The sequence below is a fragment of the Python bivittatus genome, unplaced genomic scaffold (assembly GCF_059951505.1).
Source record: "Python bivittatus isolate LINGU-HERP-01145 unplaced genomic scaffold, Pbiv_v1 ctg000480_np1212, whole genome shotgun sequence".
In the NCBI taxonomy this organism is placed as follows: domain Eukaryota; kingdom Metazoa; phylum Chordata; class Lepidosauria; order Squamata; family Pythonidae; genus Python; species Python bivittatus.
The window spans coordinates 85,581,533-85,653,621 of NW_028277075.1; the positions used below are offsets into that span (position 1 = coordinate 85,581,533).

General features: G+C 40.9%; 1 protein-coding gene and 1 long non-coding RNA gene across 2 annotated transcripts; one reads left to right on the forward strand and one right to left on the reverse strand.

Moving 5' to 3' along the window:
- Positions 1-4,044: 4,044 nt before the first annotated feature.
- Positions 4,045-31,395, reverse strand: STEAP3 (STEAP3 metalloreductase). The gene is made up of 5 exons (XM_007425540.4): positions 31,241-31,395; positions 13,430-13,924; positions 12,072-12,599; positions 9,248-9,409; positions 4,045-4,379 (listed from the first exon to the last, which is right to left on the reverse strand). The coding sequence occupies exons 2-5, from the start codon at positions 13,913-13,915 to the stop codon at positions 4,089-4,091; spliced, it is 1,467 nt and encodes a 488-aa protein (XP_007425602.1). The 5' UTR covers positions 13,916-13,924; positions 31,241-31,395; the 3' UTR covers positions 4,045-4,088.
- LOC148215062 (uncharacterized) lies at positions 16,168-19,911 on the forward strand. The gene is made up of 3 exons (XR_015797186.1): positions 16,168-17,738; positions 17,885-18,032; positions 18,718-19,911. It is a non-coding gene; the product is annotated as an uncharacterized LOC148215062 (long non-coding RNA).
- Positions 31,396-72,089: the final 40,694 nt, after the last annotated feature.

Sequence of the window (72,089 nt, forward strand, 5' to 3'; positions counted from 1 at the left end):
CATTCTCCCTGCAACGTTGCAACTTCTGAGATACCTTGAACCCCCTTCCCCTCACTTTCCCCAAGTTTGAAAATCTAGGATAAAATGAAAAGGAGATCTAGAAATAGCCTTTTACTGCAAATAAGAAAAAAGAGAGCAGGTTCTTTGCATCAGTTCATAGATATATCCTGATTACATTTTTTGCAGTATGACAACAGGATTAATAAAATGTCCACTGTAAAGCAGGATGGTAACTTTACAATTCCCAAGGCACAAATTAGGCAGTGCAGAAAACATAGATATAGGCAGTATGTTTCAATTTCTCAGTTTTGCAGCAGATATCCATACAGAATATAGATATAAAAATAATCTTCAAGCTAGCATTACATAAACCTTTCTGTCCCAATACTGATTGGTTAAAAATGCAGAAACTATTTACAAAGGGGTTGTGTTTCCTATTGTGACCAGAGAGAGAGAGAGAACGTGGCTGGTTTCTGTAACAAAATCAAAGTCACTTTCAAAATGCTTCATGCAGGCAGGAATGTTTCACATAAAAGTTCTGATGCTTTGCCTCAGCAACATTTATACGTGAAGTTCTTGGCAGCAGTCAACTACTAATGTAATAACTGTATGGGCATCTTTGGATAATAGGGACAAATGATCTATCAAATTGTACTTGCCAGGACTGTATATCTTATATACGCTGTATACAAAAGGCCTGGGCTGGACTGGCTGTTTAACAAGGGTTCCTATGCTATTTGATAGACATCTGGGTAGGCTGGATGCCACCATCTCATTTCTAGCCATCAGGGACAAAGTCGTCAACCCTTGCACTGTTTTCTTAGTAACTATTTTAGGCGATATTCACCAATCTGAGTGCTCTTTCAGCAATGGTCGTGGCAGCTGGAGAATTCTGGGAATTGATGTCCACGTGTTGGGGGGACATCCAGGTTCAGAAAGATGCACGTGACAATTATTTGAAATAGGCAGGAACGTATACAGAGCACCTCTTCATGAATTGCTAAAGCAACCGTGTTATTTGGAGGGGCTGCATAGCTGGCTTGGAAGCTGCTCCCCACCATCTCTGTACGCTTGGTATGCCTAACCACTTTGCTTCACTGAAGAGTGAACCAAGCATATGCACACAACCTTGCAAGTGATACAGCTGCTTTAATGATGCAGAATGGTGCTTTGTATGCACTTCTGCAGGCAACAAAGCACCTCTTCTGGAGGTTCTGCAGAGCCCTAGTACATAAGTACAACCTTCACCCCACTCATTAGTTTCTATCTGTGAGAAAGCCCCTCAAAGTGTATCTAAAACTGGCTTAGTTATTGTGACACAGAACACTTTTTTTTTTAGAAACTCAAAATGTCACAATCCTAATGTTAGTCATTTCTAGCATCCCAGACACAGGCAGACAAGAACCAGATTGAAACAGCAGGTAAAGAAATGTTATTCAAGCCTTACAGCTGATTCTTGTTGCTACTTTGCAGTTATTTCTAGCAAAGATCCATGCCAAGCTTGTGAAATAACTAATTACATTTCTGGCTGCCGGCTTCCATGGGAACGATGGCTCAAGACCAATTTATGGAAGGTTACCTGAAAATCTTTGCTACATAACTTTATAGTCTTTGCTTAGCTGTGCCAACCTCAACAGAAATTGGTCTGGTTAAGTATGGAATCCTACGTGTGGCTGTTCGAACATTATATTCTATATATATAATGTTGGAACACATGCACATAGGATTCCATACATAACTCCATCCAGACTCCATGTGTAACACAGATGCTGGCAAAGATAAATCAAATGCCACCTTATGAGGGTTTGTGGGTCCTGCAGGTCATTGGGCCTTCTGTGAACTCACCTGAATCTCAATAGTCTATTTCACAGCCAGGATTTTAATCTTGTTTGTTGAAAAAATAAGAGTGACCTGGTTTATATATGAAACTAAGCCAAACATCATATTATCATCTTGTACTTCAGTGATGTGTATGACCCAGGCCATATGGTTTGGCAGTAGGACTCTGTTCCAACTACTGTAAATGCAGACTTCAAAATCTGGAACAAGCAGCAGAACAGAAGCCCCAAATCCTGCTCTAGATGTCTGGACGGTATGGCTAAGTTCTTCATTGGATCACTGCACACCTTCAGAGTTGAGAGATTTGGCAAACAAATTATTTGTAGTGGGGCTGTTCAGCCCTTTCAATTCATACTAAAAAGATGTTCTGGAGTAGACAGAACACCTCTTTAAAGCACCTCTACCTTCTCCTTGGATTATGTGGCAACTACGTCTTTTTAGAACCAATTCTTATGTGTTCCACTGCCCCCCATCTAATGCTTTTAAAGTTCACATTGAATCTAAAATTATTTTACTAGACAAAGTATTGGCATCACAACACAGAGGCTGGGTGGATGTACAGCCACCAATTAACAAAGTATGCATGCAGTAATATAGTGCTGGAACACTTCATTCTTCAAAGTTGTAAGATAATTCAAAGTGTTGTATTAAGTAACTTCTCCTTGATCATGTGTACAGATAGTTTGCTGATACACGGCTGCTGCCACCTGGCCAGTTAATAGGCCAAACTTTATCTTCTTTGTGTGGTTCCTGTCCCCATTTGTCTGGTGCTGCCATGGATAATTGAGGAAAGAAGAGCCCTCACTCAAGCATTGTTCTAAGTAGCTTACCCAAACTATTCAGGAAAAGCAAGCCCTTCCCTCTGTGTTACCCCATGGCTGAGACAATGAGGAAACAAAAGAGAATGACAGAAAGAGCTACAGGGTTAAAACACAGGACAAAATATTCAGAATGGCATACATCTAACCTCATGGCTATCTCTTTGGAAAGGAAAAGCAGCTTTTGCTAACATTAAGTATAAAAGGAATCTAAAGTTCATTTTATCTCACTGGTTGTGCTAAAGGACAATGATCTAGAGTAGCAGTTTCAAAGTTTTCCTTTATGTGGATTTACTGTGTCATCAAAATGCTTTTAAAGGCTACTGTAATGTAGCATCTGTGGACACTTTGGCATCTGCAGCACCTCAACTTTTTTTTTTTTTTACATGAGAACAGATCCAGTCTCAGACTACTATTCGATCATGACATCTTAAAACTCATGAGGTTATATGCAAGAATGCCAAAATCTTGGGAGACCTGGTGATCTCCCAAGATTTTGGCTAGGATACATTCTTTCTCTCTCTTCCTCCCTCCCTCCTTCCCTCCCTCCCTCTGTCCCCCTCCCCCTCAGTACTCACACCAGGGAGCACCAGTGGTCCCCAGTTTACAGGCTGGGTATCATTGATCTGCAGCATACTTACAGTTGCGCTTACTCAGAAGAATCAAAGAACGTAAGTGTGTAAGAAAAATGTGGCTAAAATTATATGTTGCAGCTAAGTATATATATAAATTTTAGTTCTGTCTCCGTAACAGCTGATATTGTAGCCCCATAGTTTTTTTGCCCCTGCTATGTTGTATATAGAAATAATATTATGCTGAAAAGTTATGGAAGAAGTGGAAGGAATAAGTGAGAATTTGTGAAAATTAGTTCTTATCGTTTGGTTGATAAGGGAGCTGACACGGCATATAGCTGAAAGTTAATTTCACAGAATTTAACATAATTTGTTTGCTAGAGAATCAATCTCCTTAGCCAATCTATTAGTGAACAACATTAGCACACTAAATGTTCTGTAGAAGAAGCTACGGCAATCATCTGCTCAGAAGGAAGTCCAAATGTTAATCGTGAGTGTGTGTCTGACTGCAGCCTTAAGAAAAAGGACTGCCAGCTGTGAGGAAAAAACAAAGTGCTTCCAGTGTTCTGTTCTACCCTTACGTTGAAGGAGCAGACCATTTTCTTACGTATCTTTCAATAGTGTAACTGAAAATTCTGCACTGATGTTTTAAGGCAACCTTTTTTAACCTAGGTAATTACCAGTGCATTCTAAATGTGCAGACTCGCTCTGTTTGATAACTTTCTCCTGAAACACCTGGAATAAGGTATTGCCCACCATTTAACGATACCAGACAGACAGGCTTTAAAAAAAACACCCACACAGTAAAAACAGAATCATAATGCTTCTTCACAACTGTAATGGAAACAGAAGTTCAGCATCACACAGTGCTGCTGCTTTCTCCACTGGAAAATTCCCCAGATGCTCTTGGCAAAGTGAAGTTGACATACCTGCTCCTCTCCCACCCGTTCCTGATGCGCTGCAGTCTTTGGTTCATACAAGAAAGGTGGAAAAAGAGCTTAGCTAGGATTATGGTGCACGGTACCAGGAGAGTGAGGGTAAAAGTGGGAGGCAGGTAAAACTTGTATTGGTTTTCATCAAAGGCTCTTGTCCAGCCATAAGTCAAGGTGTGGAGTGTGCTGATCACCAGAGCAACAAAACCAAGGGTAGACTAAAAAAAAAAACCACGGAGGAGGAAAACCTGTTATTTTCTGCAATGCTAACTTTAATATACTTGCAAACATACTTAAGTATCTGTATCTTTACGTGGCCTCAACCCTGATTCAGTGCAGATATTTAGCACTGAATCCGTTGGACTCAACGGAATTCATTTCTAAGTAAACACACAAACCATTAAATTGCACATGAAGAATGACCCTGAAAGGTAATCATGTTAATTCCTGCAGAAACTAATGAAAAAATATGTAACTGTTAATTTTATTAGGATATAGTCAAGCCCTTTTCAGTCATTTAGATCAGGGTGGACAACCTGCATTGCCAGCCCAATGTGGTTTTGAAAAATAATAGTGATAAAGAGAATTGAAAAGCTCCGGGAGGAAATCTGATCCCATTACCATTCTTAACCCAAATGCCCAAACTGAGCACAAAATGGGTGCAAAAAATTTAGCTCTGCCCCTTCCAAAGACTGAGTTATAGCTTATACCCTAGTACAGTTTGGTGCAGCTGAATGGGTGGTGGGCTTCAAACTGGATGGAGATCGAGCAACATGTTGGCCTCAACTCTTTCCTCATCAGCCAAAGATGGGAAGGAGGCCTATATTTGTGTTTGCGAGGACACAGTCAGGGACTGTCAGTGTCCCAAATGATATATTAGATTGCAAATATGGCTTGTTTTGACTTTTAAAATAGTAATTTGTAAATGTGTAAGGCACTGACATGTATTAAAGCAGTGTTTCCCAACCTTGGCCATTTCCGGGTGTATGGACTTCGACTGCCAGAATTCTTATCAATGGTCATGCTGGCGGTGGGATTCTGGGCGTTGACATCCACACACCCAGAAATGGCCAAGGTTGGGAAATACGGTATTAAAGCATTTTGTCCCGTGTTGAACTGTAATACGAGGATTTGGCCTTTCTGCTGGAGCACTGTTCTAAACAAGAAGAGTAAGGAAGAAAGTTCATTCTTTCAAAAGAGACATTGTAAGCTTTTTTCTGGAAATGAGGACTGAGCAAATATAACTTAGGAGCAGCAGCAACTGGTAATATGGAATACTTGTTTGGTTTGCAAGCAATTACCATTTGGGAGGCCTGATGCTGCCATGGCTGAAAACATTCACATGACACCAACCCCCGTGCCGTAAATCTTCCCAAAAGTGCACATAGCAGGAATATGTAGCTAAGCAAACAGATGGGGCTCTTAGTTCAAAGTCATCTCAGCTTCCTTCAGACCCAACCCGACATGTACTTTGAAGCAAATACTTACGTGGGGCAATAACTTTGGAGCCCTTGCGTGATGTTGTAGTATTTTAGCAGAGCTTCAGCCATTGCAAAGATTTCAGAAGGATCACCCTTTGTTGGAGAGGGACATGAGTTCCTCTCTATTATTTATATTTATAAATTTAAGCAAATTTATATATATGGATTTCCCTTTGCTTATGCCTTAGTACCATAGGAGGACGCAGTGGCGCAGCGGTTAATGAGGCTGAAAATTGCCGTCCAGAAATGGTCGACACTTCAGCAGTCCGAGCCCAGCTCCGCGCAGCAGAGCGAGCTCCTGCCTCCTCCCCAGCTCCTGCCAACCTAGCAGCTCGAAAACTTATGTGAGTAGAGAAATGGGTACTCTCACCCTGGTGGGAGGAAAAATGCTGGCGGTGCTTGCATGGGAGACAGGATCAGTTGCCGGTAACGTGGAAGCTGCGCACGCCCGAAAAAGGCGTGAAGCAATGGAAACCCTGCCTCCTGCGCTCGCCAGCTGGGCTCTGGCTCTAGGAAGGAGGCAATGGCAAACCACTTCCGAAACACCTTGCCTTGAAAACTGCAGGGACTTGTCCATATATATATATATATATGGATTCCCCTTTACTTATGCCTTAGTACCATAGGTGAGTCCAGCCATTGTGGCTTATTCAGCAACCCATAATCAGAACAAAACCAGGGCCTTAGGGTAAGGGGACTCAACAAGCATCCTTCCTGAATGGATCACAGTATTTTCAGCAATTACGCATTATCTTATTACACATAGTGGTACTGCAGCCATCCCTGAAAGTGTGCAAGGCTATTTGGCAGAAAGGTTCCTCACCTGTCAGAGGGAGTCATCAGCATTGACCTTGAAAGGATTTTGCCTTTCTGGCTTATTACAAGAGTGCTATAATCAGAACAAGGGCCCAGAAAGCCACGTCAGAGGAGGAAACAGAAAGACTGACCTAAGTGCATGTACAGAGGTAATTGGTGAGCAAGCGGAGACATCGTTTGGTTTTGCTAGAAAACCAGGACTTGTTTCAAAACCAGGAAAATCTATTTATATTCTGGGTGATTTTGCAGTGCTCTGGTCTTTTTCCCATAAAAGCTAAATCTCTCTCCCATTAAAGTGCAGGAGCAGCTTCTTGCTAGTATCTCTTTTGACAATGAGACAGCTCTGTGGAGCTCAAAACTCTTTGTTTCTCTCATCAGGATGAACCAATTTCATTCACCAGTATCCCCTTCTGTCTCTTATTTTCTTCAGTCCTGGCTAATGCCTGCAACTTCTTTATGACAGCAGCACACTGTATGTCAGCTAAAGGTTGCAGTGAACCAATGTGTCTTTTGAAACCAGTGAAATTGTCAAGATTTCCTACAGGATCTTCTTGGTACATTTTGTGACATGAATTTTGCCATGCACTGAAATAGCCAACCTCAGTGCCAAAAGAGTTTATAAAGTTGTAAAACTCTCATTATTATGGTGCTCTCTGTTCAGAAAGGAGAGGATTTCATGCCTATGTCCCCACTTAGGCATGAAATCCAGATGGGTGACTTTGGGCCAGTCACACTCTTTCAGCCCAACCCACTTCACAGGGTGGTGGTTGTTGAAGGGAAAATAGGAAGTGGGAACATTATGTATGCATGCTGCCTCGAGTTGGACAAAATCTAGATGGTTGATCATCAACATCATGTGAGGATTTGAGCCTCTGGGCCCTAGTTTCTATCTTGCGTAGAGCACAGGGTGGAACTTAACTTATTTAGGACTATTTAATGCAGGGCTATGCAATTTTCTTGCAGCTAGGAGATCCCCTGTAAAAGCTACTGGCCTTCAGGTGTTATTGTGATGGTAGGGTGGAGCCAAAGGTATTCCACCCCTATTCTTGGGGGCATCATCAGCATGTTGGCTCTCCATTCCAACGGGTCTGCCACAGAAGAGAGATTCATCTCTGTTTAGCAACAAGGCTGGATAGTCATGAAATCCCTTTATATGTCTAGTACTGTGCAAAAGTTTTAGGCAGGTGTGAAAAAATGCTGTAAAGTAAGAATGCTTTCAAAAATATATTTGTAATTGTTTATGTTTATCAATTTACAAAATGCAAAGTGAGCAAACAGAAGAAAAACCCAAATCAAATCAATATCTGGTGTGACCACCCTTTGACTTCAAAACAGCATTAATTCTTCTAGGTACACTTGCACACAGTTTTTGAAGGAACTCGGCAGATAGGTTGTTCCAAACATCTTGGAGAACTAACCACAGATCTCCTGTGGATGTAGGCTGCCTCAAATCCTTCTGTCTCTTCATGGAATCCCAGACAGACTCGATGATGTTGAGATCAGGGCTCTGTGGGGGCCAAACCATCACTTCCAGGACTCCTTGTTTTTCTTTACACTGAAGATAGTTCTGAATGACATTGCCTGTATATTTGGAGTCGTTGTCCTGCTGCAGAATAAATTTGGGGCCAATCACACGCCTCCCTGATGGTATGGCATGAGGGATAAGTATCTGCCTGTATTTCTCAGCATTGAGGACACCATTGATCCTGACCAAATCTCCAACTCCATTTGCAGAAATGCAGCCCCAAACTTGCAAAGAACCTCCACCATGCTTCACTGTTGCCTATAGACACTCATTATTGTACCGCTCTCCAATCCTTCGGTGAACAAACTGCCTCCTGCTACAGCCAAATCTTTCAAATTTTGACTCAGCAGTCCACAGCACCTGCTGCCATTTTTCTGCACCCCAGTTCCTATGTTTTTGTGCATAGAGTTGCTTAGCTTTGTTTCCACGTTGGAGGTATGGCTTTTTGGCCGCAATTCTTCCATGAAGACCACTTCTGGCCAGACTTCACTGGACAGGAGATGGGTGTATCTGGGTCCCACTAATTTCCGCCAGTTCTGTGCTGATGGCACTGCTGGACATCTTCTGATGTTGAAGGGAAGTATGCATGATGCATCTTCCATCTGCTGCATTAAGTTTCCTTGGCTAACCACTGCATCTACAGTCCTCAACGCTGCCTGTTTCTTTGTGCTTCTTCAAAAGAGCTGGTATAACTACCTTGTGTCTTGTTGCTGTGCTCAGTCTTGCCATGGTGTATGGCCTGTGACATGAAACTGTCTTCCACAACTTCACCTTAGTAGCAGAGTTTGGCTGTTCCCCACCCAGTTTTAAGCCTCCTAAACAGCTGTTTCTGTTTCAGTTAATGACTGTGTTTCAACCTACATATGAAATTGATGATCATTAGCACCTGCTTGGTACAACTGGTTAATCATACACCTGCCTCTAATCCTACAAGATCCCTGACTTTGTGCAAGTGTACAAAGTGCGCAAGTGTAAGAATTGATGCTGGTTTGAAGCCAAAGAGTAGTCACACCAAATATTGATTTGATTTAGATTTTTCTTCGGTTCGCTCACTTTGCATTTTGTAAATCGATAAACATAAACAATGACAATATACTGTATATTTTTGAAAGCATTCTTACTTTACACCATTTTTTCACACCTGCCTAAAACATTTGCACAGTACTGTATACTGAACAGACCTACGAACAACTGTTCCTTAACCGCTAGTCTAGCTCTGAGAATTACTTCTTTCTGGAGAAAGACCTTGAACTGTAGCACTTACTTGAACAAAGCTAAATTCCCTCCAGTTGAGAGAGTTAGAGATGGATGGAAGTGAGGTTATGGCAAGTAAGGAGAGCAAGCCCAGAGCCATGATGCCAAAAGAGATGTAAATCTCCATCCTCCAGACTTCCTCCTCCACCCAGGCATCTGTTTTCTTCTCCACCTGGAAGAACAATGGTAAAGGCATGTTGAATAAACCAAGAAAGAGGAAGCAGGGTGGTGAACTGAATAATGCCCAAGGGTGGGATTAATTTCCATATAATGTTTGCCAGCTGCAGGATATCTGGAAACTTTGGACAAAGGAAGCCTGCTCTCCAGCCAACCTTTCTACCGGTCAGATACTGATTCCTAGCCTCCATTTGTCTTGCAGAAATAGGAGCTGCAACTTCTCCTAGCCAGGAATACTCCCAAGGTTTCTGACAGCCAGTTCTGGCCAGCCCATACCGCTGCCCTAGGCAGCTTCACATTGCTTTTATAGTGTGGGGCTGTTTTATAATCATTTGTTAAAGATAGTGAAGTTTAAATAGTTTAAGCTGGCACCTGGTTGACTCCCACAACTGAGGAGCAGATGTTTCAGTTGCACCACTGGCAATCAGCTACAGCTTCCCTCCTACCTACTCCTTATACTGGATAAAATGAGCGTTCACCTGTCTTTTCAATGTAGTACACCGTATGTGCATATGTTGGATTTTTAGTATTGTCTTTCCAAACCTTCCTTTAAATCAGTTATTGACATTTTTTACTTAGGGTTTTGCTTCCCGTAGGCTGAATGGAACACCATTTCTGGATCACAGTCTGTTTAGAAATGACTGTCCTAGAGAAGTACATGTATCAATCCAACCAGCATTTGTACACCATGGTATAAAAAAGAGTGTGCAAAGGAAAAGCTTCAGGGCTCAGTCAAGCTTTGTAACTGTGCATGTGGCTTAGGGCTGGGCAGAACTGTTTCCACCAGCAAGATTTAGTCTATTTCTTTTCCTGGTGGCCACATGTGGCTTAAAGCACACATGTGAGTTAGTCTGCTGCAGGATTGTGTCTTCCACTTACCTTCTCATTCATGTCCCATCTGGTACCACTAAAATGAGTCAATCCCACTTACAGCCACATGTAGGTCCTGGATGAGACTCACAGCTGGATTGGCAACAAAACTATTATTCTAAACCCAGTCACATGTATACGAGCCACTGAACTATGATTTCCCAATATTGCTGAAGTATGGCCGGAAGAAAACAGAACACCCATATCTCTCACCAACCTCTGGAGGAATGTGCCAGGAACTTGGCGCCTGGAAGATCAAACCACACTTTGCCACTGAAGGATACAATTAACATGGCAAAGCAGCTCCAATTTCAAGCAAAGACCACAAGCATAGCTCTCTGAATGCTGGACTGCTCAGGGGCTTAATGGGATTTGGTTTAAATGCATTTAGGAGAGAAGTCTTCAGCTAATGGAAAAAAAAAAAGAACAGAAATGGGATTTGTACTATATTACAAATTAGCTCCTTCCATTTATTCTGTTAAATCAATGTGACTCATGAAGCTCGGGGGGAAAAAAAACAAGCACAAGAAAAGAAACAAACCGGCCAGGAAAGCTTGCCTGAGATTTATTTACAATAATCACCAAAAAGAAACATGAGTGGAATTAAGAGCTGGGGTGGGGGTATTGTGTTCCTAGCAGCAAATAAAGAAAGGCAGTTGGGCAAAAGATAATGCAGGCAAGCTAGAATGGCATGAAAAAGCTTGCTTCTACACTGCATCTCATATTCACTTACTTAAGCAGAACTGAGGTCCACTGGCTTCAATGGAACTTCATCAAGTTTAGAATCTGTATGTGCTGGCCTGGGCTGATTGATGAAGCAATAAATCTATGAAACAACCAATGCCAATTTAAAAACTGGAATGACATCCTTCTGTCAAAGTGTTCCATAGAAATAATTTATTCACACCTTGGATTTTGTAGTTGGGCACAGCCTCTTGACTTCTGTGTAGAAAGAAACCACTTTTCCAACCCTCGGAAGGGCACAGGAAAGTCAGGAATCAAGTTCACCTTTGGCAATGCCTTCTGATCCAGCTTTCCTCCTACCAGCTCACACGCTGGCTGGGTTCAGGAGCTAATTCTTCTAGTTCTTAATCATCAGGCCTTAATCATGCCTACCTTTGGGATATGTTTGGAAACCTTAGCTAGCTAGAATATAGTGGACAGTTCTGTGGAACATAGAATAGAAACTAAGAATGGCCACAGAATTTTTGCTAAACTGAAAATGAGAGAGAAAAGGGACTAAAACCTCTTAACATTGCAAAGCTCAGCTGGTTCTAAATAAGACAGCATGCTTAATCAAGACAAAGTGCCAGAAAGAACCCCAATTTTGTATCTTTTAAATACACAAACATTACAACTATGGAGTGAGTGAGTGGTGGGCAATCCAAGCTCTCATGGCTGAATGTGGCCTTCAGCTTCTCTAACCATAGGAAGCCCTTCTGAGGTAGAAAACATTCAAAAACTGTAGGGTTAAACCTAATAGAAGCTCAATGTTTTTGTTGTTTTCTAAAATAACAATCTCCAAACTCTCTCATTCCAAAAACTAAGAACCAGCTCCCATGAAATTCTGACCCTCCCCACTTTGTATCACCACTCCACTCACTGCTGCTTCCATCGCTGCAAAATATGAACTACGGCCCACCGGCCATCACAAGGCTGCCTCCTGCTGGACTGAGGCAATTTGGACTGATGCAGTGAAGCCAGGTCACTAACCACAGGACTTCCAAGACCATGCAATGCAAGGAGGAGTAAGCAGTCAGTTTTCCAACAACCTGGGAGTGCCGTACCTGCTTGACCGCCTCATTGAGTAACAGATACCGGTGGGACCGACGCATGGGTAGGCAAAGGCTGTAGACAGCATGCAGCGCTGCACAGAAGAAGCTCAGCAGGCCTATCTGCTTCCGGTGCTGCAGCCACTGGTCAAGCCAGTCAGGAAAACGCCGGTACTTTGTGCAGTGGTACAGCTGAAAGATGGCCGCGAGCACTCCAGGCAGGTAGACTAGGGACAGCATGACATAAGCAACGCAAGGCAAGGTGGTGTTGACGATCTCCACAGGGATCTTGTAAAATTTGTTCTTCTTCTCTCGAATGTACGGATGTAAGACTTGCCGGATGAAGTTGTAGGTGTAGAAGCAGAGAAAGAGACCCAGGGCCAAGAAGACGGGAATCTTCCAGGCAGGGAGGAGCCTCAGGGGAATATTCTCTATTTCCCGAGCTGAGAACAAGGCACCCATGTCCACAGGGGTGAAGCCCAGGGCGTGAGCAATTTCAGCAACAGCCTGCTTGGCTTCTTGGTTGTCACAGCAAATGAAGACCTGCAACAAGAGGAGGAGGGAACAACTGGGAAATTGTGACCAGGAATCCAAGGCAATGCTGCAATCAAAGGAATCTTAGCAGCATAGTGTAGCCTAGTAGTTAAGGTTTTAGACTTAGACCAGAGAGGCCCAGTTTTAAATTCCTATTCAACCCTGGAGCTCACTGGGTGATTTGGGGCCATTGACTCTCTTTCCAACCTACCTGAGAGTCAAGTGAGAAGAAATCCACTTATATGCTGTTCTGAGCTCTTAGAGGAGAAAGATGGGATATAAATGAGAACGAATGAATGAATTAATGGCAACAGCAGCAGCAGGAACAGCAGTGATTTTTTTTCCTGCTCCTGGATGCTTTTTCTTCCCACGATAACTGAGTCTAATGCTGGAATAAGCTTTTTCCCCCCAGTGAACCATTATGAACAACAGGGGGGTTCTGGTGAGGGATCTTAAAAAGGTACTGAAGTACTTGAATATATGAATTTTAATTAACCAATCATAATTTTCTACAATCGTGACTATCTCAATGACAAGGCCAACCAGAATTTGACGTCCAGGTCTCGAGGTGCTGAACTATGTGCAAGACTGCAACCATCTGTGTGGTAAAATAATTCACAGACATTCATTACAAGCATGCTGATTGCCCAGATAGTGAGTCATGCTTTCCCCTTTTTCTCAAGCTAAATTCACACATGCCAGACTCTGATGCACTTTGTCTGGGTCTGAAGCTTACTCAAGAAACTGGTTAAACAAACTAAGACGTCATATGATGCGAGAAGCTCAGAATCTCACAGGTGTTGGTATGTCCACAACGTACGGGAGAAAGAAGCCCATACCTGCTTGTTCCCATCTCTGGGACCTGACTGCAAGGTCCAGGATGAAATGACGTTAAATCCTTTGACCACAGTGCAGGCTGGGAAGAGTGAGGCTAGATACTCTGCATTTGATTCTTTGTGATGATTTATTTCAGCATTGTTGCTAACATCCACCAGTATTTTGCCAGAAAGCTCACTGTTGAGGTCATAGAGTGTGGTGTAGTGTTCTCTGAAAATTGCCACAAAGACGATATCTGCCTTCTTTATGGCGTCTGCCTGGACTGTTACTTCAACTGCTGAAGGAAAGAGGCTCGCGTTGCGCTTCGGGTTCCGGCTTCCAACCACCACTTTGAAACCTGAGCAGACCAGGCGCATAGACAGGGAGCGTGCAAAGTCACCACTTCCCAGAATCCCAATTGTCCTGCTCTCAGCAGCCGGGGCCAGGCTTGAATTACTGTCCGCGTTCTGATGATCTAGCAGTGGTTTTGCCATGTCGCCTCCTGGCATCCCGTAAAACTAAAGCAAATAAACACAAGGTCACATCAAAGACTGAACTAAAAATGGTACACACACCCCGCATTGGTCATTTTTATGAAGGTAGAGGCATTTACTTGCTCATTGACTATGTACAGCTCCTGAGTCCCACGCTGAAGGTTCCCTGAGCATCTCACAAAAAATCCAGAATAATTTCTTTATGTCATATAGTAATACAGTACAATGTGAAGGGTTAAATGTTATAAGCCTAATTATTAAACAATTAAAACAGGCTTCAGAATTCCATTTGTAAAGGCTTCCAGAACCCACTCCTCATAGTTAATCCAGAAGAATTGCTAGACTCCTTGCTCAGGACCAGAGCATAATTTGATGGGATGCATAAAATTTAAAACAGGTCCCTCCAGCCAATGTGACTTGGGACATGGACAAAGTTGCTCCCCCACCATCTTCTTCTCTCTTACACACCTGTCCACAATCAGGTTCTTATATTTCAAGTACAGAGGACGACCAGTCCATCGAGCAAGGCCGCTCCCAACCCCTGCCCACTTTCACCAACAATTCCCTTTTTTCCTTGAGCACATTGAACACTTTTCTCGAGCTAGGAGAGAGGAAAAACAGCTTTCCTTCTTGTCCTGCGTGCGAAATGGATTGGGGGGGGGTCACTTTTGCTAATGGGAAGTGGCCTCCGCAAAGCCACACTCCATGATGTTACATGATCCTGGACCACTCCACCTGCTTTGAATGCATTTGTCATTAAAATGCTGAGTTTTACTTGAGATATTAATTCATTAAGTAAAGGACCACACACCTACTTGCAAACTTTATTTAATCTTACTTCCAAACCTTTAGTATTATTCCTCATGAAAAACTAAATTCCACTCTGAAAGCAAGTCTTAATATGATTTTAATAAATATACAATCCTTCATGCTTAACAAAGAATACTTATTTTAGTACTTGAATAAGTATGAGTTAGAAAATATTACACGTTTCCAGAATTAGCTCATGAGAATTACATTTCATCATGTTTCTATGCTTATTACTTTATTTAAAATATTGTCTAAGAGCGCTTATTGTTTTGGTCATATCTTAATACAAAATCTCAAATTCTTTTCTTGATCTATTTTATTCTGGAATAAATATTTCTAAATTCTAAATATAGATTAGAATAGCATTCCCTAATCTGATACCTCTGACCAGAGAAGCCATTCCTGTAATTACGGCAGAAACATTTCTACATTACAATCTTTTTAATCCAATGAACAAAATTACCACCTTGAAAAACAGATCAGTCTGAGCTCTATTTCAAAAATTCCTTTTAAAAGTACTGCTAAAAGCTATTCCCTTAAAGCAGGCATGACTGACGTGTAGCCCTTTGGATGACCATGGACTATAACTCCCATTATCCCTCACTACTGGACAAGTTAGCTAGGGATGATGGGAATTATATTCTAAATACATCTGGAGGGCCACTTGTTGTCCACTTCAGACATCAAGCAAACAGAACGGCATCTGTCTGTGAAATTAAGATATATAAATATTCAGTAACATCAAGATAGAATTTACCTGATATTTCTCTCATGAACCAGCAATGCCTCAAAGTTCTCCCGATGGATAAGGAACTGCCCTAGTCTTTTTTATAGTCTGGCACCTGTGTTTTGCAAACTGCCATTCAAAATGAGCAAGGGAAGATTTGCAAAGTTTTAAATTAAACATTGCGTTTTTGTTTTGATAGGCCAAGGCAATGGATGATGCAATACATCTAAATTTGAACCATTACGCCATTTGAGAATGAAGCAAAAGAAGGATATTTTTAAAGGAAGGGACCAGCTTAGGTCCGGACTGTAATTAATGGTGGGCTTAACTAAGAACATGTTTTAATCACTGTGTTATCACGAACTCAACATGATTAAGCCAGCTTGTACAAAGATTCTTTATAAAGCAGTGTGGTCTAGTACAGCTGTTTAAAACAGGTGAGTCAGGCACCATTGGTGGTCCGCTAAGCCTTTATTTTTGCTGATTCAAATGCAGGGCTCGTCTGTGGCAAGTCAGTCTCTCTCAGATACACAGACTTGTTGCTGCTTTCCAAAATTGGTACCAACTCTTAAATCCAATGAAAATGACTTCCTCCTTGATGTAACAGTACAGTTTGGTCTGATTCTGTTTGGAACTCATACTGCTGGGGGAAGAGCAAGCTGATTTTTTAATCCAAAATTTCTAACTGCAGTCACTTCTCCTTCCTTTCCAGTCACAGGAATAGCAAAAATGACCTGACGTGTTGGCAGGCAGTGAGAGCTAGCACTGGTCTTGGAGAAATTCTTCAATGGTAAGACACAGATAGGAGGGATATTACTTTTGCACAATTTATTTCTCTGAGGGCTGCAGATACATGGATTAAGGTCTCCGTTTTTCAAAATGCAATTTTCAAAATATGTTTACAAATAATGTTAACACCTTAAGAACAGTCCCAAAATTAATAGGAGTATGGGCTTTGACCCATGACTAGTTAAAAAACTAGTTAAAACTGAAGAGAGGTGAAACTAATGGGAATTGTTATGGATTTGGGATTATGGTTAGGCAGTTGCACTTGGAGTCTATATCATAATCATTTATGCTTAGCTAGTACATTTCCAGGCCTTATTTCAAATACTGGTATTGTACCTTGAAGAGTCAGTTTGGCGTGCAGTAATGGTTAAGGCAGCAGGCTAGAAACTGGGAGGCCATGAGTCCTAGTCCCACCTTAAGCATGAAGCTGGCTGGGTGACCTTGGGCCAGTCGCTCTCTCTCAGCCCTAGGAAGCAGGCAAGGGCAAACCACTTCTGAAAAACCTTGCCAAGGAAACTGCAAGGACAAGTCCAGGCAGTCACCAGGAGTCAGAAACTGGCACACACACAAGAAAAGTACCTTGAAACCTGCTAGTAAGGATATTTATTCTGCAGGTAAAATGGAAGGGCCCGGTTCAGTGGTGTCTCCGCATTTATGTAATAATATTTTATTGAAATTTTAAAATTACAAAGTTAAAAGTTAGAAATGAAAAAGAAAATGAAAAATACAAATTATAAGGAAAAGGAAAAGAAAACGTGAGATAAAGTAAAGGAAAAGAAGAAAGGCATGGGCATTTATGGAATTCAGTTCTATAGGAATATGCAGGGCTCCATCCCCGTACTAGGCTTTTAAAGCCTCCTGATCTGTATGTTTATTATTTCTTTATCTACTGTAAGTACTATGCAATTCTAGCTGCATTTATTTATTTTATTGTTTTAGTGAACCATATTATGAATTATTAACCTTTTCTGAATTATTTTTCTTAATGCTATAATGTTTTATGCTTTTAAAAATTCACAGTTCATTATTTATTGTAAATACATATACAGGAAGCTGTCTTGGGAGGTTTTATTCTAAATGGCAGTCTAAAATCTTTTAAATAGATAAATAATTACAGACTAGGAGCAAGGTAGCCAAAACAGTCTTTATAAAAGTAAAACAACTTTGGAGAGTTAAGCTTTTATTGTTGTTGTTATGCAATGCAGTAGATATTTCAGGGCATTTTAATCTGCAACTCCTTATTGTTGGAACAAAAAGAGGGAAGACAACAACATCCAGCATCTAGCAAGCATGTTATTTGGACACACAATAAAAGAAACCAGATTACCATATACAAGGGAACAGAAGCAGCAACCAGAACAGCTTCTCTGAACGAAAAGAATGGATGCTGTATCGTTATACAATAAAAAAGAATGAAACGTGGCATTTCCATGACATGGATAGACCCTTTTAAACTTAGATGGCAAACTCTGCAGTATTTATTTGCAAGCTTTCCCATGATACTATTAGGAGGTATGTGGAACCACTGAAAATTAGTTTAATGACTTATCCATTTTTGTGGGGAGGAAGAGAGAAAAGGGGAAGGAGAAGGAGAGAAATACTCTGATAAATAACTTCTATTATCTTACTTTATTTATATCTCACAATGAAACTCAAAGCAGAGAATCCCTGACAATTCCCTTGTATAGCTTCAACAAGAATATAAGATCCACTGGTGAAACATCACTTAAGAAAGCCTTCCTCAAGCTGATGCCCACCAGATGCATTGGGACTACAGTTCCCAGAATTCCCAGCTAGTTGGAGAAAGTAAGGTTCGCTACAGTTATTTCTTAATTGATTGTACCTTGCAAGAGAATTATTCACATCTAACTACTGATATGGGGTGGGAGTTGCTGACAATTATTCATTCTGGGTTCTCCCTTGCTATGTCATGAGCCTCATCAGTATCATCCCGTTGACAGATGGGGGAGAGCATCTGAGAGGTCCTTCCCTTATTTGATAAAAATGCAGATAACTTTGGTAGCATTAGCAGAAGTCATGTATGTATGTACATCAAAAATTTTACTAGGTGAATGGTAAGACTCAAGAGTTCTGAACTGTGAAAATACACAAATTCTAGCATTTGAAGAGGCAGGTCCTCCCCCTCCCCCCCCGCAATAAACACACACCTACAGACCATGGATTTTTGAATAGATTTGGAGCCAACAGGCCATCAGGATAAACAGAATTTGGAAAGGCTAGGGGACCAATGACTAACTTATTTAGTAGTTGCTTGCTATGTACTCTCAAGTTCAGAAAAACAGATTAGTTTAAAAGAACATAGATGAGATCTATCAAACACTGCTTATGCAAATATACTAATTTCACTAAAAATCTTCAGTGTGTAAGTTTTCTTACTAGAAAAATGGGGCATGGGCTGTCCATAAGAATAACTGATCAAATTCAAATGTATTAAATAACATACAGTATATGGTATGCATCTAAATCTCAGCAGGTCCAACACTTGGCTCATCTTATCCGGACTTGGAAGCTAAGCTGAGTTAGGTCTGGTTGTTATGTGGATGGGAGATGACCAGGGAATCTAAGGATTGTCAGCCAGACTGGGAAGTCTTAAAAACTTCTGGAAGAAGGCAACAACAAACCACTTCTATAATGCTAAGAAAACTACATGGATGCATCTATGAAGCCACCAGGGGATCACCTCAGTTTGAAAAAGAGTTTACTTTTTTTTTAATGTATCTTTTACATATCTAAATTCAAACAAAACCCAGAAGATAACAATTTCTGGTTTAAGATTCATCACCAAAGACAAATTCCTTGTATATATTTTATACTTGGCCATTAAACTATTCTGTATTCTGTAAGATTGCATAATCTTGAATTACTGTTGCTAAATCTTACATATTAGGTATTTCACGTGTTCATCTCTTAAGGGGGTGTGGTCCTGCCTCTATCTTCTGACCTTGTCTTTCAAAGTGCTATTATTACTGAGGCAGGATTGCAGCAAATTTCTCTGATGGCTTTGGAACTGTGAGGTTTACCATAACAGGAGGTGGCATGCCTTAGTGACCAAGTACTTTCAACCTAGCTTGAAAGAAAGCTAAGCAGGTTCATACTTGGCTAGTTCCTGAATGGGAGACTACCAGGAAATGACAAGCTGTAGGTTAGACTGAGTAGTTAAATGAAAATCAAGAAGTGGCAAGATTTTTGATATTGACAAGAATGTAATGTCAACTTGTCCATGGAGTCCCCAGGATAGGAGTCAAACCTGACTGAAAGGAGACTCACCTTCACACCTCCATACACTCAAACTTCCCCAAATCCTCACATATAGCTCACCTATATTGCATAGGTGCTTAACTAAATCCTAGTGCAATCCACTCAGCATAACAAATACTACTGGGATTAAACATCTGTGCTACACACACACACACACACACACACACTTTCTGTTTACAGGTAGTTCTTGCCTAACGACCACAATTGGGACTGGAATCTTGGTCATTGAGCGAAGTGGTCGCTAAGTGAGATGCCCATGTGACTGCTTTGTTCAACGACCGCAATCCAGGCACTCCTGGTTGTGGTCCTTAAAAGATCTCCCAGGTCGTTAAGCGGACGGAGCTAAAAAGCTGTCTGCTGAAGGATTTCAGCTCAGCACGGAGCTGAAATCCTCCCAGCAGGCAGCTCTTTGAGAGTGAAATGGCTGCCTGCCAGATGGTTTCAGCTCTGGGTAGAGCTGAAATCCTCCTGACAGACAGTCCTTTCACTCTCAAATGTTCCTAAAGCCCGCCAAAGGGTTTGCCCTCCTCTCTGTGGATGGAGGGGAAATCCTTGGTGGGGCTGGAGGAACGGAGCTCAAATCTTCAGGATTTGAGCTCCGTTCCTGCACACTGCCATTTCCCCTCTACATGTAACCTTCTTTGCCGGCAGAGAAGATTGCAAATGGCAATCACATGATCGTGGGGCACTTGGCAACCGGTTGTAAATGAGAGCTGGTTGCCAAGTACCTGAAATGAGGCCATGTGACTGAGAGGGGCCACTGTAAGCACCCCTTCCAAGGCCATCGTAACTTTGAACCATCGTTAAACGAATGGCCGTTAAGCGAGGACTACCTGTACTCCAATAACTGAAACCCTAGTATTGGGTAGTTTACTCTCTAATGCTGCTTCTCACTAGAGCAGAACATCCAAGTTTAAGGCATATTGTATAACCTACTGGATATATAGTTGCTTTTGTAGAAGCAGGTAAGAGTCAAGGATTTTATTTATTTATTTGTCATATTTATATGGCCACCTACCTCATAATCAAGTGACTCTGGGCAGCGTACAAAGTTAAAAACAATATGTAAGACCGGCTCGCATTTACAACCGGTTGCCAAGTGCCCCACGATCATGTGATTGCCATTTGCAATCTTCTCTGCCGGCAAAGAAGGTTACATGTAGAGGGGACATGGCAGTGTGCAGGAACGGAGCTCAAATCCTGAAGATTTGAGCTCCGTTCCTCCAGCCCCACCAAAGATTTCCCCTCCGATATTAATGTTATTAATATTAAAAACTTTAAATTTATAAAAAGCACAAAACTCAAACAGAATAAAAAAGAGATTAGGCAAAGATCAGGTGTTAATTACACTGGAGCCATCTCAATATTTCACCAGTCCCCTGGGGACCCCAGGCCTGATGACACAATCAGGTCTTGAGGACTTCCGGAAAGTCAAAAGGACGGAGCCAGCCTCACTTCAGGGGGAAGGATGTTCCATAAAGTGGGGGCCACAGCAGAGAAGACCCACCGCCTAGGACCCACCCAATGAAGCTCCCTAGCCTACACTCATCGTTCTCTTTTGCACTAATAGAGCTACTGAATCCCTTTGGAATTGAATCATTCTTCTACAGGCTTTGCTAAATCTGCAGATTAAAACCATAAATGCTTTGTTGTAGGCAACACAGATTCACAGCCATCTGCAAGGTTGTTAGCAAGTGAACAGGCACAACAAAGCACTAACAGGATACAACACAAGAGCTTGCTTTTGGCACACAGAGGCTGCTTCTTTGCCTAGGATGTTAATGACTGATCACTTAAAGGCTCCTTCAGCACATTTGCTTGTTGCTTTTTAAAGGGCAGTAAGCAGTCTACATGTCCTTCCCCTAAATTCTGCACCGCTTCTAGGAAGTCACATTTTACAAGCAAGCGAAATACATGATTTTCTAGTGGAGAAAACATGATACGTGTGGTCTGTGAACTAGCTGGAGAGATGGTCAACTTGCTGCGCTAGGGCCTCATGTTGTCCTTGATCTAATTTCATCTCCCCCTCCCACCCCATGACTAATTCAGACCCCTTGTGCTGGAAGAACAAGGGAGGGAGGGGAGGGGAGGGGAGCGGGATCCTGCCCATATTTGCCATTATCCCAACCAATGGTGTATGCCCTCCCTATCAATCCCAAGAAAATACAGCCCTCAACAGGAAAACGGCTGCTCATCCAGACTTTTTGGATAATTGATTGATGTAATCATTAGTCAACTGATGTAATCATTAGTTAGCAACCAGTTCTGGTCCCAGTCAAATTGTATTCATTGTTCAAAGATGGGGTGCTCTTATTTTTCAAAAGGCCTTGTTGAGCCCTCCTTGCTGCTGCTCAACACCATTCCCAGAGTGCACACCCAGCACCTTTTTAAAAAGGCATTTTGACCTCTGAAGCTGATTTGTTCTTCTAGGCAGAGTTTATATTCAGATTTGTGACGTAACATGCTTTGCCTCTAAATAGCAGCTGGCAAGTTGTGACATCATCTCTGTTACCACTAATTCTCCTGAAAGATGACCGTGCCATGCAAATGGGACCAAAAAGTCATTTGTGGTAAGACTACACAAGGCTAGTTAGAGGTCCTATTCATGCAGAAAGACTTCCAAGCTGGTCCTTTTTACCTAGCAAAGCCACTCTATCACCCAACACCATATCATAAATCCTATAATAGCCCCATGGGTTGCCACAGCAAAATCAAGCTTAGTTTTCAAAGATAATTATTATTGGGCTAACTAGGCCGTCAAATACATTCATCCATTCCTTGAATTATTTTCCTGTGCCTGTTTGCAAAATATTGTTGCTTGGCTATTTCCAAAGCAATTATAGGGTCTTACTAGGTTAGCATACACGAGAAGCAAGATTTTTTTTCCCCTAACCTTAGGCAGGACTTAAGAAATTCTGAGGCTGGGTTCACACATGCTAAACCGAAGGTATAAAGCAACAGGGTTCATAAAACATTCTGTGCCCAAACAAATGATTGCTTAATACAATTATCTGATTCGTAGCACAATGAACCACAAATTATCTAACCCCATTTAGCCTAGTCAGGTATGTTGTGTGAACTAAACCTAAACATGGAAGAAAGCTAGAGACACATCTCTCCATCCCCACTGCCTGATTTTTGCAAAAAAGGATTGAAGAAATACGGAAACCATGTTCCTAACTATAATTACAATTCACTGTACAATAGGGAATCCTGACTCTGGAGGGGTCCTACTCCCTTCAGAATTTCTCTACTAAAAGGGCAAGCCTAAGCCCACTCCCACAAAGGTGATTACCCCAAAATGCTTTTTCATAGGCCATCTCCTTATTCGTTCGTTAAGAGCTGACTATTCATTAAGAACTGACTAGGCTGTCTGTCTTAATCTACCGAACTTGGTCCTGGCCATTAGAATGCTAGGGATCTTATTGCAAAACACTGGAGAAGATAGTACTTTCCTACTGGATCTTCAGTATCTAAAAAAATTAACAGCAACAAAGAGCACTGTCAAACTGTAGCATGAAGGTCAAATAGTGAAGGCCACTATTTATTAGCTGTATTAATAATAATTCCCACAATTGAATATCCTCACATGTATAAATGTCATTCTGGACACACCTATTGAACATGGATGCTTAAAATGTATATGTTTCTCCTCAACATATATAGAAAGATCTTTCTATCTGTCTATCTTCATAAATTTATGTACTCTCAATTATTAAATTATTTATTATTATTAAATTATAATTATTAGATTCTTTATTTATTATTAAATTATTAAATCAATCAACTGCCACTTGGGAAAAATATTTTTAGAGAGCCATGTACTTGAAATAGGTTGAGGGTCATGGGGTGTGTTTTGTGTGTGTGTTGAATAAACCATGAACTGGACTACGGCCCAAAGTGGGTGGGAACAGCCATTCTCTCCCAGAATCTTATGTCTCTCTTCTCTTCCAAACAACAGGTGAGGGAAGCCATTCATTCTTAACAGAGGCCCAAACTATCTTTTTCTTAAAATGTTTAAAGTTAGACTCCTTTCCTCTTTTTTGTCTGGTCAAAGAAAAATAACTTACTGTGACTTCTTTTCCCTGAAAAACAAAGCTGAGCTGCTATCTTTCATTGCCAAGAAATTCACAAAGGTGATTACCCCAAAATGCTTTTTCATAGGCCATCTCCTTAACCCATTTCATTTTAGGTGGCCTTAGAACAAGAGGTGGGGAATAAATGCTTTTGGAAAATATTCCTTTATCCAGGTAACTGATACTTTATAAATCACTATTAATGAATTTTTACTGTGATGAATCACTATGGCTTGGACAACTATATTCCTTTGACAATACAGCAGTCATTTAAATAGAATATATAAGCTATCTAAATTTTTGATGGAATGCTTAATTTATGTAATCAATAAGCAGCATTCATCCAAGTAAAAGACCTGTTGTAATGTTTTGCATGATCACTGTCCTTTTTTGTTTTCAACAAAGCAATATGAAGAAAATGATAAAAAATGATAAAAAATATGAAGAGATGCAAGTTACAGTAAAAAAAATAAAATCAAAAGAGTTTCATAGTTGACTCAATTGCTTATCTTGGTATTAATACTGATATAGAAACTTGGACATCTTTCATTTAGTGTTCAAAATACTTTTTTTTCTTTAGATTTTGAAGAGCCCTTTTAAATCACTGCTGGAAAACATTAATTGAGCTTTTGATAATAATCTGAAAAAGGATGAATTTAAATGAATTCCCCCATGCGGGGGAAGGACCCTTAACTGCTTCCATTACCATATTCTCAGCAAATCGAAAACTCTTCAAGTTTAAAGTTAAATTATTTGGAGAGAATACCCAGTCTTCCTTTCAGGCAAATCTAATAATACACAATTTCACCTCACCTCTCCCTGCAAAACATTGCAGCAAAGAACAATTTTAATTGATATCACCTACCTAAAGTCTGTAATACTGTAGTATAGTTCATTCTCCCATTTCAGAAATCCACCACTTCATCCATCAGCAAGCGATTATTTTAGCCTTTCTAACTAAATTCTTGCTATGGAATTTGGACCTTTCATTTCTGAACCAGAGACTTACAAGAGGCAATCTATGCCAGGGGCCAGGTCTGGAATTATGAAACCTGGGTCCAAGTTTTGTCTTTGACGAAATAGTAGTTTCATGGAATCCCTTTCTCTCAGCATTAATTTGATGTGGCTGTCAAAAAAGAATATTTGTGACCTACATCACAGCGCTGCTGTGAGGATAACCACATGTGGGACCACTCCACCCCACCCCACCATCTTTACGTGGAAAGTCAGCAAAACTGACTATAAATAAATAATATGGACCTAGCTAGCAATCCATATTTTTCTGCCTTTTATATATTATTTAAAGCATTTATACTCTGCTCTTCAGCCAGAAAGGCTTTCAGAGTGACATTTTTACTACTGAAAGCTTCTGTTGGACTGAATTCAAATGCGAACTGATCTGGAATCTTAGATGCATCAGATAATAAAACTGGGTGGAAAAGAGATTTGTGGAAATTCAGATGTTTCCTGCTCCCTACTCTTTGTTGTAAAATTACCTATCCCATTGCTTATGAAAAGACTTAGATAGAATTGGTTGTATTTTCCATGACAGTTGCTCCAGCTTATTATGGGTAATCAGGTAAGGGAGCCTTAATTGATCTATAGTCCCATCTCTGTGGTATTCTTTAAAGTTAAATCTCTTGGAACTTTGCCCAGTGACAGTAAAAAAAATCAGCTCCCTTATTAATACCTAATAGGAGGTAACACATGACAGATATCTCCTGTTGCTTTTTTTTTTTGCTACAGTTACCCAATTTCTGTATCCTTTCACCCTACACAGATCAGCCATGATTTCAGCCTCACAAATACTTTCTCTTAATATAGAAGTTACTGATTGATGATCTAACACTAATATAAATATTTGCTGACTGCAAACTAAAACATTTTCCAGAATTCTCATTGTGGATTATTTTCCACAATGTTTTTGCGAGAGGCAATCCCAAGGACTTAGTTGTATAGCCTATATTGCTAACAATTTTTTTAAAAAAATCTAAATTCTATCCTGTTATTTATACCTATACAAAGCAAGCACTTTTGTGTCTCACTGCTTGCTATGTGTAATTAGTCTCTTTTGAAAATGAAGGCTTTCAAAAAGACTTCTCTAAATTCTTAATAGTTCAGGGTATGCCACTCTGGACAGCTGAAATATCAACTTTCTTTTCAAAGGTGGGGCCATACATAGCTCACTAAAACTGTCTATACGAAATGTACCTTTGCCTCACTTCATCAGAAAGACATACAGATACCAGCTGAATAGCTTTTAGCCACATTTCTTTCTAAGTCAACGGAGGCATATTCAAACAGCAGACCCAATTCTTCAAGTACTGTAAGGTGTCTTCCTATCCAGTACAAGGACAATCCCTATTCTTCCACCTTGCAAATGACCAACAACAACCCTGTTTTGACTGCATTAAGCCTCCATTTGTTTACTCTCATCTAACCCATTACTAATACCAGGCACTAATTTGACCTTTGAAAGGCTTCCTTAGCTTTAAATGGAAAAGACATACATAGCTGGGTACCATCCGCCTTCTGGTGGCACTGAACCACTAAAATCCACGTGATTTTGTCTAGCAGTTTCATTCATTTTTTACTAAACACTTTCCGGAATAATTTTTAAAATCATTTTTACTTACACGCAACACTGTTTGATGGACACAGATATAGAAGATACAACATTTTATAACCTGACTGGAAAAAAATTACAAAATCAACTCTTAAAGAGCTGAAAGATTCATTTGTGAGGATGAAATAGAATCACTGCAAGAAAGAATAATTACTTTTCAACACACTAAGCACATTGACAAAGAAAGGTATGATCTGTGTCCTCAGAAACACCAAAAACAAACCCCTCCCCCTCAAAATCCAAACCACTCTTTTTCAGGTCCTACACAATATTTTATACCATATGATGCTACCTTTAAGACAGTGCTGTCCAAACTTGGCCACTTTAAGATGAGTGGACTTAACCATGCTGGCTGGGGAATTCTGGGAATTGAAGTCCACTCATCTTAAAGTGGCCAAGTTTGGACAACACTGCTTTAAGACAAGTTGTGACTGGATTCCAAGGACTTATTCCAGGAATAACCATTGTTATTCACTAACTATCTTAATATTGATTAATCTCCAGTGAAGCTGTGCAAGTGGTTAATGTCACCAAGTACCCAGTAAGAAACTAGGTAACTTGCTTTTTTGATTAATATGTAGATTTGATTCTGTGCTTTGGATTATTCTTAAGCCTGCTGCTCCTATGTATTTTCAGCTGCTGATCTCAATAGCTCAGCGTATGGTAAAACCTGAAGCAATTTTGCATCTTTAATCATGGAGCCAATGTCTTCTCCACTTCCTGTCCCTTGCATTTTTTGCAATAACTTAATATTAGCTTGCTTTGACAAACAAGGCCTCCCTAGTAGAAGATAACATCAAGTCCCTCAATTAGCCTACACAAAGGATCCATGTAATACATAGATCCACGTAAATCAGGTTATGCCACCCTTTTGTTTGCATTCAGCCCTTTCAGAAGACATATTTTTAGATATTAATAGGGATATTAGAGGCCCATCTATCTATGAGTGTACGAGGCCTCTTACATTTCCATTTATGATACAAAAACCATAACATTGTTCCATTATATGCTTACTAGTACAGTCTAGCACTTGCTTGCTCGGTAGAATTTCCATATTAGATGCACAGAACTCCACTGTATCATCTAGACAGATATCAGTGTGTTTTAAAACTTCTATATCTGGAACAACTAGCTTCTCTTTTTATTTTTGCAATGTGTAATTTCAACATTTTGTCACACAGAGGTTTTAAAATACACGGTATTCAGCATTCAGTTTTAACATGGCTCTGACAAGAATTAGTTCCATGTGTTCATGATTTCTATTTTGGTTTGTATTATAATTCTGGTGACTACATGGTTTGCCACCTCTCCCCGAAGGTTCCCCCCAACCTGCCAAGCCTGAAAAGACAGTATTCAGCGCCCACTGAGTTTTCAATGGATTATGCTACTACCTTTTATTTGGGGGAGGTCTTTCCTTTCCTTTCCTTTCCTTTCCTTTCCTTTCCTTTCCTTTCCTTTCCTTTCCTTTCCTTTCCTTTCCTTTCCTTTCCCTCTCCTCTCCCCCCTCCCCCCTCCCCCCTCCCTCCCTTCCTTCCTTCCTTCCTTCCTTCCTTCCTTCCTTCCTTCCTTCCTTCCTTCCTTCAAAAAGCTGAATTAAATCTGCTATAGTATGCTTTGAGAATCTTTCATCTCAATATTTTAAGTACTCCTTTATGGACAATCTATAGTCTATCTTGGGAAATATATGTAGATGCACTATTAAATCAATATTAAGTCCACTCTGGACACTTCTCTTTTCCATGTCCAATTGACCCTCTTTACGGTGGGTTTTTTTTTTTTTGTTCCTTTACTTTTTGCTATATATATACTTAGGGCTTTCAAAACAGCACTATCAAAGTACTGACCTTCATCATGATCAGCCCAATAAAGCTTAATATCACATTAATTTTTTTAAACCAAGAAAAGGTTGAGAAAATTTAGCACCCTACGTGACAGCCTCTCCCAGCCTGTTTGGCCTTCTTGTCACTCCAGGAAGTGGATCATTTCAAGGCATATGTTGCATTCAGAAAGCAACATAAATGTTCTTAGGAGGAAAGATCACATTCCTGTAATAAACGCACGTTTGCCCTAGCCAGAACAAAAGTTAAGAGAGTGTATGTTAGAGGGTGTAATACAAATGGAAACACAGAGGATATATCCATAAACCTCCTTCAACTAAGCAACTTGTTGCATTTGATCTTTGACCTTCTCTGCCCTTACAGGTGGTACTCAAAATATACGTGATACTCTTTCCTCTATTTTCACCTTTTCTGAATTTGAGGGACCTTTGCAGATCCTGAAGATAGTATGACATTTTCCACCTGAAGTCTGCTGGCCACACAGAATCAGCACAAGTTCTTATGTACAGGCCCTGTTGCAGTTGATGTGAGCTACGCTCTGCAGTGAGCTGGGTGAGAAAACTTCATAGTGTTCCAGAAATAATTAGGAGTCACCATGGAACCATATTAACAGGGAAGCTGAGCGTCACTTACTGTCGCAGGTACTAAAATAGCTAATGTACTTCTCAAGAACACTGAAATTTAGAATCAATGAATCAATACATGCATCATCCTTCCAACTGATACGAACTACTGGAAAATTCAGTAAATGAGGCTGTTTTTAACCTTCTCCCATTGAAACTAAGGATATAAGATCTGCCCTATTGCTATGATCCTTTTTTTTTTTTAGAAAAAAGTTTCTGAAACAAATACAAGTTTCTAAACAAAGGCAAAAATTCAAGAACCAAAATTTTTCTTGCACTCTTAACTTACAGTCTGGCCATTACCATTTTGTTATGTGTGACAACCAATATAAACGTACACTCTCTTAATCATTAACTTTTTTTTTTTTGCCTTCCAGTCAGTCTTGCCTCCTGGCAACTGCCTGGACAAGTCCCTGCAGTTTTCTTGGCAACATTTCGGAGGTGGTTTGCCCTTGTCTCCTTCCTAGGGCTGAGGGAGGGTGAGTGGCCCAAGGTCACCCAGCTGGCTTCATGCCTAAGGCAGGACTAGAACTCCCTGTCTCCTGGTTTCTAGCCTGGTGCCTTAATCGCTACACAAACTGACTCTCATTCATTAGTTTAGATAAAGAAAAATGCTGCTTGTAAAAGATACCGATAGGTATAAGGCAAATTCTTATCAAGAGATATGCAGTAAAGGATGTTTGATGACTGATAATTTACTGCATTTCATCACCATATTTAGAAAGTTAGGAAACATTTAAGAATTGATACTGCTTGCAAGAGATACTGACAGACATAGGGCAAATTCTTATCAAGAGATGTGCAGTGTAAGATGCTTGATGACTGATAAATTTACTGTATTTCATGATCACATTTAGAAAGTTAGGAAACATTTAAGAATTGATGGCAGAGAAACTGACAACGAGTAGGCTGAACAACATATGGTGTATTTTTAAAAAACTTCTTAAATGAAGCTTTCCATCCATGAAAGCTTATGCCAACCAGCTTGGCCTAAATTTGTAGTCCCAACAAATCCTGAGGTTACCAGATTGGGAAGACCAGTTTATGCCACAATAAAAACATTTAGAGGCAAAGTGGGACTCAATGGAGTGCTTCATTCAAAAGTTCATCCTTTTCCCCATATCACTTTCACTGAGAGGGTGAGAAATCCCATCTCTTCCCACTCTAATCCACTAACTGTTCACAATAGGTATGCAATAACTGTTGATATCTATAATTCTCTCCACAATAGTTTAATCCAGCAGTCAGGCAGTTAAGTATTTTATGTCTGCCCTGCTCAGATGCCAGCACCTAGCTGTCCTTTGCTGATTAAAAAAAATAAAAATAACAGGGATATGGTTAATGCTTGAATGGGGGACCACCAGGACATCACAGGGCTGCAAGTTAGACTGGGAAGTTAAAAAAAAAAAATCCTGGAAAAGAGCAGTAACCAACAACTTCCATATTGCTGCCAAGAAAACCATGTCCATGAAGTCATCAGGAATAGAACCCAACCCCAAGTAGGCTTTTTTACTAATATCCCTAAAGGGGGATGGAGGGAAAGCACCTACTTGGAGAGAGATGCATGTATTTTTAAATTACCTACTGTATTGGTAGTGTGGCAATGTAAAGCTTTTTACTGGAAAAGTTTTTTTTCCCAAAGTGGACGGCTGTGGTAAGGTGACCACAACAGAGTGGTTCAAGGCAACACAACCTACATTAAAATAACCATGTGCACTTACTGGAAAGAAGAGGCAAGAGATGGAATAGCGCTACAAGGAATTATCGACACAGCCATTCATCCCAAACAGGTTTCAGTTTGGTTTGCAATTCAACGAGGCATTCGCTACAGCTTTAAACAGCGCCGGGCAACCACAGATCAGACCTATACACACTTCAGAAAGCCGAGCACCGTAAACGGCCCCCTTTTATCTAATCCTGAACAGATCATTTCTAGCCTTGTACGTATCTGCCAAACGATTAGTTTCCGGAAGGCGGGGAAGATGAAAAAGAAACCGACTCTTTCCGACACAAGATCCTTTGAAATAGGAAACGGTAAGGTCCCCTCGGCTTTAGCAAAGAGGAGAAGGAGAGAAATAGAAGCACGAGAGGCGAGACTGCCCGGAACTGGAAGGAGAGGCAAGCTAACGTCGAGACCACGATTCCCTGGAGGGAAACGGTCATCAGGACGGGAACAGAGCCGCGCAAAGCGTGTCTCGAAGGTGGGGGGGCTGGATGCGAACCCTCGCCTCGGGAGAGCGCCAAGCGGGGACTTCCCACTAAGGGGCGGCCTGGCTTGCACAAGAGGGACCTACGGAAGGGAAAGGCTTCGCTGGGCAGGAAGAGGCAAGGGCGGCGTTGCCCCTCGATCGGGCCCTTTCCTGCGCCTCGGGGGTCCGGACGAGAGCCGAGCGCCCAAGCCCCCTCCCCCAGGCACTCGCTCACTCCCCCCGCCCCCCGGTGCTCCTCCACGCACGGCCAGCAAATGGCACCCAGCCACGCAGCCCCGCCGCGCGAGGAGCCGCGACCGAAGCCGAGTCCAGCCCGAGGGGCGCTTTTTCGAGGTCTCGACCCGGCTAGGCTGCCTACTCACCGCTCTACGGGGGCCAAGAGAGGCGGCGAAGCGAAGAGAAAATGGGTAGTTTTTTTTTGCGGTGCTCGGAGGGCGACGGAATAAAAGCGCTGGACTCCTCCCCTTCTCCTCCCGCCGGCTCGCCTTTGCTTTCCCCGCCTCACTCCACGAGCGATATCGACCTGCCTGCTCGTTCCTGATCCGGGCCAGGCGCTGGTGCACGTGTTACGTGGGGGCTTCGGCTGCTGCTGGGAACACCGCGTCGCCCGCCGCGCTGCCCTTCGCCATCTCCTGCCCCTCTGGGATCAGACGCTGGGCAAGCTGCGGGTGGGCGGCTCAGAGCACGATCGCGCTCTTACCTCTTGCAGGGGATTCTGCGCTCCGGCTCCCGGGACCCGAATCAGCCTCACTTCTGCTTACTTTACACGAGGAACACGCGGGCAAATTTCGAACAGATATGTTTAAAATTTCACTCTAGGCAAAGCTAGCTAAACCATTTCCCTGTCAAAAGCCGGAAAGGGAACTCATTATACCGTTAATTCGACCCAAATCAGTTTCAGTTTGCAACAGCTGCGACCCCTGAGTGACTTTGGGGGCCAATTGATCTCAGGTGAGCCTACCTCGCTGGGGTGTTTTGGTGCTAAAAAGTAAAATCCCCTCTGAGCTCCAAGAGATAAATGCAGTAAATTAATTCCATTAGAAGACAGTGAAAATTGTGTTCAAAGCAGGGAGCCTTCTTAAGATGATCTTGAAAAAGCTAAGCAGAGTCTGATTTGATTTTTCCCTGGGAAGGAGACCACCAAGAAATCCACGGCTGGAGAATGGATTCACAAATTAACACTGCCACCACCAGAGGGTAACAAAGGGAACCTCCTTAGCTCTTGTTCCAAGAAAAACTACCTGGAGTTGAGGAGCTCAGCTGGGGACTGTGGCTGGGGAATGCTGCTATATTAAGGAAAATCATTCTAATTTTTTTGTGTGTGGAAACTAAAATGTTAGATTTAAAGTTGGGAGACACTGTTGGCATACAGCCCCACCCCAAGTTTACTAGTCCCTGTATCTGAGCTCAGCTTTTCTCACAGGGATGTTGTAAAGACAACATGGGGAGAAAAATACTGTGAAAAATCAAGATTTAAATAGGGCTGGCAATTGTATATTTCAAGAGCTCTTTTTATTATTATTATTTATTATATCAATTTATATAGCCTCCCATCTGACAATTGTGACACATGGGATTAAAAACAAAACAAAAGCATCAACAATTAATAATGAAATAAATGGTGGCCTAGGACACGAACTTAAAAATGATAACTTTTGCAGCAACTGGAACTTCAAGCAATTGACCAGAACTAATCCCAAAGCAAGCTTAGAGTACTTGGAGAAAAGTCACCTCAGTTTTTCACTTCTCATTTAGGTTCTGCTTCAACATTTCATCAAGCCCTTTTCTGGAATTATCCCTTTCCTAAACAATGATCCTCATAAATGCAGCGTTAGCCAACGAGGATGGCAGCAGGTGACAGTGGCTGGCTGACCTTGGCTGAACTCAGAAAAGAGGCCATTAAGTCTGCAGATAGACAGAGAAGGGAAGAAATTATCCTGCAGGAAGGCAGTGGCAATCCCTGTAGTGTCAAGGAAGCCACGCAGACGTATCTGTGTAGCCATCGTATTTGACACAGGCAAGGATGTCCATAGGGTACGGTCCAAAAAGCCAAGATGGTGGCTACGACAGTGCAGTCAAAGCTCTGACCGCTTTTTATGTGTGTCAGTCGCCCCCGTGGTGGCTGCCATCTTGACCTTTTGGACCATGCCCCGCGGATACCCCTGGACATAGGGCATCTTTATATAATTCTATTGGGGGGAGGTGTTTAAAAGTGAGTAGTAACGAGCAAAACTGGAAAGTGGAACAGGAGAAAGAGAGGGGGGAAGACTGTAAAGAAATGCAGAGGATGGAAGGAGCTTATTATAAAGCAAGAATGGGAGGTGAGGCTGGACAAGGGTAGAAAGAACAGAGCAAGGGGATGAAAGGGAGTAGAAGCCATTATACTGGGAGTTCCTCTGTCTTTTCTCGGCAGCTTCTGATTCTCCTCCCATACTGCAGCTCACACACATAGATCTCATCCAGACCGAAAGAAATAACTGGTTTCTCCCTGTGTGTGATCTATTCATGTGTGCAGAGTGAGCCAGAGTATGAAACCAAAGAGATGCCATACTACAAATATACATTCAGGTCTACTAGAATGTTTAGGGAAGGGCCTCCTGGCCTGATTTCTTTATTCTTGGACCATAAATATGGTTTTTTCCCTTCTCTGTCACCTCCTCATTATTTTCTTTCTCTTCTCCTTTTGGAGAACAGGTAAGTTTCCCTGCCACTGGGCTTTTAAAAAGCTGCCATTGTTATTAATAGAAGAGGGCTTTCTTCCTTCAAGCTTAATTGCTGCATGGAGGATGATGCGGGGATCAGAGCATACTGAGCAACTTTCTCAGTCTCCCGCATGTTAACTGAGTTGCTCACAAACTTCCATGGACACCAACTTTTTTTCCCCTAAGCATAATTGCTGCATGGAAAGTGGTGAGATCAGGGTTAATTCTGTCCTCTCCAATGGCAAATCCACTGCCTCTCCTTCCTGGAGTGGCAATTAGGCCTGGGCAAAAAGCCTGCTGTTTCTATCTTCCATCTTCTAAAGGTCACCCAGGTCTCTGATATGTAGGCTGGGATCTTAGGCCCCATGCCCCACATATACTAACGTCCCTGCCTCTCTGTTTGCTTTGGTTCTCAAATATTCATCGGTGTTGATATTTTACAAGGACTTTGGGGATGTGATGGCTCCTGACTTAGAGAGCTTTAAAAGGAGATTTCGGAACAAATAGCTAAATGCACTTGCCAAATTCTGAAACAGCTTTTGCCTCTCCTGAATGAAATGGGGCAAGCATTTCTGCCCAGTAGGCAACAGCTACGCCTTGAGTCTGATTTCATTTGCTGAAACTTCCCTGTTTAAACGGAGGTTGTGGAGTTTTCTGTTTTTCTCTCCTTGTTGCATTCAACACTGAAAGAGAAACACAGAACATAGAAAAGTACACTTGGGGGAACAATGATTTATTGTATGGTTTGTATACTGCTTCTTCATAGAGCTCCTAACATAGGCCTGCAGAAAGTTTGTTTTTAAAACAGTTTAAGCCTTAAATTGTCTTAGCCTCCAGGAGAAGAAAGGGGGTTCTGAAGCCTTTAAGAGAAACCATAAAGTAGAAAAATATTGGAAATGATTATTTGCAAATTGCAGAGCTACAGTTCAGAATAATATTCTACCATCCCCTGTATGCAATGAATAGCATTGCATTCAGCTAAAGCAGGAAAAAGAATATTGTCAAACACTTAACACTTGATGGTGCTTTATAAATAGAAACTTTTAGAAGGGTGGAAAGTTGATTGTTTGCACTGAAGTAATGCCTTCAGTTTGTAGTATTACTGTTCCCAAGTGTGTGCACGTGTGTGTAAGTGTGGAGACACTGAGAAATTATCCAGGTAATTGTGGCCTGCTTTTTATCTCTTGCATTCTGAGGCTTTATCAGCTTTCCTCAATCAAATGCCCTCTAGATATTCTGGAGTTACATTTCCCAGAATTCTCAACCAGCACTGCCACTGTTGCCTGGGATTCTGGGAATTTAAGTTTTAACACATCTGGGCAGCCCAGGGAAAACCGAACTAGATGTCTGTGTGCAGCCCAACAAGCTGTTTGAATTGAATGGTATCGTTTCTTTCTCCAGACCCCATTTTTGAGCACTTCCTTCTAGAAGGCAAACAACAAACATCCCTGGAAGTAGACAGCCAGTAAAGTTACACAAAAACTCAGGCTGAAATTCCTGTATGATACCTGGTGTATCCGCTTTCATTCCTACACCTAAAAGAAGCATTTTGGAAAGCATATCATTGAAAACTAGCAATTTGAAAGGTTCGGGGTATACTAGCACCTCATTCTGTGTGAAGCAGGCTTTAGGCCAATAGCGTTTGAGAGGCAGAAAATGGGCGAAGGAGAGGGCTTCACTGCCGCTGAGCTGATTATATGTGAAATCCAGTTTGCAGAAACCCACAGAGAAGAAATAATGACGGGTGGATTATGCCACCATCAGCATGCTGTGACAAGGTAGCACCAGTTTCTCTCCTTAGACAGGAGATCGACACAGACTTTAATTTTCTATTAGCAAGTGCATTTTACACTGCAGATATGTGGCCTCATTCTGTGGGAGGGTGTGATGATTTTTTTTAAAAAATAGCTTTTCTGCATGCTATCAGTAGCCAGCCGTTTACAGCCCCCAAAGTGCCAAAGGGTATAAAGGCAGATAATAGAATTTACCCTAGCTAGACGAGGAGGGTGCTGATGACTGGAGAATAACGGAGCTAACTTGGCCCCTTGTTGTTCCATTCCATTAGCCCCCAAATGCATACTAGGATTGCCAGTGAAGAAGGGGAGAGGCAGTGTTATACTGCAGCCAAGAAGATCATCTTTAACCCCTGCTGTGAAGACAGGAACACTTATGAATGTAATCATCTGATAGCAAAGGGCTCCATTGCTACAAACAGTCAGGTGGGCTGGTTAATAAACAAGGAAATAGGCGAGTTCAACCTCGGGAGAAGATTTCAGCTGTTGCTGCTGCCCTGTTGCCATTCCTGGGAGGAAAGCCCATGCTGGCTGGGGAATTCTGGGAGTTGAAGTCCACTCATCTTAAAGTGGCCAAGTTTGGACAACACTGATTTAACAACATGTTGCAAATAGACGGGCAGGCACTCATTGCACCCTCCCTGAGAGCCAGGAACATCTTCACCCATCTCAGACATGGAATCTGCATTTGGACAAGGACAATTGCTGGCCCTGCATCGTTACAGAGCCAAATTTCCCCTTCTGCTGGAGAAGAAAAATTTCAGCCCTAGAAGTCTACATATAGAACTCTGGGGAAAAAGGAAGGAAGAAGTTGTGTGCTGAGGCTGGGATGAGGGGAGGTCATGATGGTCTTCTGCCTGTTGGAAAAAAAAAAAATTCTACAAGAAGCTGGAAAAAAAAATCCACAAACACAAGCAAGGGGAATTTAGTACCTTCAGGCATCAGGTCATCCTAAGGAATATGTAACAAGTGTAGCTAGAAATAGAGTGAAAGGTTACTAAATGATGCGTAACAGTGTGCATATTTAAATCCATTTTATTGTCTCTAGTTGGTTACTATTTCTGTACAAGCTCAGTTGTGATTTTATGCAAATTAGCACCTCTCCATATGAGATTTGCTTAATTTATTTAGTAACAGATCTATCATCTTGTGATATGTTCAGAGCCTTCTGTTGTCCTGTATATTTTTCTGTTAGAGCAGGGGTCGGGAACCTTTTTGTCTGAGAGAGCCATGAATGCCACATATTTTAAAATGTAATTCTGTGAGAGCCATACAATATGTTTAATCGATTTTCGGCCACTGGTGGAAAGTGGCACCGTGCCTTAAATATGTCTCGTACCTCGTTGGGGCCACAAACAGGGGGCCAGCCCAAGATGAGGACTCACCCAACAGAGCAGGGGCAGCGGAAGCAGGATGCAAAGCGGTGCACCCGGATCGCATTTGCGTGGGCCGCCGACGGGAGCTAGGCCAAAGCCGCTGCCTGTGGAGGACGATGCGGCTCCAGGCCCGTTCGGCTGCGGATGCTGCGGGGCAAGGTAGGGTGAGTCCCAAGGATGCCGGATGCGGATGCAATGCGGAGGAGGGCGTGGCCTGCGCTCGGCGGATAGAAGACGTGTTCTAAGCCTTACCCCGTTATTTTTTTTATTAAAGATTTGGCAGCGAGCCAGATGCAGCCATCAAAAGAGCCACATCTGGCTTGCGAGCCATAGGTTCCCGACCCCTGTGTTAGAGGTTGCTGTCTGTATTTCGAATAGCTCTACATTTTTATGTCCTTTGCCAAGGAATTTGATTACAGGTAGTCCTTGTTTAGCAACTGCCTTGGATAGTGACCGTTTGCAGTTACAATGGTGATGAAAAAGTAACTTTGCAACCAATGCCCACACTTGTGACCTTTGCAGTGTCTCTCTCCCAGTATGTGTCCACCATTACAGTCAGTTAGTATGCACTGTCCTGTGCCTGACCTGTTCCCCCACCCCCCCCATCACATCCTGCCAGAGGGAGTCTTTGTGAAACAAGCAATCTCTTCTGGAGCTGCCCTAAAAAGTGCTAAGGGTCAGTCAGCAAGCTCAGCTCTGTGACCTTAATTAGTTGATTAGAAGGCTCCCTGGCTTGCAGGTGCAGCCTGCAATTGACAAGACCCTAATCAGTTTCACACTAAAGGCTTTTGTTTGCCTCCTAAGTGGCTCTCGGGGAGGTGCTAGGCAAACAGCCTGTGTCAGCACATTCCTTTCAATGTGTATTCCCCATTGTGTGACCACTTACTTTCTTGTAACCCCTTCCTTCCCAATGAATATAAATACAAACATCAATTCTTGCTAATTATCCCAGTGCTGGGGTAAGCATTTCAAAGGGTGAGGGAGAGGGGAAAAAGATTTGACTTTTTACTTGGCTTCCTTGTGAGATGAGTTCTGGAAATCTTCCCTGCCTTTTGGGCTTACCTGGCTGTTTGGGTTCGTCTGCTTCTGGTGCTGTATTAAAGCAAAGGAAAGCTGAAGTAAAATCATAAGCATAGTTGCTGTCACATAATTTTTCATTTAGTGACTGCTACGCTTAACGACTGAGTTGCTGGTCCCAATTGTGGTTGCTAAACAAGGACTACCTGTACTTAAAGTTAAAAAGAAACATTTAACTTTCACTCTTTTTCTTTTTTAAAAAAAATAAAGTTTGATTGTATTTATCACTTGTGAGATTGGTCTATCTTCTCACGAAGGGGAAGGGGCTGATTTCTCTAGTCACATCTTTCAATTCTACAGGGCCAGGAGATGGTACTATATAATTTATTTTCCTTATACTTGTCTGTAAGATGCATGGATTGTGGGAACATTCATTCTCACACACACAGTAGAGGGAGGATGCCAGATAAAGGCATCCCCCTGGAACATATGCGGTGGCAGCGGTAATTACCAAGCTGCATACCAAGACAGGAGGCACAGCTAGGTTGTATAGTCCCAAAGGGCTTTTAGGAGAGAAAGTTTAAGACCTCTAGCTGTTCACTGGCTCAGACTTGTTGTGACACTGTAATGGTATGTGGGAATGACCTTGGGAGATGGGACTCAGAGACATTGCCTAGGGAACAGTCAGATAAGAGACAGCACAGCCTGCAGCTGGATAGTGGGCAGGGCAAGAGGCTCAGAAAAGACCCTTTCTAATTTTTTGGGGTGTAAAGGAGACAGGAAGAAAATTGTACTTTCAGACTTGCAAGATTCTGTTAATGTAGCCTTACAATAAAGTAGAATTAATTCAACTGGTCGTGTTTCCTGTCTGGTCTACCTGGTAAGGCTGACATCAGTCTTGCAAGTCTGAAAGTACAAGTATCCTGGCTGCAGCTCTTCCCCCATCTCCCAAGGTCATTCCCACATACCATTACAGATACACACCTCTTAATAAAATGAAAGTGCAAGTGTTGATTACCCAAGCTGTTATATTAACCTTACAGGGTATTTCCAGAAGAAGCTTTTAAGGTATAATCACCCTACATCATTTCTGGAATTTTATAGTGTTCAGACAAAGTTGGCATCCATTGATAAAACTCCCATATCGCTCCACTTTTGCTGTTTTCTTTTCTTTCCACGTACATGCAAATCAGTTGAGAAAAAAAGCAAGGATCTTTAATTACTAGAGATAAAAACTTTCCACTCAAAGCATTTCTAGTAGCTATGGTATTGGACCCTGGGGCAAGCATACTTTTTACTGAGCAAAATGGTTCAAATACTGCTGCCCCCCCTCCATTTTGCTGTAAGTAAAACAATATAAACTTTCCCACTTTTCTTTAAAGTGAAACCTGAGATTTAGAGAAATATCCCATAACAGACTTGTGGAAACAATTGAGTGACTAGAAAAGGCCTACTATATATACAGTATAATATTTCTCAGGGGTTAAATATTTGCAAGCCATGTGCCCCAGTTAATCCTTTTTAACTGTTAGTAGTGCTGTAGTAGCATCAGAACAAATGATTATAGATGTAGTCTCTCCATTCCTGTACAAAGAGGTTAACATCTGAGCCATGACATTTTGAGACTTATTAGTGAATTTCAATGCAATAACTTTTATTGTATTGAAATTCCAGGTGTTGCCAACATTTATTCATTATTTAAAAGATTCATGGGCCTCTCCAAATGATCACAATTTAAACAATGTGTTTATTCTGTAATGCCAGTAGTGTTGTGTTGTTTCCTTACCTGATACTGATTTTTCTCAGCCTCTTGGTCTACTCTGTTTCTGAGTATAAGTGTTCTTCACTAACAATTAAGTATCACAGTTTTCATACATTTCAGAATCATAGAGGCATTAAGAAAAATGAAGTTCATAACTAATGCCCATGATTGATTCCAGAAAATGTATCTTTATTTACTCAGTATGAGAACTGCAGATGACCATGACTTGGATGTTTGCATAAATATAAAGGAAATGTTTGTTTCTTCTTTTTCCTTTCCCATTATGTTTGTGAAAATGAAGACTGGGGAAGGGGCGAGTTTCATGGAAGCCAGTCAACAACAGATCATGGCCTTGCTGTTTTTATTTTTGGCTGCTACCCTAGAATCACTTTCTAATCTTGGGAGGAATCCTGGCATTTAGCCAAGCAGCCTAGAGACAAGGGATGAAGGGCAATCTGTTGGCTGGCAAACTAAATATATAATGTGGCCTGATGCCCTGTGGATGCATGGTCCACGGGAGCTTCCAGCTAGCACAATGCACTGAGAAAATGTCAGGTCCGGGCAGAATAAGCATTCAATCATTCCTTCAACCAACCTTCTGAGCAGCTTCTCCTCCCTGCCCCCTCTCCCAATTTCTTTCTATCTTATTCTCCCTCCTCCTCCTTTTCTCATCCACTTGTATTCATTTGTATATTCTGCTCTCTCCTTTGCATCTTCAGTGCAATCATACAGTACATGTAAAACAACATTAGACACATAATAACTTGGGAAATTATGTCTAGCAGCAGCTGTGTCACTGCACTCCTACAAAAATATCTCTTTTCTCCATAGCTCCAGCATTACAGTGAGCAGCCTGAAGATGGGCCACAAGGGGCCCTCATTTTGTCAGATGTTTCCAAATTAGAGGGGTCAAGCATAAAAGTGAAACAAACAGAGGAAAAATGATTGTTCTTTTGGAATTAGGTTCTGTGGAATATCACTCTTTGCTATGAAGATCATACCAAAAGGTGCTTAAGGTATTAGGAATGCATAGTCTAACAGATCTTAATTTGTTTAAATGACAGAGCAGTCTAAAAATTGTGAGATTCTTTTGTGAAGCGGCTTTGGATATCTATTTTTAGATTGCAGCAACTTGTTCTGAAATAAGCAGAACATGGTCTCATCTGCATGTCTTCCTTGCCCTGAGGAAGGCCCACTAACCGTGTCACAAGGACAGGAATCCACAACGCCTGTCACTTTAAAGAAAAGTGGAAAAGGAAGAACTATTAGGTATGTTCTCTGCCTTGAGTTATTTATAAAAATAATAAAGGTGGGCTAATTTTTTTTTTTTTAAATACCATCCTTGACCTGCCTCCAGCCCATTGCAAAGACAAGCCTGTTTTTTCTTGCTCCACGTCAAAGGTAGTTCCACCAGCACAAGGGCTGCTGTGTGGTCTGTCTGCTGCCTTTCATTTCCTAGTAGGCAAATGTCTCTGCTCTGATTGGCTACTGTGTGCTGTGGTGGGAATGACCCTTCCCTCTGGTCACCAATTGCTGCCCTCCATGGTCATTTCATCCAGGGCTTCTGGACTGATGAGAGGCTGGACTCCCCCTTCTTTTTTTTAACCAGTTGAAGTTTCCCCTTCTAACCCAAGTGACAGGTAGAATGATAAAACCCTGTCCTTCCTTCCTTCCTTCCTTCCTTCCTTCCTTCCTTCCTTCCTTCCTTCCTTCCTTCCTTCCTTCCTTCCTTCCTTCCTTCCTTCCTTCCTTAATACATTTAAAAATGTGAAATTGACAACAATTCTGCCAGTTTCCCTGTCTAGCTTAGGTGACAAGAAGAATGATAAAACTACTATGTTCTCACTCTCGCTTTCTCTCCCTCCCTCTCTTCCTGACTTAAAAAAAATGGTGAGATTGACAAGATTTCTTCTAGTTTCTCCTTCTGGGTGAAGGGGAACTGTGGTGGTCTTTTTTCCCACCACCACTGGGCATACCTGAAGGGAAAGTGTCAAACACAAAAGGGAGCCCACAGAGGTGGGCTCAGACAAAAGGTCTATCAGTGGAAACCACATGTCCTTAAAGATACACCCTCAGAAAGTAAAGCTGCTGATGTTTGGTTTCCTAGCATGGGAGGGAAGGGCAAAGAAGAGATATCCACAAGTTGTGGGCCATGGTAACCGCATCTGGAGAGAACATTTGGTCAGCTTCATTGGCAAAGCTTGAAATCCAGGCAGTAATTTTTTCAGATGTCTTGTTTCTAGCCAGTACAGTATCAGCTTGGGAGACAAGCAGCTTAAGGCTGCCATGTGAAATTGCCCTAAGGTTCAGGGATTCATTTTTGTTGCAGAATATATTAATATATTAGCCATTGTGAACATGTTGACTATTGCTAACCATTATTCCAATTTACTTACAAGTTCAAGTATTAAAGGTCACTTTGCACAAGCAAATCTCCTAAAGGAATTTGGTTCTGAGTATATAACATGTGACAGATTCTTCTACCTCCCTTGCTGTTTGCACGTGTGGCATAAAGCCTCACACACAAACAGCTTCCCAGTGAAAGTACACAAAACAGTGTTTACAATTCAGTGAATTACGTGGGAGATTATGCAATTCCCTATCTGAAATATGAATATCGATGAAGTGGCCCTGACAGATATAAAAAAGACAAGATTAGGACAAGAAGACTATCTACCCACCCACTGTTGGGGTGAGGAGTTAAGATAACAATAATTCAGAGGGAAATGAAATGCAGAGCTACATATAGTGATAATTGTCTATTGAAAGTTGCCATTTTGTAAACACTTGGGTGAGCAAATATATGGAACTGAACTGAATAGACTGTTTTATTTTGTTTTGTTTTCTCTCCAGGCAGCATCTCTTGAGATTTGAGGCACAGGAATGGTGACAGGAGAGAACTGGCAGTGCTTAGCCCATTTTGCCTGCAACATCAGAGGACAAAGTCACAATGAATGGACTTGACAATTGCTGTATAAACTCTACTGTAGAACTGTGAAATGGAACAAAAACCTAAGTTGGTGCTGAACAATTTGGTGAAATTGATCATGATCATGTTCCCTCGAGAGGACATGTCCATAGCCAACAATGCATTTTAACAATTTCTATGACAGAGGTATATCTGGCATTCTCACTACAAGGAAAACTGAGCTATTCTTTTGAACATAGTTGGGAGAAACAATCACTCTGATCACCACCTAGTGGACAAAATGGAAACTTTGTTTTAACTTTAGAAACATTTGAAGAATACATTCCTTGTTTATTCCCAAAAAAGAAACAACAGTTGGTAACACGTTAATAAGTAACGATTCTCATTTATTCCCCTGTTTCAGGCTGTAGCTGAAGAATTCACTACTACAAGATGACAACCACTTAGATCGTTTCCAAAGAGATTAGACAAATTCCTGAAGAACAAAGTTGTTAATTGCTGGTGTCTTTTATGGCTACTAATAATTTAATAATTTGTTAAACTTGTATGCCACCCAACTCTCAATGACTCTGGGTTAGTGTTGTCTAAACTTGACCACTTTAAGATGAGTGGATTTCAGTTCCCAGAATTCCCCAGCCAGCATTGGACAACACTGCTCTGGGTGGATCACAACAATCAAGCAAAGAAATTGCAATAAGATCGATAAAACATAAAAGATAAAGACGAAAGATGGCAAGCAGGGGTCTCCCTCTTCCTCGCCAAAGGCCTGGGTGAAGAGCCAGGTCTTCAAGGCTCTTCTAAACACCAGACGAGTAGGGGCCATCCGGATCTTGGGGGAAGCTCATTCCAGAGGACAGGTGCTGCTACAGAGAAGGTGCGCTTCCCGGGTCCTGAAAGATGTCCTTGTTTAATCGAAGGAATCCAGCGTGTGCCAACCTTGCAGGATCGAATGGGCCAGAGAGATGTTATGGGAGACATTCCGTTATTGTTACTGTTTCCAATAGTGTCAGTATCAGTCCCTGAAGGGAATCATGGTGCTCAAATCTTGTTGATGGCCTTCCTGAAGCTCCAATATAGGAACAGCATCATGGGTTGAAAAGGAATACCTGGTGTGTTGATCAGTGGTTTGGTGACTAGCAGAGCAGCAGCCATGCTGGAGCTGGTGGTGATGCTAGGAGGTGATGAAGGTGCTCAGCAATGCTCTTTTGGGGTGGTGGTGGTGAATCTACAGTACTGATTTTTTTAAAAAATGCTGGCAAGCTGCACAAGTCTGCTTGCGTGTTCTGTACTGTACGTCGTATACTTGTATGTTCTTGTATGTTCTGTAGGCCTGATCTGGATAGCCACAGTCCCCCACCCCTACTTGAATGTGATGAGCATGGGGGCTCATTTACAGAGCCAAGGAACCATGTATCTGTGACCGATTCCCCACAATGATCTTTCCAGTGTATCTAGGCGTTCCTTCCTTCTAGCCTGACCGGGCAAGATGAAGGAAGAACTTGCTTAGTATCTAGAAACTGCTCTGCACGCTGGGATGGCGATGGAGGGAAGACAGTAGTAATTAGTGTAAAGAGCAAAGAGAATAAAGGGGGGGAAAAAACCTCATATCATTTTCAAGAACTTTTCAAAACAAGATGCAAGTTGGAAGCACCGGGCTGAGCTGTTTGAACTGGGGAGTTATCCATGCTTAATCAACAGCTCCTTGGATTCAGAACTTACTCCCTAGTAAACACATTTAGTCCTACTGCCTAAACTCCATCTACAAGGGAATAAGCCCACTGAACACAATGGAAATTAAATAAGAATGGGGTTTGCCCAGTTACTCTATTTTAACTCTGTTCTTAAACCAGGAATGCAAAGATGCTTTGTTTGGGGCAACTTTAGAGCTATCATGTAATTAATGTATCTCCTCCTCCTGGAAACCATAGATTGGAAGGTGCCCCAGATGCAATTATTGATTGATGCCAGTGGTGCCCTAGACACAGGGCAGTCATGGAGTGATCAGCAATTGCAGTGTATGTATTTCTCTAGGATAAAGTAGATCGAATTAGAAGAGCTACAGTGATAGAGGTCTCTCCCCTTAATGGGTACGCTACTGCATCTTCCTTGCAGGAGTAGCAACGCAGTTCATTCCTTTAGCCAAAGAAGACACAGCGGTATTCAAGCCTTGCCATCCTCTGCAAATGATATCAAAGCTTGCTTATGGAGAGCCTCTTCACAGGCCAGAAAAGCCTTTACACATCCCCTAGCAGCTGTTCACACTTCCTTAGGGAAAATCATTTTCACTTTGAAGAGGATTAGATGAAAAGGCTTTTTAAAACAAAACTCCCTGAAACACTGTTTAATTAGCTCATTGAGTGAAGTGGTCACTGAAGATGGTTGAAGTATTTTGAGCAAAGAAAGAAGGAGGCAACATGTTTGGAAATTGCCTTAAGCTCATTTACACAGAGAAAATATGCTGTGCTGCTATAACCAGATAGCGGGGTCATTGATAGCAGTGACCCCAAGTTCAGCAGGTGGCAATAGTGGATGGATAGAGACCAACTCTACATTGATTGGGAAGTAAACAGATGCTAATCAAGAATGTCTCTGGAGGAAGGATACAATGGTGAATTACAGGCCTCTCAAAACCTCTGGTAAAACCTCCTCTTCAGAGGAGCCCTCCCCAATCTAGGCACCATTCAGATAGGGAGAGCTTCATTTTGCAGAAATCTACAACCATCGTGGCCATGGTTGTGAATTCGGAGAGTTGAAGGCTAGACAGTTGACAAGCACCAAGACTGATGTAGATGTAGATCGAAGGAAGGCCTTGGGATTACTTTTTGTTGTGTACATATGAATAAAAACATTTATTCAGGTTTTGCCTATCGCCTGAAACCAGAAAGGATTGTAGGCGGCTTACAGAACTTATGTATAAAATAGAATGAATGAATAAATAACTAATTAAATCTTCAAAGGATCAAAAGGAAGCATTCTTCACTTGAAAAATGCACACTTTTCCAAGGAATACTACAGTTGACTTAACAGTGGTGTGACAAACACCTAATTTTGGTAGGGGACTGTAGGTGTCCCCCAAAGCACTTGATGAACTGACCCCATTCCAAGAGACCTGAAGAAATGGAATTCAGTGTTTGTTTCCCCGAGCAGTCTTCCCCATGTAATCCCATTTATATACCTTGCCAGAATTAAACCTGTCCCAGTCTGGTCATCTAGGGTAAGCCTGCTGAGAAATCCCCTCCACACACACACAACAGAAGAAGTATATGTGGGTGGCCTAGGTAGCAGGCCTTCTTTCCCCCCAGAGATATGCCCATAACTAGTTTTGCTGATTCATGTTAAAATGTCCTTAATGCAGGAAATTTGGGCATTTTGAGATTTTGTAAATTTTTTTTTAATGGAGCAGATCTCACAAAAGGGATTTGTATGTTTCACTGCACATACGTCTTCCATGCTAATTAAACATATCTGGCAAAAAGAGTGGATTTCTTCACTGGAAAAGCCTAATTCCTTGAAATAGATAGAGGAGATGTGTGATTGGAATCAAATGTGAATGTAAACTGAGCAAAAGTTTTTCCAGACAAATTTCTTCATTGACCACCTAAGATCAGAAACTTTAAAGTACTTTCTTGAAAGTAAGATTTGTAAACTAAAGTATCTTTGGTTTGTGGAAGAAAAAAGAGAATTAAAATTAAGTGTTGAATCAAAATTAGGCTTTGCTCTGAATTTACAGTTCAGAGAAGCAAAGGAAGCTAAGAAGATCACAATAATTCAATTTTATTGAAACGGAAGATGAAAGAAAATGAGGCTAGAATATGAAGAGCTGATATGAATTGGTGGGGGAAGATATCTCTGCCTGCCTGAAGAAAGAATTGAGAACTTTGAACATTGCTATTCTTTCCACTGGGGAATTTGACTACACATTTGTTTTCACAACTGAAAGTTTTCTTCTACATTGAAGAGCCAAACATTTGGTCAATAGCAAAGGATGAATATACAGCATCTATTAAAACTACTATCATTTTTGCTATTTATTTCAGTGGGATTTTTTAATTTTTATTTTGCCATCAAAACAACCTATGGTAGGAATGTGAGACACCCTTTTCAACGGACGATGGGATTTGGGAATAAGCTGATGTTTAGGCAGGCAGTGAACACACCATATTTTACTTGGTTTTCAACATTTTTTGCAACTTCTTTTTTTAGATTCTACTCCATGTGACATTGCCTTGGTTCATAAAACAATTTGCAGCTGTTTGTTAGGGCCACAGCACACTATACCAATGCTTTTGTAAAGCAGAGTGAATAAAGTAGTAGCCTGTTTACACTGTGAGTTGCCATTACAAGTGAGTTCACTTCTGAATGCAATGCACTTTATAAAAGCTCTTCTCCTAACATTTCTTCATGCAGGGACACAGTTAGGTAGATAATGAGGGATTCCACTTGTCAGCAGTCTGGTCTCCCAAGTGATGTTCCAAGTTAGTTTGGCATCTTTGATATTTACAGTTCAAAAGTAAAGTTTACATTGCTAAAACTCTGCATTGTGACAAACAAAAAGATATTTTTATGTACTCATGTTCCACATGAAGCAATCACGGAATATAGAAACTATACACTCTTTGCATATGTTGTACTAAAAAAGAAACAACATAATGTTGTTTGGGTGTTGATTAGTCACACTGTACCCTAAAAGAAAGGAAATTACAGATGTGGGAGATTGCATCTTGCGCTTCCTTGCAAAATGTAAGCTCACAGCTGACATATGGAGCTGTGCAGCCAATTAAGCAAGGTTTATCTCTTCTCAATGGTATGTGACTTCAGAAAATAGGCATGACTTTATATATTAATTGCATCTCAAAAGCATAACAAAGAGGATGCAGTTTGAAGCTGACCTGTGGTCATCACCACTTCTGTTGACCTCAAAGGGGAAAAATACCATTAGCTAGACAGTGCTCACACTCCAACTGATCGATAGGAGAGTTTAAAGGACATAATCCAATCAGTGTCCTACCCCTTGAATTACTGCCAGTTCTGGAGTAACAAAAATCCTCGTACAAAAAAATCCATGTTTTTCAGTATACACATTTGTTTGATGCTTTGCTAAAAAATCAGAGTGATTGCTATAGAGGGAAACTATGAATGGAAAACTGTAAAAAATGAGCACAAAACATGGACATCTCTCCTAATTTCTCAGCTGCTTAACTACTATTTCTTCACAGTATTTAAAAACCCCTGATGATTGCAACAGTAAAATGACATCATTCTGGCAATTTTGCAGCTGCACCCATTTTCCAGTAGTGGTGAGCATGGTTATATGAAGGGAGGCAAGTTCTAAATGTTACAGGAAGAAATGAGTTTAAAGAACAGGACACTGAAAACAATGCAAAGAAAACAAGCCCATTGGCGAGGAGTGGGCAGAGCAATGGCTGGTCCGAGTCAAGCAGCCAGGAGGAGGAATGAAGCCAAAGTTCACACCAATGGGAATGTTTAGCAGAGCCAATGATTCAAAGGAAAATACCAGCTTTTTTGTGGTTTTTAAGAGATCAAAGATGAATTGATTCAGATCCCCAAGACATATTAAGATCAATGAGGTGTGGGAGCCGACGCAGAAGAGGAGCAGAACAGTGCTGTGAGTTAGACAGTTAATGCTATGTTTGAAACTTCTAATGAATGGATATATTCATACTGGAATCCAGCTTGTGCAGTCTGAGGACCACGCCACGGCAAGTACGTGTGTCTTTGTGTGTATCTTCCCATGCCTCATGAGGTAAACTAATTGGGAAGCAAGATATGCATCTGTTAAACTGGGATGGGCAATCTGCAGCTGTAGGGTTCCAGGTGGTCCTCAATCTACTTTCATGTGGCTTATTTTGGAAAACGATTTGCTCAGTGTACTGTAGGCCTCTGACTTCTGTCTCTTCCCTGAAATCTGCTGTATGAGAGAGAATTTAGAAAATGAATGAGGCAAAGGGTTACCAGAAAAAGCGGAAGGTATCAGAAAGAGTGTTCGAATTCGTGCGTTGTACTAAGCTATGTTTGCTTTAACCATTGTTTCTTTAATAAGCCACAGTTGGCTGGTTTTTATAATATGCTAAGCAAAATCACACTTTATGGCTCAGCATAAGGCGTTGATGAGCCTTTACAAATGTCCATCCTCACTTTTGTCTCTGTTTGTGAACTCCATGCAGCACCCAGCAGATCACCCTGAGGAAGTGACAGGCTCAGTTTTTCCTTTGGGAAAATGAATGTAACCCTCCATTCACCTGTTTTGCCCTGCGAGGTTTTGCATCCCCGGGGGCTGGTAGGAAAACTGAAGTTTTGTCAGGCCCCTTGAGAGCTGCCATTGTTGCTGCTATATTGCATTCATCTTGGTAGCTCGCAGGTTGCACAGCCCTGCTGTAAATGAGTGTTTTCAGAGCTATGGCTCAAACTGCCTGTGGCCAACACAGCTTTTACATTCCCATCAGCAACTAATGGGACCAAGAAGTGCTTTGAGTGACAGTATGAAAATGCCCTCAGTAGATCCGGAGAGGGAACCATAAAATGTAGCTAAATATGTTAGTTCTGCCATCTCACCTGAACATGGAAAAACTGCAAGGCCTGAAGCAGGATAGTTGCCCCATTCTGCAGATACAGTTTGAATATCTGCCTATGATTGCTTTCAAGAATCATTTTGATTAGGAGCTTGCATGCCGTGCATGGGAGAAAATAGAATCGCTTTACTCAAGTGATAGAGATGGTGAGTGCAGGCGTACTTTTACCGAGACTGGGTCAGGAGTTACAAATCTGTGCTCTTAATTCCTGCTCGTCTTTTCTGTGCACAACGCAAGGAGCTATGTACAATACACTTACAAGGGCCTGGCTGATGAAGGGTGGAAGAAGTACCTCAGGAAGGTTGGAGAAACCCAAGGAACAGCACAAGCCAGTGTTACTGAAGGATGGATTTGTAGCCCACTGTGAATAATGGACCCCCAATCTCCACACAGTAGGTCCTCAGGGTATTAGCTGAAAGGTAACCTATACCAGTGATAAACACACACACACACACACACACACACACACATACATATACATCATAGTATTCAGCATGGGTAAAAACTTGACAATTTGCTGGAGAGAGGGGTAGGCTGCAGTCATGTAATAGCTGTCCCCACAAGCTTCATGTGGTAGGTGAAGATACGAAACAACTGGACTTTCTGTTATTTTTAGTGGTGTGTGGAGTGTGGGGAGAACAAAGCCACTGAATGGAACTTAGTGTGTCTCACCCACACAGAATGTGCTTTATCATATTGGATGAATATGGTGGCTACAACTCTTCCCCAAGATGGCCACAGATAGTTAATACCCAGACAGAGTAGATATCAGAAAGGTGATAAGACGGCCCACAGTCCTGTTGTAGCTTCCTGCAGTTTCTGTTTACCTTCTATAAAACTGGAAGAAATGTTTACTCCAGGCTTATAAGTTGCTATGCCATGGATAGATGTAGGGTGAGGTTAGAATGCTGATGGCTTTTGCTCCAGCCCTTTCTTCCAGCTGGAGAAACAGATATGAATAAAGGCATTCTTTGTCTCTTGAAGTGTTTGGAAGAGGAACAGTCACCTGATTTACTAAATTGTAAAAACTGCAATAAACTTTGCCCACTTTTAAATTACTGTACAGAGAACTGCTCATATGTTTGTTTCCAAGGAGCAGGTACCTGGGTGTTTCTGGTTTCTGCTTCCCAGTTTCATCCACAGGTATAAATTGTGAGGACCTTCCTTCCTTATGCACATACCAGCTGAGCAGCTCTATACTCTGCACTAGAAGCACTAGCAGAATACAGGTCATAGCCCATGGAATCAACCTTCCTCCACTTTCTCATAATAAATCTTTCCATGTGGTAGAAAGATTGTTTTTCCCCAAACACGCATTGATCAGGCCAGGCTGAACTAGATCAGGTCACCAGTCTAGTGAAGAAGGGCAGGGCAGGAAAAAGTGACAGACACCCAAGTCCTTCTCTCTCTCTAATGGTCACTGGATCTGACTGCATCTTGAAGGAGGAAAAGGCCAGAAGTTGTAGCCTCAGGCATCTGAGCCTGAGGAGTTTTCCTTTCTTGGAATTACTCTTTCCCTACCTAAAAGAGTCTGATGACACCCATTGGCTTGGCAGCCCAACCTGGGGAGGTCGTATGGTCTGCAGCCCTTTCAAAGTTTACATCAGGTATTCAGTTGATAGGTTATGTATCAATGACCACACACAATGGCTGCTCTTTGCTTCTGAAGGAAAATTCCCTTCTCTGTCTTCCTGGTTTGCTATACGGCTGGCTCACATATTTGTTTTGAAATATGAAAAAGGAATATTGTCAGCTGTGGAAGCCCTTTTTGCTTCTTTGGTTTCCTTTGTGGAGGGAATTGTTACTGTCTGAAATGCCTCCTACATGCTCATACCTAGGTCATCAATAGTTCCTGAATATCTCTGCCTTTGCTTATCTGTTTACATGAAAAGCTAATTTTAACATATATCCTTGGATTATATTTATTTTCTATTTATTTAGGATTATTTTATATTGTAATTTTAATTGATTTTAACTGCTTTGTAAATTGCCCAGAGTTGTTTTTTTAACGAGATGGTGGTGACAAATTTGATAAATAAATAAATGAATAAATAAATAAATGTCACTGTAACTAGCCACAATAGCTTTACCTGGTAAACAATGTTCCTTTTTTACATGTCACAGCTACCTCCCTCTTAACATACATTCTTCTGGAGTTGCAACCTTTGTTAGATGTCCTTTGATTTGCAAACTGTATGCCTCCATGAACTACAGCAGTCTCAAGGATGCTGGTAAAGGGTACGTTTACAACTCTCCCCATTCTAAATGGGATGCTGGGTCAGAGTTAGAATAACCTGGTTAGCAATCATACTCTGAAAGGCTAAGTACCCTGTATTATAAAATGCTCTTTTTCTGGACACAGGGATGTCCAGATTCCTGTGTACCCTTATCTGTACCCTTTATCAGTTGTAAAACAATTCTTTGTCAATGATCAAATGGATTGTATATTCATCTTCAATCTCTGTAACCCTGTACAAACTTCATTGATGATTCTCTTCACTTTAACAGCTGTACAACTCACTGTACCTTGCTAACTTTAATAAACCAGTTGTTGGATCTTCTCCAGTTGTTGCCGTGTTCTTAGCTTTTTCCATCACACCTTTCTTGAAGCTCTTTACATTCTCACTGTAGTTTCTTGCTGATGTCTGATAAAATTCTGGGTATAAACCAGCAGGCTAGGTCACTGCAACCTGGGAAAGTTTGCTAATCTTTGTTTGCTCTGTGTATAACTTTGTTAAAAAAAAAAAAAAGAAACTTTATAAAGAGTTGGCAGGTCTCCAGTGATTCATCTAAAGTAGAATTTCTCCAACTATAAACCATTCAAGTGGTTTGCAAAACTTGCAGAACAGTTGAGAATATCTGAACTTATCCCGGTACATGATTTCCCCTTGAGATCATTTTGACCAGAGCTAAATTGTCAAACAGGCTAGTGCTGTCCTATCTGAAATCCCACAATATTTATAATAATGATACAACATGGACTTTTGAGTTCGCATCCCTAGGATTGTATTGCAAATCCTGCATTGTAAATCCTGCCTTGGAATGTCCTAGTGCTGCAAAAATGGAGAATGCATAGAAATTATTGTTCTGCTGATGCTATTATTGAATGAACTTCTGACACGACCAGAATGCCAGGTGCCCTTATTGGTCTGATCTTACTAGCAAGAGAAAAAGGTTCTCAGAATCTTTGTGGACAAGATCAGTTGCTTGCTTTGATTAAAATAGGTGCTATGGAGTACTAGATTTGAGAGCAAACTTGAACAGAGAGGTCTAATTTGAATATTTGCTCAAGCCTATCCTCAACATTCATACTCTGACCTCTCCCACCTCTGTACACTGCACTGAGTTCTTTAGAAGATGGGGGACACAAAAGCAAACAATAATAATAAAATGTATGATATATTTACTTCTGGAATATTATCATGTAACCAATAGAAGAGAATATATATCGCTCAGGGTTGAATTGTGGAGGCCTTGGAGTTCTCTGAGCTTGGTTGTTTTCTTGCAGACATTTCATTACTCAGCTAAGTAACATCTTCAGTGCTAGAAGGGAGTGGGGTTTGCTTTCTGTTTATATACAGTAGCTTGCCCTGTCAGTGTTGGTGGGGGTGTGGATAGTTCCTAGATTAGGCTGTTGTTTACTGCTTGATTGTCTGTCTGAGTTGGTAGTTCTTGGATTAGGGTATTGTTTACTCTTTGATTGTCTGGTGTTGATCCTGGTGTTAATCCCTGCTTATCCCTTACTGAAAATTCTGGGAGTTGAAATCCATACATTTGGAGGGTTCCAATATTGGGGAAAGCAGGTATACAAACTCTTCTGTCAATATGTAAGTCTGAAACCAGGGTGCATATTTATTATCCTTTGTCTGGTAGTAGAAACAAATCAGCCAAAGGTTCCCTCACATGGAAGCAGAAACTTGTGCTTGAAAGAGGGACTTATCCCATGCGCTTCAACTCTGAGTCCATAGATACATCAGTAACTCCCTGGTATGAATATCATGCATGTCCTTCACATCTGTTTTCCTTTTGGGATTATAGAAGAAATGCCTCCCCAGTGCTCCTAAAAGAGACTGAAATATATTGACTAAGGAACAAATCTTATTCCAACTTTTTCACAGAGGTCCATGTTCTGTTACTCTGAGTTTAGGATTCATGTCAGTGCTTCCCTTAACCTATCTGTCATTTTCATAGCTTCATCGGCCGACTTGCAGCTGATGTTTGGTTAGGTGATTAACAATTGAGTTATGGTCTTCCTTTTGCTGGGAAACCATAGCACTCTGTTTTGGAAATATTATAATCAGCTGAAATAAAACCCCATCAACACCCTATGTATGATTTCAAATAATTTGGAGCAGCGAATGTCTCCACTAAACCCCTGTTGGATTCACCCTGGAATCCAGTCATGAATATAGCTGAGATACATTGCATTTCTCTATATTACTTTATAATTCATCAGCATTTTTGTTGTGATATTATCATACAATGTTTCATCAGTTTGTGCATTCTTTGTGTACAAATCAAAGCAGCTAATCTAATACATAGCAAGTTTGGGAGGTGGGGCTTGCTTTAACTTTGGCAGTGCAAATATATTACATTCCAAAGTGTGTCCCGAGCAATACAGGTTCATTTTATTTAATAATAGGGCTTGTTGCATATCATTAAAATGACAAGCACAGGTGGGAAATAGGAATCTAATATGTTTGCTGGAAGCTTATCAGTCAGATCACCCTGGAGTGGGTTTGACTGAATGCAATTGCAATGGCAGAAATTGTACTGAGCAAATTAAATGTAAATGGGAATTCTTGCTTGATAGCAATGACACAGTCAGGACCAGTGTGAAAATAGAGAACTAAGTAAACCCAGTAATGTAGGTACTGTTTTCTTCTGTAATGAAACAAATCCACTTGTAAACCCCATGTATGGAAAAAAAAAATCCTTGACTTTCAATGATATTAATTTGTTTGCTCACAAATAGTGCAAGAAATCTATTCAGAAGAAGGCATTAAGAGAAAGCTATTCTTGGATAAGTACGTGCATGTTTACAGCATAATACTTGTGCACATCATCTCTGGAAGACATGTCAGAAATAGGGCAGTACTGTGTAGCTCCACTCTGCTGTTGTGATCATCACATAGGTCCTGTATAGGTCAATGCATATATAATGAATGTCCATCAAGCAGGGGCTTTTGGTGTGTGCAGCTTTACAGATGAGAGCCGGAACATCTGGAATTCAGGGCTACCCTTTCATTGGGTGAGCTCATGCACATGGTGTACATAAAAATATCCCTTCTTGGCAGACATTCTTACTGTCTATATCGGTGTTTCTCAACCTTGGCTGTTTAAGCTGTGTGGACTTCAGCTCTCAGAATTCTCCAGCCAGCATGGCTGGCTGGGGAATTCTGGAAGCTGAAGTCCACACAGCTTAAAGCAGCCAAGGTTGAGAAACACTGGCCCATATGAACATTGGGGGAAGAGTTACATCCTGCATGCTGCATTGGTGAGTTGGAGTAAGAAAGGAACCAATTGCTTTCCTTTCTGTGGACAGGTCTTTGAGGACATGTGGTTTTTATTGATAGACCTTTTGTATGAATAATCCCTCAAGAGGGTTCAGAATGGAAACAAAACAAAGGGGGGTGGAGGAAGGTGGAATAGACTTAAATCCTGATTCCTCAAGACAAATAAAGCTTAATATTCCTAGCTATTCTATGGTCTATGTGTCTTTCCCCGTATGCCATACATTACTCACAACCCCACAAATGTATGAGCTCTTTGGATCTAACTATATTTCTGAGATAGGCTTGTCGGGCATCACTCTTCTCCTGATCCCATTGTTAAAAACACTCTAATGTTTGTGTATGCATGTGCAGTTGTGAAATTTCCTTGTATTTTTAGACATTTGACTTTCAAACTAAATCATATGTATGAGTTACATATTGCTACTGATACCTTAGATAGCCACAGTGATGCTTAGGAAATTTATGATCCCGTTCCTTGCAGAATTGACAGATAACGTTTGAAAAACAAATGTCAAAATGCATTTAGATTTTCCTCCTATTTCCTAACAAGCCCAGAAGATTATACAAACCTTTCTTGACAGAATCAGTTCATCAGACTCCTTCAAGCCATGCCTTAAGTGTTCAGGAGACTCTAACTCTTACAGCAATGGCAATCCACCCCCCCCAAACAAAAAAACTCCACCAAACAAAAACAAACCCTAAGCTCAGAGGCAGAATGATTTAAGAAAATCCTGATGTGGTTGTAATGGTAATTACAGATGGTAATTACAGAAAGCACTTAACCAATTGGGCAACATTCATTTAATGCCTATGAAATCCTTGAGTTGGTGTCATAGAATGTCAGAAGCTGTACCAATTTGTCTTTAAAAATAGTGTCAGCTGAACACCAGATGAACAATTTCCCATTGGTTTACAACCCATGTGTTTAAATAAAACTTATTTCAGGAAATTCCTCATCTAACCTGCTTTTACCATTTGGACCTCTTGGCAAAATACGCAGCAGCCGAAATTTGCTCTGTTTCTGTTTATATCCCTAGTGCTTAGTTTACTTGCAAATATATCCAGTGTAAAAAGGCTAGCTTAGTCCAGCCTCAAAGATCTGGGGAAACTTTCTAGGACCTGCTAATATAATATTCAGGAGGCAGAACAACACAGGGTGCAATCCAGTGAGTCTTAATGCACTGGAGAAATAATTCACAATGGCAAGTATGTTATACTAGGAGCTCTCCTGATTTCACGCTTCCTGGGGGTGAACTCTGGGCCCCACAAAGCAGTTGCTTATCATTGCCACAAGCTTTTATGGCATGCATAACCATGAAAGCGTAAATGCTTGTTTGTCTCTACAACATCCCAAGACTTTTGTTGTTATTGCAACAGACAAACATGGGCAGTTGTCTGGAATTCTTTTTACCCATCACTAATAGGTGCTCATGGTGGCATATGTCTATTTATAACAGGGTTTCCCAAACTGTGAGATGTCTCCTTTGGGGAGGTGCAGACAGAGTCCAGGGGAGGTGTGAAGGGCCTTTTAGTTGTTACAATAAATCCACCTTTCCAAAAGTTTCATTGTATAGTTTTCATTGCTCATTTGTGTCCATTTTGGTGTTTGGATTTTTAGGGGAGGTGTGTTCATTAAGATTACACTAAAGGGAGGTGTGACGGCAAAACGTTTAGGAACCCCTGGTTTATACCACTGCATTCTCATGATAATCTTATGAAAGTTTACTCTCCAGTCTGAATTCCAGACCAAAGCCAATTTACAGGCGAGTAGTGAAGGGACAAGGTGTTTTTTAAAAGTAGACATTGCCCTAGCTTGCTTCCCTCTACAACTGTGCCAATTTCTGCCCCAGCTGAGTGACTATAGGACAAGACTTTGCAAATACATGACACCAACCAAATTCTGTTTGTTTCAGCTCCAGGCCTTTTAGCCTTTTCTGAGTAATTTGTCTTTTGATAAGCACAAAAGGACTTCTGTGCCTTTGGATATTTGTCATTACTTCTGATTCCCTGAGCACTCTTTCCTGGCTTGCAGGGCAAGGGAACAGTGCTTGCAATTCCAGGCAGATCAGGAGCTGAGTGTCTAAAGGCAACCTCGGAGCACTTGTGATTAGCTAGCCTAACCACAACATGTCACCAGTGCGCCACACAAGCTGTATTTGTACAGCATCTTTGTGTTTGCAAACAGGGAGAATATCAGATGGAAGAGCAGAAGTCACATCAGGGTGGGGAAGGGGATTGAGAGGAGGTTCTTATGGTCATGTAAAATGCAAACCAACTGTCCTGTGAAGGTACCATTCATGCTTCCTGTTACAAAGTGAGCAGAAATGGAAGATATCACCATGATGCCAGCAGCTGAACTCTTGGGTATCTATTAATTCCCCTTCTACCCTCCTCAGTTATATTTTAGACCTCCCTACTGAATTTATTTCTTTGCTGCTGACATATACTAGCTTTCCATTCCTTTAAAGAGTTCAGCACAGCATATGTGAAAGGATTTCTCAGCAGCAACTTTCTAAGGGGGGCTTAAAAAAAAAAAAAGGTTTAAACTCATTTATCATTTTTTTTGTCCTTTTTGCACATTTTTTTGTCCTTTTTGCACATTTTCATCATTAAAAGAAAATCCTCAAATAGGACACAATTCATTAAAAACAAACAATTTACAATACATTAAAAACTATTTAGACAAAAACAGTAATTCAGTAAAACGTGGTGTTAATATTGGAAGTAACTGAAAAAATGCTAAAATTTGCAACAACAAGAACGGGATGGGTTGAAAGCAAATGAACTTTGTAATTTGGGGGGAGGGAGATTATATTCGGGTGTTCTATGTGGCTACACTGGCTTCCAGGTTTTTAAAAACCTGACCCTTCGTTTGTATTTCATATAAACTTTAATGCCATCGAATACAATGGTAGAAGTTAGGAAGGGGAGAAAGGAAAAGAATTGGCTATAAGAAGAGAGTTTGAGTAGCCTTAGTGTAGAAATTTGAGGTGGTAGAGTGAGAAAAATTATTTTGCTCAAGCTCAGGGAAAAGCTGAGTATAGGGGGAATCAGTAATAAAGATTCCTCGAGTGATAAAGAGCAGACCCAGTTTGAGGCTGAATCAAGATTTATTGTTTATTCTTCTTCAGATTCCTGAACCAAGATTTATTGTGATAGTCCTGCATATGAAAATGTATTGTAATATGGAACAATCAATTGCATTCACAATAAGCAAGTCCATATCATGCCAAAGAGATTAGCATTTTTTTTCCTGCTCTAGAGTGTCACTGAAGAAAGAAAGAACAAACTCTCCCCAACCCAACTGAACTTTCATAAGATTTAAAACCTGGGCAGATTTTTGCCAATCTCACCTCAAGTATCACAAGATCCTGTGTAAGAATCTCTAAATGGGATGGGATTTTCTGGGCGCTGGGTTGCTACCCCCATCTGAACATAGAAATAAAACTCCATTAAAACCCTAATTTTAATTGACAATTAAGATTGTAATTTACACACTTATGTCTGCAAATCACATTATTTTTATAGAGATCCTAAGTACATAATACACCTAATTACAAGAAACGAAATATCTTCCAGAGAAATGACATTAGATAGCAGCATTATGTTAGGAATAAATATCATAAAAAACTTGAATGGACACCAAGAGTAGCAAAATAGAGGGGAGCTACAATACTGAGAACAAAGTGACCACATGGTCTTCAGTAGAAGCAGTAGTTGATCCCTCTATGGCAGAACAGACTCAAGCCCTATCTGAATAAGATTGCCTGTCTCAGGTTCTCTTAGTGATGAATCTGAAGGAATGTTTTCCAGAACTCTACACTTCTTCTGTCCTGCCTATTCTGATGACTGAATGGACTTTCTGCTCTTAGGAAGACCTAGTGAGATGTAGAGTGGAGATTGCAGCATTTTGAACAACACAGCCTTCCCCGATCTGGTGGCCTTCAGCATAGTATTGGCAGCATAGCTGCTACATTTCCCAGTCAGCAAGGCCTATGACCATGCTGGTTGGGAATTATGAGAGATGTGGTCCCACCACACCTGCCAGGGATCAGGCTGAGAAAATCTGCCACATGGAATAAGAGTCAGTAACTGAATGGGAGCAGCCCTGTTGCCTGTTAGAAGTATTAAAGTGAATGAGAATCCTCAGAGAGGGATTTCATTTGCTTGGGGCTGAACTATTTCTCTTGGCCAGGGTAGATATGTGGAAATTCACTAGGGCAGCAGCTTATCAGGAAACAGTGTGAGGATACATCCATTGCATGTTCTCAAGCCTGGTCAGATCTGTTTTGGTGTTGCTTGCTTAAGGCTTGATGTTGCAAGTAGTTTCTGGGGTAGTCATGGCTTAGAATAAATCTCACAGAAAAAGAAATTGTATAATTGTTTAGCCATGGAGAGAGAGAAAGAGGAACCCCCCCCACAACCTTCTTCTACTCTTGAATGCAATAGCTTGAACAGGAAATTTCAGTAGGAAAATGGTGTCCTTAAGACATGCATCACAAATAAATGAATAAAATTCTCTCTCTGCATACAGGTAGTCCTTGCTTAATGGCCATTTGTTTAGCGACTGTTTGAAGATACAACAGCACTTAAAAAAGCTACTTATGACCAGTCCTTGCACTTACAGCTGTCACAACAGCCCCACAGTCATGTGATCACCATTTGCGACCTTCCCAGTCAGCTTCCAGTAGGCAAAATCAATGGGGAACTGCGTGATTCGCTTAACAACCATGTGATTTGCTTAATGACCGCTGCAAAAAAGTCATAAAATCAGATGTGGTCACATGATGCTTTGTTTAATGACAACCCCACTTAATGACCCCAAATTTTCCAGTCCCTATTGTGGTCATTAAGCGAGGACTACCTGTATTTCAGGAAATGCAAGGACTTGTTTATAAAGTGGCTAGCCTCTCTCTGCTATTGAGTTAAGTAGATTTTGCTCTTTTTGGCCTCCACTATGCATTGCAGGCATTTTCAAGGATGATTCTGAGAGACTCTTGTTCATTTCCTTTGCATTCATTTATCCCATTTGGCAAACACTGTCTCCTTCCACATTGTGTCTGAGGGCATTTTGCTTCATTCAAACAGCACACTCGCTTTGCTGTCTAACTAGCAAGTGGCCTGGCACACTCTTCATTTGGTATAATAGGGTGAGAGCAAAGCCAGTTTGTTATTCTGGACTAAATCATAAAACCAGTGCCTTACAGCAGTGCATCTACAATGCTCTTTGGCCAATTAACTTGGAAAAGCATCACTGACAATGAGGAGAAACTTTGATGAGGTGTGTGTGTTTCACACACAATATATATATATATATATATATATATATATATATATATATATATTTTCCTGAAGATCACTGCACAAGTAGATTCTCCTCCTGAAGGTTAGATAGATGTCAGATATGTTGATATTTTACATATTGCCAATTCTCAATGGATCAATACAACTATAGAAGATTTGGTGCTAATGTTTTTGAGGTACTGTGTATACACAGTTGGTTAATCCTTCTCTGTATTAAAAAATCAAGGCAGGACATTTTATAGTTGTTGTTTCAAGTAACGGTTCATGACTGTCAGACTCATGGATTTAAGGAGACATTGTTTTAGGTGGATATCTCCAAGGAAATCATTTTAAAAGCAGCCAGAAATCTGTTGGCTCTAAGATCTAAATTGGAGAAAATGTGAATATGAACTGAATATTTGAAACTGCATAATCAGTAGAATATAATGGATTTTAATGGGCTATCAAACAGTGTACTTGATAATCTGTAGTGTTTTAGAAACTGATCATGCTTTTTCCTTTGAGTTCAGCTTCCCTTGAAGAACATGTTGACCTCCATTATTGAATTTTCCTGCAATGTAGAGATGGATCGTGCGTATCTTTACATCAGCTATTGGTAAGACCCAACATGGAGTGATGGTTTCTTGCATAAAAACATGAGTCTGAATGCTGTACAGGACATCCTACAGAATGTGCAGGTGTCAAAGGTTGCTTCACAAGCATGTTAATACAGTCCTTGAAGATAAAAACACTTTAAAGGAAAATATAGTCCATTCTATGAGCTTCATACTAGCTAGTTCTAGTTGGGCATCTTGCCCAGCAAAATCATAGAATGGTCCTGTTCATAGGGCAAAATGGGTGGAGCAGGTAAAATGGCTACAGATGCCTGTATTATATTGTTCTGTAGTGAACTCTTCATTTTATATCCTTAGTAACCCTCATATTTGTTTTGCTAATTGCACCTTTTGCTGCTTGCTTTGCTAAGGGCCAGCTGGAACAGAAGCAACTATGTCTGAATTGCCAGTTTAGAATGTGTGTATATAATAGAAAACAAAAAAAGGGAGAAGTTACTTTGGCAGTGAAAGCATGTCCTTGCTAATATTGACAAACAGCAGAAAATGAACCTGCTGAGGCCTTCACTACTTTCCCAGTCTTCTGGTCATGGGCTTTGTTATTCTATGGGGGTCATCCATTGTTCAGATTTTCCATTTGTTGACTGTGTATTTGTTGCCCTAATACCTCCAATACAGCATGAAGGCTTCCCAGAGGCATTTAGGTGGCCACCAACAGAAACGGGACTCTAAACTAGGTGGTTTCTTGGTCTTTCTAACAGATACTTCTCACATTCTCATCTGGAAGGCCTGGGGAACATCTTGAAGAAGGATGCCATTACAACTGGTGTTAGTGCTCTCTATGGTAGGCTGATGCTGATTCATGACAGCAATTGCATGGTGAAAGTTCTCACTTGGTTTCCAGGGTCATTATTTCTTCCCTTGCAGCCAACATCCTGGCCCCATTTCTGGACTCTTTCTCTGTTAAAGAGAAATAATTTTGAAATGCTTCTGTAGCTTGTGGACACTAGACTGCAAGATGCTTTGTAAGAATGTCACTGAAAGCTGCTTTCTATCCAAATATAAAAAAATCTGGTTAAGATGGTTGAGGATATGTGACAGTCTTTCAGTAGATAGCCGATACAAACAAAATCTTTGGGTTCCCATAATGTCATAGCATTTTGCTATGCATAAGTGGACATATTGGTATAATATAATCAGCCTGTACTGGATTATATCTTTCTAATTATTTAGAGCTGACTGGATTAAGAAAATATTTATTTATTTATTCAATGTACTAATTAAAGAAATTTGTATGGCTGCCCATATACCAAAAGGAACTCTGGATGGCAAACAAGAATAAAAACACAATATAATGATTAGAAAACCATTAATGAAAAAAAATGTTGCAGCCCCAATAAAACTCTAATTCATAGACCAACCATACCATCAACATTCTGGCCTCAGTGCCTGGGGGGGTGGGGGGGCGCGGGGGAAGCAGATCTTCACTGCTTTCCTGAAGGCCAGCAGGCTTGGGCCATCCATATTTCCAAGGGGAGGCTACTCTATAAGGCAGGTGCCATGACAGAGAAAGCACGCTTCCAAGGCCCCCCCAAGGGACACTGTTTTGCTGAGTGGCCCTGGAGCATGCCCACCCTGCCAGATCTAGTGGGATGGGTAGAAACCATCAGGCCCCTCAAGTAATCTGGCCCCATGCCACCTTTAATGGTGACAACCAGCGCCTTGAATTGCACCTGGAAGCCTACTGGGAGCCATTGCAGCTCATGGAGCAGTGGTGTTACATGAGTGTACTGTGGTGCGCCCACTATTGCCTGAGCCTCTGTATTTTATAGAATAACATCCACCGCAGTATTTCATGAGGTAGATGAAAGTGAGGGATAATTGTGTGCCCAATGTTATTTAGCTGGGTGGCAATTTGAGGCCAGATCTCCCCAGCCTAACATTTCATTCAGAGCACCACACTGGATTACATTCTTTCCATCTATCTTGCAATACTATTAACTAATGCAAGAGAACATCCTAAATCCTATTGTGGCAAAATTCACCTATGGCTGCTCTGTGCCCTCAGTCTCTCCTAAGCCATTGCTGAGAATTTAAATAATATGCAGATACTTATGTGTACAAGGGATGGGTCTGTGTGTGATATCTATAATGAAACATCTCCTTAAGCTGCTTCAAATCCTTACACGGTATGTACAGTGGAGCATAACATTTGACTACTGTAAAATTCCACAGAATAAAATGTAGTATAAGAATGTGTTGTGGGGGGTGGTGGTGGTTCTTGGATATCTATCCTCCTCCATTGTCATTGCTTGCCCAAGGTATCAAGGTTCTTGTGAAAGGAAAGGGTTTGAACCTAATGCAAGACATCCCTATGGTTCTGGAGAGAAGGATATGCTTGCCAAGAAAGGCAAATAGTAAATTTTTGCACAATACAATCAGCTAGTGAGTAAGAAATATCCAGTAATAATTTGCAGCAAGCCAAAAAGAAAAGCATGAGCAGACCACCCTAACCCTTGCCTCAAAAGTAGCACACAACGAGTGGATTGGTTACCTCTAGGCAAGAAGAACAGGGTGGGTCCAGCAGAGGATTCCCACCCATGAGCTGGGAGGGAAAACAGGTGCCAGGAAAGCATCACAAGAAATGCTCTTAGAACTCGAGGAAACCCTCAGTCAATCTTAGCCCAGAATGGGAATGTGCAAGCACGCCGGCTGACAGAGGAGAAGAAAGGCAGGCAATCTGTTTTCCCAGGTTCGAAGGCATTTTTAAAGTTAAAATGACAGAGAGAATCCAGGGATAGAATGGAGATATCAACGGGACAATCCAGTGGAGTGAAAGGAAATTTCAGGAGAAGATTGGAGTCAGGTGGCATCAAGTAAATAATAATAATAATTTGCTTGCTTTAGATGTGATAACTGACAAAAGCTGTGTAACCCGAGGCACTTGTAGACCAAAGCAAAGGTGTTACAAGAAATGCTGAGACAGAATACCTGAGAGGAACAACTTACTATCTTGTACCCAGCCTTTTTTCCCTCCAATATTACACTGTCCCCCACTCCCCTGCAAAGCTGGCATTTGCAGGAGGACTCTGTAGATCTGTGATCTCCTGATCCATAAATGTTGTTTACTTGTATAAGGTTAACTAAGATTACTCTCCTCTTTTTGCTACCCCCCAGCAAAGTATTCACAAGCTAATATTTAGTTGGAGATTCAGGGCTAATTCTGTACCTTTGAAGTCAAATCCGAACCTTGCTTGTCAAAGGCAACCAATAACCAACCTGAAGGAGGTAAATATGCTCATGCACCCACACACATTTATACAATCGCCTTGTTGCCTTATTTGCTCTGCAAAATTTTCCTGTTAAGTTTTAAAGCTCTTCATGAATAAATGATAACATTTCTTTTAGGAGTTTTGAATCTGTTTTTCGAAACATTGACACACTGAGAACTTTAGGACTGCAGAATCAGGTTCAGAAGCTGATGAAATTGGGAGGAAAAATCAGGGTGAAGAGCAGGAAAGTACCCAGGCTTGTGCTGTGACTAGCCAGCCTTCAAATTGTTTGAAGAGGAAAATCCCAGACATCTCTTCTGCATTTTGTAATGCATGTTTCTTTTTTAATTGGAAGTAGGATTTGAAATGGATTTGGGAAAGATCTGTGAGTCTGTTTCTGGGCTTTGAGGTAAGAGGTGCTTTGAAATGTTTGGGAAGCCAAGTGCGAACAATTAAAACAGCCTAGCAAACTGGAGGAACGGTTTGCCTAGCTCAGTAGAAGTAAAAAGCTTGTGCTCTTGAGACTCATCCAGACAACAGTTTCCTCTCTCTCCACTGCACACCTGGGAACATTGAATGCATCACAAGGGAAGCATATCTGACTGCTGATGACCATGCCTTGGTCACATTCAGGCTAAACTACTGCAGCACACTTTCCATGGGGCTGCTTTTTAAGATAGCCTTAAGATCCAATAAGATGTACTGATTAAGGTCTTAGGAATCGGAGTAACCTAGGCTCAAGTTGCCCCTCAACTGTGAATGTCAGTAGATGATGCAGTCAGTCTAACCAACTTATCCCAGAGTACTACTACAAGGATAAAATGTAGGTCCTAGATGATCATCCTGAATTCCTATAGGAAAGTTGGGATAATCAATAATAAATGCAATAATAAAAGGAAGGAAGGAAGGAAGGAAGGAAGGAAGGAAGGAAGGAAGGAAGGAAGGAAGGGTAACAGTTTTGATATCAGCCTGATTTTTAGACCATATGACATAAGGATTTTAATTTGTATGCTGTTGTGTTTGGTCTATGACCATATATTTTAATAAACTGAAATTGAAAGTTGGAATGCCATTGAATCTGTAAGGACTCCTGGTGAGTAACAACAATAAAAATGCAACACAAATATAAAAACACTAAAACATAGCATGGAACAGGATTAAAACAATATGGGGCAGCACATCAGATGGTGATGTTCCATTAGTCTTCAAGTGCCCTCCAGAAAAAAACCATTTTAACTAACTTCTGGAAAGCAACAGCTGAAAGACAAAGTTTGGCTTCAGAAAGGACGTTATTCCAGAGCTCTGGGAATTGGTCTGAAACACAACACTTGGCCTCCTTTCCACTCACCTCATAAAAATGGGACACAGCTAAGAGTTTCTCCCAGGAGGAACACCTTGGACGAGTTGGTCCTCTTAGATACCTTGGTGCCAAGCCATATATATCATCTTCATTGTTTCTTGTATGTTTCCATTTAAAAGTGTTAGTTATGATTCCTAAAAGCCCAGGTCCCTTGAACTATAAAAGAAGAGACAGCTATTTAAAAAACATTCAGCGTTAATGGCTTTCAGATCAGGATCTTCCTCTTTTATGGATCTACTTTCACACTGAGATTCTTAAGAGTTTCTGCTAGCTGGCCTCTGCTGTTGGAAATGCTTTTGGAAATGTGGGGGATGGGAAGGTGGAAGCAGACCTTTTCTATACTTGGTTGGCTCTTGGTGGGACTGTGGGCAGTGGGTCTTCTGCTGCGACCTCTCCTCTGTCATTGGGCTCTGATAGGTATTAGACTTCTCCAAGCAGCAGTTGGGTGGATATCCATTACTTTCCTCATAATACCCTCGTATGATGCTAAGTTAGACAAACTGTGATAAATTAAAAGGGTGACTAGATACAACTACTAGATGCTGTTTGGGATATGGTACCAGAAAAACATTAAAAAAAAAAAAGCCAAGGTAAACAACAATGGTTCCCCTTAGTAGCTGCAACTCTGGCAAGTGTCCAGAGGTACCTGGCATTTTCTGTCTTTGTTTCCAAATGAAATGCTGTTTGCTTTCTCTGCTACGTGTATACATGGTGTGCACTATTAAAAATGACTGAAAAGACCAATTTATAGGCACATCTAAATATTTTCTATTGAATTAAACTGGACTGTCTTCATTCCAATGTGTTGAATATTTAAGCCAAATGTTTCATCCCCTGAAGTGTGTTTTACCCATTGATCACAGGAGGAAAGTAAGTGCCTGCTTAACTTCTTTCCATTGGAATCACTGGAATGTAAATGTACCTCGTAATGATCCAATGAGTGTCTTCTCATAAAAATCCCATTGAATGGAATTCATGCTTGGGTAAGTGTAGTCATAATTACAGACTTACATTTCCAGGTAAAGCAGGGACAAGAAACTATTTTTAAACCATTCATTTAGCACTTTGGGAGTGGTGAGTTATGGCGGAGATGTAGCTATTTTAGCATTTAGTTCTTTTAAAAATGCTGACTTCATTTTGTCAGTGAATTTCAGTGCTGGGGTCCTGGACAAAATCAACTCCGTATCACTTTCAAAGACAAGTGTGTGTGTGTGTGTGTGTGTGTGTGTAACTAAAAGAATGAAATTTAGTAGTGCTCCCCTCTGCTCTGACCCCCAACATTCTCCAGTCTAATCCACCCTTACTTTACTAATAAATAATATTGTTAAACAGGAACATTACAAATATATCAAAATGATTTTGTAACACAATTTCTGAAAAACACTCATGTACGAGCATAAATTAAATCTTTCTGGAACATTTAATAGTAAGGGATGTGCATAGTAGTCACTCTAAGCTAGTTTGAATTACAAAAGAACTTGCTTCAGCTGGTCTACTAACTATGATGATAACTGGCTAAGGGTGTTATCCTTGAAGATTCTTTAGAAGTTACAGTTGGTCAAAACACCACATTTCGAATTGTTTGAAAAAGCAGTTCCTCCAACTCCACTGTTTTTATAGTTGCCTTGGTTAACAATGTACTTTCATATACATTTCAAAGCACTGTTTACTAGCCTGTACAGATTGCCCCTAATCTGCACTGTGGAGGGCCTTTGCCTCTCAGAGGAAAAAGTTCTCCTGCCTGTGCGAAGAACTGAGTCCCTGCCAAATTAGACATCAGCTGCCTTGTTTTGAAAGGCAGCAAGACAGCTGCTTGACTCCAATCTACAAAAGCAGATGCTTCTAAACTACATTAAACCTTTCTTCACTATGAGCAGTGAGCTTCTGAATGTATGTGGGAATGCTGTATACATTTTTATGTGACTACTATACTCAATAAAGCACAAAGACACACAAATAAGCAATACAAATAACTTTTATTAAGTCTCATACTGATTAACAATCACATTTTTAAAATGATTATGCTCAATGCAGGGGGCTACTTATATTCCCTGTAACAGATCATGATAGGTAATCAGAGATCGTCAAAGAAAGAAGACACACACAGACACTCAACACTGAGTACAGGTCCTGGATAATTCTGGAAGCTAATGCGATGTATGTAGTTATCTAAAGTGTGAAGGTTTGTGAGTTCAATTCCTGGTAGAAGGTTTGAACCCCATAGAATAACATCTAGCCACCCACTTCTGATGAGTCGCAAACAGGATGAAGCTGGTCACATGGTCCCTCCTGGTAGTTGATGTAACTGAAAACATATGGACACGATGGCAATGTACTTGGAACAAACCATCTATCCATTCACAGTATGTGGAATTCTTTGAAATGAAGGGCCCTAACAGAAGCATTCGGTACACCTCTCCCTTTGGATGTCTCATACCACCTTTTTCATAAAGCATATTCCTAACAAGTATGTAATAAAAAATTGGCTTCTGATCATCTATTAATTAATTTTTCTTCTTTTTAATTCTATTGTTTTCTTGTTGTTTGTATACTGCTCCAAATGGCAACTGCTCAAGTTGGGTGGCCATATATACTGTATTTCTTAAATAAGTAAAAATAAAATATTTGCTAGGCATATTCACTGATAATCAAAACTTTTATTAAAAGCTTGAAAGAATTACCACTGATTTGTCTTGGGAAGGAGGAAGGATTGTGAGCTTACTGGAATATCTGTGGTACAACAAGCAGGCAGACAGTTACTGTTGGCCTTGAAGGCAACTGAAGCTCTTCCAAAGCAAATTGAATTAAGCCTCCTCTTAACATAGCTACAAAGATTTTCCTTGGTGTCACTGTCTAGGATCTAAAACTCAGCCCTAGCCATCTAAAACCATCTGTGCTTGTGGAAGCTGCTAATGCACATTGTGAAACTTTGTGAATCCCTTTGCCTCCTGGAAAGATACTGGTGCTGGTTTCCAGCCAAACTGCAATGGTCATTGTCCAGGGAATGGTGATGGGTTTAGGACTCAAGGACCAAATACCCTTTCAGCTGCCTGATTAAGAGTAGGATGAAAAGCACAAACTGCTTTCATGAGTCATGGGCACAACTGGCAGTGCTGACACTTTTGAAAGTCATTTATATTTTCCATTCAGCACTGAAGAGGCAGTGCCAGTTTCCCAACTCTCAGTTGCCTTGCCTTGCTTTGCCAAGGTAACTTCCAATATTTTATGTTGGCTTCAAGGTATATATACATATATACATATATGTGTGTGTGTGTGTATAAAATAAACACATTTCTTTTGTTTTTGCTTTTTGCAGTCAGATGTCCCTCCAATGTGTTCATACCATCTTGAATTGTATCATTCACAAGGAGATATGTGGAAAAAAATTGAGCCTGAGTAATTGATCATCTAGTAACTTTGGAAGAAAAAACTAGGGGGCAAAATAAAAACTCTGTTTTTTATATGGCAATAATCCTATTGAGATAGTAGGTAAAAATAATTTAATACTCTAGCACAGGAATAGACACAGCCTATGGCCCTCTGGATGTGGCTGAACTACAACTCCCAGCAATCATCACTATTCTGGCTGAGCTGCAGGGTGTTGTACAGTAGTTCATCAACATTTGGTCCCAGCCCTGCATTAAATACGATATCTATTCCTATAACTATATATCTATATCTATCTATATATATCTGTATATCACACATGCAATCAACCAGACTTCGTGGTAGTAGACAAGGTCCAGAAGACAGCGGTGGTGATAGATGTAGTGGTGCCAAGTGACAGCAACATCAGGAAGAAGGATTATGAAAGCTGAAGAAGTACCAGGGCCTGAAGGAGGAAATAGAGAGGATGTGGAAAGTAAAGGCCAAAGTGGTCCCAGTGGTGGTAGGAGCACTCAGGGCTGAGACTCCTAAGCTGGGAGAGTGGCTCCAACAGATCCCAGGAACAACATCGGAGCTCTCTGCCCAGAAGAGTGCAGTGCTAGGAACAGCCAAGAGACTGCGCAGAATCCTTAAATTCCCAGGTAGAGGACCCGAGATTGAGGAAGACTCATTTCACCCATAGGGGTGAGAGGGGAATGGGGAATATATGTATGTATGTATATATGTAGGTATGTGTGTGTGTGTGTGTGTGTGTGTATTTTCAGCTTGTGGGTTTCCATGGCTGGCCAGTATGTAAGAGTGAATGCTGGACGAAATGAATGATAAGTCTAATTCAGCAAGACAATTTCCAGTTTCAATATTGTATTTTAAAGAATTTTGAAATACATATAATCTTAATTGACTACATGTAACAATGGAAACCACTGATATTACAGAACCTGATAACTTTTTGTCACATGGAAAGAAAGAAAAGAGGAAGAGGATAAAATGACGAAGATGACAACAACAACAATAAAAAATGCTATTACTTTAATAGTAATACTATAGTAATACTACTATTAATAGTACTACTACTACTACTACTAATGTTTCAAAGAGAATTGGTAGAATCCATATGGGGCAGTTGTGAAGATAAAATGACTCAAGAAGAACTCTTTGGATTCCTAACTTGCATCCAGCAGTTTTCACAGTTATCTTTGAAATAGCCATCAGCCAGTTCCTACTACAAAATGAGCTGGTGAGTATTAGTATTTCATTCCACCTATCTGAGTTTGTTTATTCCTTTTTAAAAATGTCTTCTCATCCATCTTTTTTGCAAATGTAGAATTGATCCTCACACTACGTTCTCAAGTGCTCTGTCTAGGGTAATGTCCCTCAATCTTTGTCACAGTGGTCCTTCCTTAGTTGAGAAAAACAGTTTGAACAGTTTGATTGCCACCACTCATGATCCACGTGAAAGATGAGAAAACAGGAGGAAGAGAAAGCAAGGCATTTGGAATCATTTTCTCCAGCAAAGTGAAGTGGCTGTACATATTGACACAGCTGAGAAGAGCTTCTGCAACAGCTGTGTGACTCTGGAAAAAGACATCACTGCTTTAACAATTGAAAAAGAATTGCTTCCAAAGAATTTCCATAGCCCTGTTGATGACCTTTAAAGCCCTAAAGAATCTGAGACCAGAACAGGTTTTCCTAGTTCAATCCTATTGGGATCAGATGGAAACACAAAGACGAAATCAAAGCTCAGCAAAAACTAGTATTTCCAGGTGGGAATTATGGTGGTGCTTCTGTTCCTGAAGAAGGTATGCCAAACTTCATGGAAAAATGAAATTTAGAATGCATTCAGTAGGGGTTGGTGAGGAAAGGTCTATGAGATATAAGAGTTCTAACTGGTATATGTAGGTAATAAAAATGAATTTGAAGGAGACTAATTTTAGAGCAAGGGTGGGCAACTTGTTGCCCATAGACTGGGTGCAGCCCTCCTTCTTGGAGTGGAAGTCCACTCTTCAAGCTGCCGCATTTGAGAAACACTGTGATAAGCATAACATACTTAATGATACTTTGATATCTCTTCCCAAACATCTCAAAATTGGAAAAATGGACCATCACTCTTTCTGGTGAAGCTATCATGTCTCTGCCATGTTTCCTCTTTCTTTCAGCTGACAAATAAACAAGCAAACAAAAGAACAAACAGAATATTGAAAATAGTAATAGTGTGGCTGGTGATTTCAAAAAGATTGCCTCCATTTCCCTATGTAATGGGTTCAGTCACAGTGGAAAGATTGTAAATGTGCAGAATAGAAGTTATATTTACAAAATGTTTGCATGTATAATACAGCCTTCCCCAACCTGGTACATACCAGATATATTGGGCAACAAATGGACACACTGTCTGGGGATGATAGATACTATAATTCAACAGATACTGAGGCCATCAGACTCAGATATGTGAATATATCAACAGACTCAAAGAAATATAATTGTGTGAAAGCTTTCCATTTTCCCTGCTACATAAATTAATCTAGCTTTTTTTCAAAATGACATTCTTTTCTTTTTATCTGATATAGCAATAACACAATGTGGCAGTTTGTCTGACTATTAAAATCCTCTTGGCTCTTGATTCAAAGTGCCCTAAGAGCAATTCTTAGGAAAAAATGCATTTCGATAGAGTTTCTGAGATAATTCTTATTATCCTTGGTGTCTCTTGAAAAATCATTGATTCATGCCATTAAGACTTATCTCATTGTACGTAAGATGAAGGACCAGTTTGGTGGAGTGGTTAAGGTATAAGGCTAGAAACCGGGAGTTGGTTTATTTGATCAAAGTTAAAATATGACATTTTTTGCGAAGTTCTGGCAACCCTTTATGGACTTTTTGCTGACATCAGGATTGAAAAGTTGATGTTTTATGGATAAGGGATGGGATAGGGGATGAAGAGATATCTGTTTGTAATCTTATGGGGGGAAGCATTACTAAATTGTTTATACTTGTGATAAAGGTTGGAAGTCACTTCTTTATATATTTCTTTTCTTTTTCTTTATTCTTTTCTTTTTTCTTTTCTTTTTTCCTGCACTTTTTATTCTTTTTTAAAATTCTCTTCTCTTTCTCTAAGTTTAGATTGTCCTAGTTTTTACTATTGTAATCAACATTCTTAATAAAAATTATATTAAAAAAGAAAAAGTAAAGAAACCGGGAGACCATGAGTTCTAGTTCCACCTTGAGCATGAAGCCAGCTGGGTGACCCTGGGCCAGTCACTCTCTCTCAGCCCTGGGAAGCAGGCAAGGGTAAACCCCTTCTGAAAATCTTGTGAAGGAAACTATAGGGACTAGTCCAGGTAGCTGCCAGGACTCAACAATGACTCAAAGGCACAAAAAACCCAACCCAAAACAAGAACAACCCCCCCCCCCCCATAAGATGAACAGGGACCTGTTTGGGATATTATTGACAGCTCTGGTCACCCTATTATACAAATGACATAGTGCAATACAGAAGCTGTAGGGGAGGGTGAGTCAAATGACACAAGAACTTAATTATTCCAAACGGGTTTGAAGAAGTGACAGGGCATCTGCTGTGTTTGGGAAGGAGAAGATAAAAGGCACCTCTTAAGGAGGCTGGCACAAACCTGAAGGGAAAAGAGAGCCTTCCTAATATACA

Coding starts and splice junctions, on each gene's coding strand:
- STEAP3 (XM_007425540.4), bottom strand. CDS start 13,915: ATGCCAGGAGGCGACATGGCAAAACCACTGCTAGATCATCAGAACGCG. Junction 9,410..12,071: donor TCAATGAGGCGGTCAAGCAG/GTACGGCACTCC, acceptor TTGTTCTTCCAG/GTGGAGAAGAAAACAGATGC. Junction 4,380..9,247: donor GGGAATTTAGCTTTGTTCAA/GTAAGTGCTACA, acceptor TTTTTTTTTTAG/TCTACCCTTGGTTTTGTTGC.